Source organism: Canis aureus, chromosome 11 (genome assembly GCF_053574225.1).
Source record: "Canis aureus isolate CA01 chromosome 11, VMU_Caureus_v.1.0, whole genome shotgun sequence".
In the NCBI taxonomy this organism is placed as follows: Eukaryota; Metazoa; Chordata; class Mammalia; order Carnivora; family Canidae; genus Canis; species Canis aureus.
In genome coordinates, this window is record NC_135621.1 from 31552508 (window position 1) to 31622464 (window position 69957).

Here is a 69957-nt window from a genome sequence, read left to right on the forward strand (position 1 = left end):
GTCCACACTGTCACACCCACTCCCATGGGCTTCCCGTTGCCGGGCTGGAGGCGGTCTGAGGGAGCCAGCAGTATGGAGGTGCCCCCGGCACGGAGGGATGCCATGGAGATGGTAGTGGGGCCTCCTGGCAGGGCAAGTGACTGCACCTGCCCGCACCTGCTCAGAGGTGTTGCTGGATGCCCCATCCTGCTGTTCCACTTGTGCCATCTGCAGGTGCCTAGCTCCTGGGTGGCCCCCAGCCCGGCCCCAAACCGTCCTTGTCTGGTGAGGCCACTTCCCAGCTGGAGACTGAACGGCATTGCTAGCAGGATGCTTTTCTACCTTTAATTGGGTTACAAAAGACACCTCTCCCAGTACAAGGTCGGCCAACAGGTGGGTGGGCCCAGTGCCCGGGGGAGCCTCGCCTGGGAGGGACAGAGCGAGGATGCAGGGAAGGCAGTGGAGGTCATTGGGGTGCTGCGGGCAACCCCGGAAGCCTCCCCTCTGCAGCCTGGGGCTGGTGAGGCCTCCCCACACCGTGTGCAGTTTCGTACCTGGAGAGCGGGCAGCTTGGCAGAGGGCCACACACCCCGCCCTAAGCAGCTACCCAAACCTGGGGGCCCCACAAGCAGGTGCTGGGGAACAGACCCGGGGCTGTGACAAAGCTTGTGCCATATCCGGCCCCTAGCCAGGCCTCGACTAGCAGTGTGGGCTCCTCCGAGGTTGCATCCAGGAAGGGGATCACCCAGGGCAAGGAGTCACACCAGGGCGACCCGGCAGCCAGCCTGTCTGTCACAGGACCTCCCGGTTTTCAGCAAAGTAGTGGTCGGTTGGGGCAGAGGAGGAGGCAGAGGGGGGTCCAGCTCCCAACGGGGACCTGTCCTGTTACCCCAATTCATCCAGCTGCCCCTCCACAGCCCAAGTGGCGAGGCCCAGCATGGCTGGGTCAGCCCATCGTCGAGGAGGAGAGAAGGGGTAAGAAGCCATCCTCAACGCAGCCTTAACACCAAAGGAGGGAAAGCAGCCCCGGCCAAGGGGAATGAGAGCAGCAGGGGCTCGGGCTGCAGGCTCCAGGCCCCCCCCCCCCCCACCCCCGCTCATAAGGCAAACAGCGTGTCCTCTTTCTCCTGGCTCTTCTTTCGAGGGGCAGCGCCACGAGCAGGACCCGGGGGGCCCTCGGCTGAGGGGCTGGAGAGGTTGGGCAACCGATCGGCAGCTTTGGCCCGTTCTTCCAGGAATTTGTCAAATTCTACAGGAACAAGAAGGGGACTAGGGTGGGTTCTGCGGCCACAGGGGAGAGGGGCAGGCGGGCAGGCGGGCAGGGCATCCTACCTTCGCTGGTGACGCCCTTGGGCTCCTCCGCGTCATTCCCCTGAGAAGGCAGGAGGCAGAGGTTACCACAGTGGTCCCGGTGGGCGTGGGGTGGGGGTAAGGGTGGACTCAGCCTCTGGCTGGGCCCAGGACCCGAACCTCGGCCCCACCCCTTCCTGAGCTGCAGACTTGGGTGTCACCTGACTGCTCCATGCCTCAGTTTCCCGCTTGGTAAAACTGGTTGTCGAGAAGCTAAGACGGTCATCACACTGAGTGCCAAGCCCAGGGTGGGGTGTGTAGCCCCTGGATCCTAAGTAGCAGTCCCTTTCCTGCCCGGTGTAAGTGGGCAGACTTGCCCTTGTGGTGGGAAGGGACCCAGAGGTGGGGACCACACAGGCTACAGGTGGGGTGAGGATGCCTTTGTGTCCACCTGACATGGGCCCTTGCCTGACCTGGGGCAGAAACACAGCCTTGGCCGCTGGCAGAAGGCAGCCTCTGGGCCTGGGAGCACTCAGGCCCTTGGTTGTTGGTGCCCAATGTGGGGGCGGGAGATGCGGGGGAAGGAGCCCGGATGGGACAGCGGAGGCTGGCTGCCCCTTCTGCTCGGGGCGGGGTGGGGTGGGGAGGCGCAGGGCTCTGCAGACAGCCTAGGCCCCTGCCTCCTCCGGGGCTCAGCAGTCTCCTGGTCTGTAAGACGGGGCTGCTGCAGGTGCCTCGCGGACAGGCCTGGGGGCTCAGCGCTGCCATGCTTACCCTCAGCCCCCCTCCTCCCCTCGGGCTGACGTTCCCAGGGACCCATGGTGGCTCAGGCAGCTGTGAGGTGTGCAGTGCCCAGGCCGCCTCAGAAGGGAGTGCCCCGAGGGGGTGGGCGGGTGGTGGGAGGTGTCCTACATGGATGCTCCCGTCCGTCCTTGTCGCTGTTCACCCTGCCCCAGCCCCGTGACCAGTCACTTCCTCATGAGAGAAACAGGGGCCCGCTGTCAGGTGGATGAGGAATGCGCCCGAGGCTTTGCTTCTGGGCTGGGGGGGACCCGACTCACCACGTCAGTGGACAGCCACTGCTCGATGTCCTCCATGAGGCAGGCCTGGGTGACAGGGATCTGGAAGGAAGGGTGGGGTGGGGGGAACGGCAGTGAGGGGCAGTGCACTGGGTGGAAGGCCCCATAGGCTTGGGGCCCATAGGTTGGCCGGCCTATGGCATCACCCCCAACCCTCAAGCTTCCTCACTTATGAAGTGGGGCCACATGTGCCCCACACCCTTCTGGGGAGGTCAAGATCCTGGTAACCCCTCCAACGTGGCTCCTGCCACCGTGCTGGGCTGTGGTCAAGGGGGACGCAGGGCCAGCAGCTAGGCGGGGGGGGGGGGATGTGAGGAAGGGACGGACCCCCCTGCTGCCACATGCCAAGCGTGTGGAGGAGCATCTGATGGAAGAGTATTTGAAGTCCAGGGAGGAGCTGGCCTTCAGGGGTGGGGTAGGGAATGGCTTGGGCCAGGGGCGGCCGGCCTGTCTCCCGGCCCCTCTGGGGACTCTGAGCTCATGGTGGCGGGGCGGAGAAGCGCCGGAGTGCAGGGAGGTGCCCAAGTGCCCAGACAGGCCAGGCTGCTGACTCGGGGGCTGTGTGGCCGCTCACAGGGCCTTTGGCTCTGTGCCACAAACACGGGGGCTGGGGGCTTCCTTCTATGGTGTGAGGACCGGGGGGAGGCTTTGGGACAGAGTCAGAGACGGCAGTCTGTCTGGCCCTTCACACGTGTGGCTTGGGCAGGTTACTTCTCTGACCCGGCTTCCCCCATCTGCAGAGTTCACTCGTACCTACCTACTGTACCTACTGTCCAGGCTGCTGTGGGAATGAAAGGAGGGGACGGACAGAAGGACTCTGGCAGGGGGAGGTGCTGAGAAGCGCAAGGTACTATTCAGCTACTTTGGGAAGAGAGAGAGATGACAGTCCATCCCCAGCCAAGCCAGTTCTGTCCCCAAGTTCACTGTCCCCAGCACCAGCGGGCCCCAGTGGAAGCAGGGCCTGGAGCGGAGCAGGAGCCCACTTTCCGGCGGCAGCACATCCTCTAGCTGCCCACACCAGCTCCCTCCCCACTCAGCACTCTGCTGGCACTCAGCCCAGAAGGCCCAAACCAGACAGCCCGTCACCTCCCAGCTGCCAGGCGGGCCACCTGGCCTTGCTTCCAAGTCAGGAGCCAGTCAGGAGCCGGAAGCAGGCCCCAAGGAGCCCTGGAAGCGGGGGCAGAGGGGGTGGGACTGCGCTGAGTGCTGGGTGGGGGGTACCCACAGCACCCCTCATTCCTAACGGTCCCACCCCCTCTAACAGCACCCCCTAGGTGGAACCCCTGCTAGTGGCAGCCTTGGCTTTCGGGGTCAGCCAGCCTGGTCTCTCCTCACCATGCCTTGTCTCATCATCCAGGCACTGAGGCTCTTCTCACTGCTGCCTCCCATCTGGGTGAGAAAAGGTCACGCTGTGGTGGGAAGGGCAGGGACAGGGCCACTGGTATGCTGGCAGCCTTCTCCAACGTGGACGCTCCTTTTTAAGTAGGTAGGCCTATTACCACCTTAGGAGGCCTCGCATGTGTATGGGTGTGTGTGTGCATGCATGTGTGTATGCACACCTGTGCAGGTACTGGTGCTGCGGTGACAGGTAAGGGGACCAGGAAGCAGCAGAGGGTGTCTCTACAGAGGCCCTGGGACCCCAGAGTCCTGAATGTGCCGGGCAAAGCTTCTTCTCCCTTTCCAGAATGATCTTGGGGACAGACTTGAGCAATCCCAGCATGCAGGCAGCTGTTAGCCAGTCCCCTGGCTGTCCGGGGACTCTGATGGGTGTCCCGGGATTGGAACACTGGCTTACTCAGTCCCCTTGTGTTTATCGACCGGTAAACAGGATTCCTGAGGACCCGGATGATGGGTGGCAGAGGGGGACTGGAGTCCTGCCTCCCCAGCCCTGGACAGACCGGCTCAGAGTGGCACATGCTGTCCAGCACCCCCAGTCGCGGGACTCATGAAGCCTGGGGCAAACACTGGCTGCCTGTAGAGCTGGCTCTGGATTCCATGCTGTACTTTGCTGCTTGGAACCCAGCCTGACAGTTAGTGGGAGAAAGCCTTACAACCACCCAGCCAGATGTACACACCTTGGGAGCAGGTGGTTATGGACAGTTTTAAGAACATCATACCCTCATCTGATGGAAGCTGCTTAAATTTCTCGAGTGATCAGAGGAATAAACAGTAACTCAGCAGCTTCTGCTTTTTGGCAAGTAGAGGTGTGTGTTTTCTCCTTTTGGCTAACTTGCAATTGCAAGGTGGTGTAGGAGATCCAGGTTCTAGTTCTTTGGTGCCCCTGACGTGTGTGGCCCTTGCTGTGTATCCCTGGGTGAGTGACACCTGTCTCTGGGCAGCAGCTCCTGCAGCTGCAACTAGAAGGGGTTGGCTGTAGAGTTAACCTCTGCCCCCGAGAGACCAGGTGGCCCGAGAGGGAACAGCTTCCTGCAGGCTTCCAGAGTGTTCACATTCATCTGGATTCCAGGAGCCAGATTTTCTGGAGAGTTCGCCTGTGTTCCTTAGAACTCTGCAGCCATCTGGGGCTCTTACTACCAGCACTGGCTGTGGGGCCAGAAAGACCAGCAGCTGTCAAACAACCTCGCAAAACCAAGCCTTGGTTTTCCCGCCTGTAGGTGGGGAGAAGCATCCAGCAGCACTGGGAAGGTGAAAGGCCTTACTCTGTGCCAGGCGCTGCACTAAAAATGTTAAACCTGCTGCCTCACTTGGCCTGTCAGTGGATCTCATCTGCCCAGGAGGATAGTAAGATGCCCTGAGGGTCTGTGTGAGGCCTCAGAGAGGCACACACAGGGCACAGGTTGCACAGATGACCACTTACAAAGGAAAAGAATAAGAGGCTCTGAGACACGGGTGTGAGTGTGCTCTGCTTGGTGCCCGGGCACAGTACATGCACGTGTGGGAGGCGTGTGAAGCTCGAGCTGCTCCTGCCTCCATAGTGCCGGGTCTTGCTCTGCTCTGACTTGGGAATGATTCCTGAGATGCTGGGGACACCTCTGGGGAGTCGCTGGGATGCCCTACCCGCAGGCATCATGGGCAGCTTCATCTTTCTACGTTCCCCTCCACTCAAGACGGACCATGACCTTCACCTCACACGAGGCTCCTAGCTGTCCCTCAGGCTCTGTCTCCTGTCACTCAGTACCACCCCCTGGCCTCAGAGGCCCGTGCTGTCACCGGCCCTCTCCTCTGCCAACCCTTCGCTGCTCCTGCCTCTCCGACCCCCGGGCCCTGCCGTTTCTAACTGCCTCCCCAGGAGCTACACTTACCGGAACAAGAATTCTCGCCACCCCAAAGGCATCCAGGGATGAATTCAAAGGGATGAGAACTAGACTTGGAGTTCCTGCCAAGGTGGAGCAGTCGCCCAGAGAGGGTGCCCACTGGGCACCTGGCTAACAGTCCCCCATATGGCCAAGCACTTCGATGGAACTAAAATGGTTCCCAGATGGCCCCCTGCAGCTTTAGGGTCTGTCCTTTGGGCCTCTCTGTCCACACTCCTGCAGACAACAGGTCTCTGGAGGATGTTGACAGAGCTCTAACTCCGCCAAGCACCTTGAACGCCCCTCCAACGCATCCTACCCAAGGCCGTTACTCAAGTTGGCGTTGTGCCTCAGGACGCACAGCTGGGAAGCCGTGGCGCTGGGATGGGAGCCCAGGCTACGGAGTCCAGCTCTCTGGCTCACACTCGGGCTGTCCAAGTCCTTGCTCCAGCCCTTCCTCACTGTGAAGTGGGAATCACCACACTAGTTGCAAAGGGCCAACTGCAGAACCACGTGAGGAAGGGGCCAGGGCTCAGTGCACCAGGAGGCCGGTGGGCAGGTGTTCCCTGGCCTTCCTTCTGGACAAGGTGGTAGCGGACCCTCTGCTTACCGCTCCAGTGCTCTGCTGTCGGGCATCCAGGGCTCCCGCCAGACCATCTCTTGCTTGGGGGGCTTCATATTTCACCCTGAAACACAGAGACCCCCACAACCATGAATGCTGCCCTTGCTGTACCAGGTATGATGGGATGCAGGGGTGGGTGGGGACGAGCCAGACTCACATCCTGTGTGGACCTGCCTGGGTAACGGTTGACCTGGGCTCAGACATGTGACCATGACAGGTGGCGGCAAGGCTGAGGTGACAGAGGCTGGTGTCCGCCAATGGCTCTCACTCCAGGGATAAGAAATAGCCCCAGTGCCCCATGCCCATGGAGAATTTGTATCTCCAGAACCTTCTTTGAGGAGCTTCCACTTTGTGATGTAATAAATCGTGGTTCTGCGTAAGGCCACCTTTGGATGGGGAGTTCCCTTCTGCTACTCAAAACAGCCACGCAGACGGCTGGGTGGGATGCCATCCCGCATGGCTCCCCAGCATGAAGCTCTCCCCTGCCCTGCCCTGCTCTGGTAGCCTGGTGGAGGGGCCTCTAAATTCCTGGGTGATGCCAGCCAGCCAGGCAGGGCACAGAGCACCGGGAGGGTGTTTGCTGTGTTTGAGGTGAATCTCGGGAGGGTGGGGGGGGCGCCAGAGGCCTTGGGGACCCAGCCCTGACTCTGGGAAAGAGTACTTATTCTCCCTCTGAAGCATCAGCAGGAGGGGAGGGCTCAGCAATGTCCCAGCCCAGCCTTGAGGGGAAGTGCCTCACACAATCGCAGCCACAGAAGAAAAAGCCCTGCACTTAGGGGTGGGCCAGGTCAAGGCTTCAGAACTGGGGCCCCGTTGAATAAAACCCCTGCAATGCCAAATGGCCTTCCTGGGAATGGGGGAGACCTGGCACTTCAAATGGCCTCTTGAGTAAGACCCTGAATTCCCAGGCAGCTACTTTGACAGCCCTGCCACCCACTACCTCCTGCAGGATGCAGAGTTGGCCAGGAGAGTGCAAGCATTAGCTAGCTCATCCCCCAGTTACGTGGCTCCTTCCACTGGTGAGCTTCGGACTATCTGCAAGGCTGTGCAGGGGGTGGTGGTGGGGGTGGCAGGCGGGGTGCTCACGCCCTCCTGGACAGCAGCTTTGCAGGCCTGGCTGACTCTGGGCAGTGAGAGCCGCTGAGGAGGAAGTGATGGCTAAGACTGAGCCATACATTCTGACCCAGGGAAGACCTGCCCACTCAGGCTACGGAAGTAGCCATGTTGCTTTCCCTCTGAGACACGGCAGGTGTGTCATGGAAAAAAAGTAGAGTAAGGCACGTCCAGCCCTACGAACATACAGAAACTGATCCTTTTCTTCACTCAAAAGAACTACATGTTCTTTCCCAATTACATCCCCCACCTCTGCTTTTCTGTGTCTCTCCAACCCACAGAGCCCTGAGGACGAAGCCTGGCTGTCCCCTGGGCCAAGCCTGTGGCAGTGGAGGGCTGAAGACACTCCCACCAGAGGAAGCCCACAAGGCCCATTCCCAGCTGTAGATGCTGGGCCGGTGTCTGCTGCAAACATCCAGTGCAGGCAGGAGTGGGGACGGCTACCCCTCAGAGGGGTGTGGGGGGCTGGTGGACAGGGGCTGGAGCTAGTGCCACCTGGATGACAGTGGCACTGGGCGGGGGGGGGGGGGAGTGGAGCGTGTCCCCAGGATGATGATACAGAAGAAGGCGAGGAAGAGCAATCCACCCAGCAAAGCCTGGCTAAGGCACTCTGAGTCTGGCTCATTGAGATGTTCCCTATTGCTCTCATTGGCGTCCCAAGTGGAAAGGCCTGGTCAGCTAGAGGCCACGATGGTGGCAGCTGCCGTCGAGGCTGGAGCAGAAACAGGGACTCACAAGGAGCCAGCTTCCTGGTGAGGAGATGCAGAGCTGGTACAGATTAGAGGGAAGTGGGAGGGATCCCTGGGTGGCGCAGCGGTTTGGCGCCTGCCTTTGGCCCAGGGCGCGATCCTGGAGACCCGGGATCGAATCCCACATCGGGCTCCCGGTGCATGGAGCCTGCTTCTCCCTCTGCCTGTGTCTCTGCCTCTCTCTCTCTCTCTGTGACTATCATAAATAAATAAAAAAAAAATTAGAGGGAAGTGGGAGCCAGAGAGGCAGAGGGAGGTGTGGGTCAGACACCAGGTGGGCAGAAGAGGCCTCAGAGGATTCAAGCGCCCTGGGAAACAGATAGAGGAGGGGAGTCCAAAGGCCAGTCAGGGCTAGAAGATCCAGCTGAAGCTGGGGGGGGAGGGGTGGGTAATTACCAAGCAGAACAAAAAGGAACTCGATGTTAGGGCACTCTCATCCCTGTGGGGTGCTTTTTGCTGTGGGGGAAACTAGTCCCCAGGAGGGCCTGCGAGGACCCATGACCCAAGAATGTATATACAGGATGTGCCCTCCCCTGGCATCTCATGCTCCCCCTGCCTCTGAGCTTTGTACTCACTGTTCTTTAGCCTGAAATGGCCTTCTTGACTCTCATCCTGGAGGTCCAGCCCTGAGCCCCCTCTGTAGAGCTGCCTGCCACGACGTGTGTCCGCGGTGCCTGGCCTACCCCTCCAGGACAGCATGTAGTGTGGCATGGCAATGGTCTGTGCATCTTATTTCCCATGAGGTTGCAGGCTCTGGAGAGCAGGGACTAGGTAGGCTTTTCTCTGTCCCCAGGGCCTATTCCCCAAAGAAGCGATGGCACAAAAGCAGGCCTCAGCCAGGATGGCAAGCTGGACTACCCTCCAGGCTGCAAATCCCACTGGACTCATTAGCTTCCCTCCACACCATGATCTCACAGTGCCCCAAATTCCATGGCAACCGTGAGCTGCTGGGCCCTGAGCACCGCAGCCTGGGTGCAGACTCCCAAAGATGCAGCTCCTAGCCCGGGCTGCCTACGGTCAGCTGCCAGGGCTGAGTAGCCCCATGCAGCCAGGCTGGCTGCAGCCTAACGGATTTGACCTGGCTGTGGTGTGGTGAGGACATTCCAGGGCCCCCGGAGGCCCACTGACAGTTCCCAGATAGGGCAAGGTGGGGAGGTGAAGGCCATTCAAATGACCACAATGACCACTGGGGAGCAAGGGGCAACTGGTGAGGCAATCCCTTACTCTAGAGCTCTCCTTGGCTGTAAATCCTGGCTGCCCACAGCTTGGTCCTGGGTCCTGAACCAAGGGCTGAGAATAGCAAGCAAAGCTTCTCCTGACACACCTGTATGGGGCCAGTCCCGAGAAGCTGAGGCAAAGGGCCAGCCTTGGCTGCTGAAAGCACCTCCCTGAAAACACTTCCCAGGCAAGGACAGAACCCCAGCTCCAGTGCAGAGGGGTAGGCCCAGTGGAGCCATAGGGACTTTGGGGGGAAAGTTAAGGGTGGCTAGGGATTATCACAAATGACCAGACGAGTCCCCGAGGTCTTCTCAGGGATCTTCCCTGCCTGCCCTGGAGGGCCTGTTGTGTGGCCTCCATGTAGTGGTGGTGGCTCAGGCTAGAGATGCAGTTATGGAACTAGCAGCCCTGGGCTCTCAACCTAGTGCTGCCAAGGATCAACGGCCTGACTTGGGGCAAATGACCCAGCCCTCTGGGGCCTTGCCTTCCTCCTCTGATCAGATTATGTAAGATTCTGGCATATGGTGGTTCATCAAGGCACAGGGGACCCTTCCCTCGCCCAGGCCTGCCCAGGGGGCACCAAGTCTGCCTCTTGGCTGCAGGGTATCTAGGCCACAAGGGACTGATCTAGAAGATAGCAGCTCTGCCATCCCGAAGAGGGCAGGGGGCTGTGCGCCCTTCCATGTGGTGTGCCAAGCAGCTGGGTTCAGGGATCCTGAGCGGCTCTGCCCTGACAGGGAGCAGCCCAAACTGCAGGGAACAGGCTGGGCCCGGGGCCACTCACTCTTTCCGTTGGTCAGCCAGAGAGCTGCCCCGGGTCAGTGCAAACATGTCAAACTCGCCTTCCAGTTGGCCAGAGGCCTCCAGAGACTGCAGGCCAGCCCTTACGCTGCTGGAACCGAGGTCTGCGGGGACAGAAAGACACATGAAGGGCCCACCAACGGTCCCTGCATGCTAAGCAGCAGCTGAGCTGCCAGGCCCAGGGAGGACTCTGGAGAAGCACAGGGTGGGGGGTGGGGACAGTGCAGGTGTATGGCTGGGGCAGGCCACCTGCTGGCTGAGGGACCGCGGCCATGTGACTTCCTCTCCTTATGGTGGAGGCACAGGTCCCCGCCCAGGGCAGCTGTGAGAACAGGAAACCTGCCTCGCACATCTGGCACAGTACATGGCTGAGCATTGGGTGAGTGATCAGACGTGTGGCGGCGTTTTCAAACAGCCTAGTTGTAGCAGTTCAGAGCAGGCCCTTGATGACTTCCTAGGGCTTGGCACTGGCAGGCAGCCAGCAGCAGGGAGACTCATCACAGTGATGGTGATGGCAACTGCTGGCATGTCCCGGGTGCACACCTTGGGCCCCCTTCATGCGTGTGCTTACCCAGTCCTCACGGTGATCCTGGAGGAAGGACCCGTTCCTGCCCGTTACACAGGAGCTAAGGGGACACGGGACATTCAAGTGACTAGCCTAAGCTCACCCAGATGGCTCATATCACAGAGGATTCGGTGTTGAGGGGCGACCACAGAGCAGTGGGCTTCTGAGGTCCAAGGGGGCTTGGGAGTTGCAGGCTGTGGGGGAGAGCCCCCTGCGTTCAGTCCTGGGTACCCAACCTTGCAGTGGGGCTCAGCCTGGTAAGGTGAGGTTTGGGCTGATGTTGTGCTGCTGGCACTCCAGCTCCACCAGTCTAACAGGAGGGCACCTCCAAGCTGCAGGGGTGCCCACAGCAACATGATGTGCCCTCGGCCAGAAGGGGCACACTGCACTTACTCATTCCTGCCAGCTGGGATGAGAGGCTGCCAGTGGCCACCTGGTCAGGGCCCATGTCGATCAGGTCAGCCGCCGCCTCGGCCTCTCGTGGGGCCTGGGGAGAAGGGAGATGCCACCGTTGCTCAAGGAGTGCCCCAGTGCCACAAGTGCCCCAGTAACCAGGACAGGGAATCAGGGAGTCATCCCCACTCTGCCTCTAGCTCAGCTGCACCCCCTGGGAGGTGGGGAAGAACCTTGGGCATCACCTGGTGGCAAAACCTTAGTTACCTTAAAGGAACAGTGACATAAAACACGAGAAGGGGACTTCTCTCTGAGCCTGGATAAGGAGGCACATCCTATGCTGGATGTCCAGGGAGGGAGGTGAGCACAGCCCTCCTCCTCTTTCCCATCAACAAAGGCATGATCTGGGCCCAGAAAAGTGCCTTTACCTTGCCAGTCTGGCCTGTTCGGAACCGTTCAAACCTATGAAGACAGAAACGAGCAGTCAGAGAGGCAGAGAGGCCCCCTCAGCACAGGCCAGGCAGAGCTCTTCACACTGCCAGCCTCCAAATCCATGGTAGTGGGTCAGGATTAGGGTGACAGGTCCAGTTTACACCTGCTATCCCTGGGCAACTGTTAACAGTGCTCCTCATTTGCTTGTCAGAGTGTCTCAATCGAATGATCAATTCTCTGGCCACTTGTCATGACCGGCAGTAAACTAACAAACAGGAACAGGCTAGAACAAAGAGGAAAGTGGAGATGCACGGCACACGGCAAGGTAAGTGCTGTTTTATCAAATGTGTTCAGTGGTGAGTGAGCCTACTGATGTGAGTGCGTGTCAGTGGCTCTCCTGAGTGGTGTCAGCACATCTCTTATGCTGCATCATGGAGCCACTGGGATTAGCCTCTGACAGGCCAACAGGCTGCTGAGGTGGCTGGAGAGAGCTGTGGTCTGCTGAGGCCCGGCCCTGTCACCTACTGAGTAACTGTGGGTACGCCACCTCTGAACCTCAGCTTCCTTGTCTATTCCAAGGGGGTGATAGAGAAACCTGCCTCTCAGACACAAGGATCCAGTGAAGACACTATGAGTAGGATAGGGAACTAGGAGGCAGCAGGCGTAGGTCAGGCCTGATGCCTGTGGGTGTCAAGAGGCCCCAGTCATCCCCAGACTGGGCCCTTGGGCCACCTCAGCCCACACCCCAAAATGGCAGAAAGGGACTCTTCTATTCTACTGGGCCAGCAAGCAGGAAGTGCTGGGCAGCTGTGGCCCACAGGGGTCCCTCCCCTTTCTAGACTGACTCAGAATCACTCAGTGTCTTGCTGGATAAAGACAGGAAATGAACTGGTGAAGGCTGGATAACTGTCTTGGCCCAGACTCCACTGGCTGCTAAGTGCTTACAGGTGTCACTCTGTAGACTCTTAGTCACCCCACGGGGCAGGCACCACCATGAACCTCATTTTCAGATACAGAGAGAGCCTGGTGCCCCTTCTGTAATAGCACCTGAGTGCCCTCTGGGGTGCTGCTCGTCTCCCATTTCCTGTGATTCTGGTGCGACTGCCTTCAAGGGGCCCTCTTCCCTTCCCTAACTGGTGGGTATAATGGAGCTGAGCCAATCAGGCTCTCTTGGAGAGCTGACTCTTGAACAGAGTGACAGATAGTGGGTAAGTGTTTGAGGCTTATTTCCTGAAGGCAGCACCCTAGAGTCATGGTCCAGGAGTTTCTGCCCCGAGACCTCTGAGCTGTCCTGGGATCTTTCTTTCCCACACTGCGGGTGGGACTCGCTGTTGTACTCTTAGGATTCTGAAAGCTATCCATTTCATAAAGGCTCTTCTAATGAATCCATTTCTTGCTAAAGTGAGTGTCATGTAATATGCAAAGAGTCAAAGAGCCGTAGTTAAGTCAAGTAGCAGGTCCACGGCCCCAGAGCCAGGCAGCGGTGGAGTGAGCAAGGACAGTGAGCAAGGATAGAGCAGGCCTGTGTGCAGGGACACGGGGGCAGCACAGGGGCAGGCACGGGGGGCAGGGCACACTCTGGCAAAGTGAGGAGAAGTGGCTGGAAGGCGGGGTCAAGTTCATGCCCACTGGGGAAGGAGAGAGCTGAAGGCACGCGGTCTAGTGTCTGAGAGGGAGGCGAGAGGAGCTTAGATGGTGTAGAGAGGGAGCCAGGGGAGGGAATGGGCTAGGGCAGCTGGCCAGAGGCTGGTGGTGGTGGTGGGGGGGGGTGGCGGGCTACCGTTCGTGGCGCAGGAACACGTTGTTGAGGTTGTCGTTGACGATGAGCAACTCCTCGGTGAGCTGCTCATTGGCGATTCGGGGGATAAGCTCCAGAACCCGCTGCTGCATGGCACGGCACGTCCGGTTGAGCTCCTGCAGGTGGAGGAAGAGAGATGGTCACGGCTCCAGGGCCCAGAGCAAGGCCAGGGCTCGGGCTCCAGCCTCTGTGCCACCCTGGATGACGGAGGGGCTTCCAAACCGGACTCCAAGCTCCACAGGGAGAGCTTTCAGGGTTCCATAAACAAGCCTCTGGATCCCACCTCCAGTGATCTACGCCAACACCGAACACACAGCAGACAAGCCATACGCAAGACAGAGCAGCTGGTTTAACCTGGCTTTGTGCCGACTTCTCATTGCCACCTTTGCTTGTTTGAAAAACCAAGAATACAAAGCGTAACTTCTCTTTGGAACAGTGGAACAAAGCGTAACTTCTCTGGAGGACCAGGATCTTTTGGTAACCAAAACAAAAAATTAAACCAGACCACTCTAGCTGTTACCTGCAAACTCCGATTTTGAATTTTTCCCTCATTATTTTCCCTAAATTATTTGAGAGCAAGACAGCGAGCATGAGGTGTGGAGAAGAGCAGAGGGAGAGGGAGAAGCAGACTCCTCGATGAGCATGGAGCCCAACGTGGGGTTCGATCCCAGGACCCCTGAGATCATGACCTCAGCTGAAGGCAGATGCTTAACTGACTGAGCCACCCAGGTGCCCCTTCCCTAATTCCTTTTTAAATACTTTTTATGTTGGAATCATTTCAGATTTGCAGAAAAGCTGCCAAGATAATAAAGTTCCTGTGAACCCTTCATGCAGCTTCTCCTCAGTCTGGCATTTATCAAACTGAAGACATTAACGCTGAGCCAATGCTATGAACTAATTCCAGACTTTCTTCAGCCTTGCTGTTTTCCCACTAACGTCCTTCTGCTCCAGGATCCCATACTGTACTTAGTCACCATGTTGTTGATTGATTTTTAATCATTAAGTTATATATTTAAGCTCCTTTGGGCAAGAGAAAAAAATGAAAAGCCACAGCAGTGTAAGTTTTTCATTTGTAAGACAGACTCTTCAGGTTCGAGCCACTAGGTGGACAGATGCCTGGGTCACATGTCAAGGTGCAAAGTCGTTGGCACTTTTCTCCAGGAGGCACCACGAGGACCAGACGCTGCTCTGCTCTTGACATTGGTTTCTTTTGCACCCTGTTACCCACCTCCTCCTAGAAATTCCTCATCTGCCTTCATGTGGGGCAGGGCGGGCCTGAGTGACTTGCAACACCCTGTAGACCTCCCCTCTCTTCCTCCTGTGACCAAGCACACTTGTGGCTTTGTACTCACTTCCTTACACCACCCCCCACCTCCTGCCCTTTAAGAGCAAAAGAGCAGCAACTGGAGCCAGGCTCCTGGGTCCAAATTCCAGCTCTGCTGCTTATTAGCCATGTGACCCTGGGCATACTCCATGACCTCTCCTTGCCTCAGTATGCTGATCAAGAAAACAGGGATAATGACAGTACCTCCCTCTTGTGGGGTGTGGTGAGGATGAAATGAATGTATGTCTATCAGGTGTTTACATCAGAGCCCAGTGCATGAGAGGTGCTCATTACTTATGAGCTGTCACCAGGAAAACCCAATCACTCACACCTGGGGACTCCTGGGCCCTGGGGTCTCCCAGCTTTCTTGGCACCTCTGTGAACTAACCTCCATGGGTAGGGTGGGGCCTCAATGGTCCCCAGCTGTGGATGGGACTGTGGGAGTATTGCATGACACCTAGAGCAAAAACCTGTGGCTCCCACCAGCCCCGGGGCCCAAGACCAGCTGCCCTCTCCTCTCAAAGCTGGAGCTGCTCTCACCCCTGCCTCCTAAGCTCTGTGTTCTGAAAGGGGGAAATCAGAACCATCTTATAGATGAGGAGACTGAGGCAAGAGGAGCTATTTTGTTCAAACCAGGAAATGCTAGAGCTCCGAATTCCCATGTGAGGGAGTCCAAAGTCCCTGATTTCAACCTCTTCCACTGTGATTTCAACCTCCTCTTCTTGTTCAGAGTAAGTCACAAAAACTGTGGCATGGGTGGGGAAGGTGGGGCTCACCTGTAGCAGCTCCAGGTCTGCAGGCTCTGCCTGGGTTGGCACCAGCTCCGTCAGCATCTCCGACATCACCCTCACATTCCCACTCACCATTTCGAGCTCACTGCGCAGCTTCGCAATCTGAAACACACCATGGGCCATGGTGAGCTAAGCCAGGCGTCCAGAGCCAACCACCGCCGCCAAGGAGAGTCTGGCACCAGTAGCCAGGGCAGGGGTGAGGGCCCCCAGAGGAGCCGACCGCAAGTACCCTCTGGGCTCCTGAGCCACAGCCCTGCACTAGGAGGCCTCGCGTGGGCTGCCCCTCGCCCCCAGACCCCCTCAAAGAGGTGCTACCAACCGTCACCATCTCTAAACTGGGGAGCCTGGGTCAGGGAAGACCAAAAGGAGTGGAGCTGAGAGTTAAGTGCAGCACAGATATGGCTGGAGGGTGCTAGCAGCTCCTGGGGCCCAGGTGGCAGCTAACGAGGCCCCGGGGGGGCAGCTCCCAGCCACAGGGAGATGAGAGAGTCAGGAGGCCTGCTTCCCTCCCAGAGTGACAGGATCTTACTCCTCCTTCTCCTAGGACGGTAGGATTTTTACTCCCTTCTCCCGTCCTGTGAGGACAAGATGTTGTCTTGTTCCTGGTTTGCTACTCCTGGCCTATTCTGGTATCCCAGACTCTCCCAAGTGTGAGTTCCAGCGCCACTCCCCCACTGGAGTATGATACTCAGATTTAGTACACGTTAAAAAGATGTCAGCAGATTTTCAGTGATTGAAGGGTTCCGAGGTCTTGGCTTGGGCAATTGGTGGAAATCATGTTGCACAGTCTCCACACAGGTGAGGTGGTGAAGGGCCACTGGGCCAGTGTCTTATGCTGTGGGGCTCTGTGGGGTGGTGTCCTCAGGAGCACTGTGGACACTGTGAATGTCCAGGAAGTGATCGGTATGGAAGTTCTAAAATTAATCTGCACAGGGATGCCTGGGTGGCTCAGTGGTAGAGATTCTGCCTTCAGCTCAGGACGTGATCCTGGAGTCCCGGGATCGAGTCCCACATCGGGCTCCCTGCATGAAGCCTGCTTCTCCCTCTGCCTGTGTCTCTGACTCTCTCATGAATAAATAAAATCTTTAAAAAATTAAATTAATCTGGACAAAGAATCCCTTGCCATGGAATACCGCATGGGTCTAGTATTAAGTGGCCTACACTTGGAGAGATGCATGTGACCTAGCTGATTTCAGAACAGGAATGTTACTATATTAAATTCACGATGCCTGATAGCACCTACCATTTACTGACCACCTATGAAGTGCTGAGCATTTAAATTTTACTGCTAATTAAACTTTACCATAGTCTTAACAAAGCACATATCACTATCCCAGACTTTATAGGTGAAAAGAAATGGGGGCTCAGACAAGTAGTACATCCACCGAGATTCACAGATCCCTTCCAAACCCCACAAAAACATCTGGTGTTTGGCCTAACTGAACACTCTCGGTGTAAATTAGTGGAAAGACTACTGACCACAAGCCCAGCGTGTCCGGGTCAGATGGGACCTAATTACAATGGAGTCCGGGAGTGCTATCACTGCCTACCTCAAAGCCTTCCTACGCCCCAGGAGACAAAAGGGGAGCTGCAAATTAACAACCCCTACCTGGTTTTGTTTAGCAAGAGCCTCTGGCAGTGGATGTAACCAGTCTTAATCCACACAGAGGTTAGACTTCAGGCAAATTGATGAAAATCATAACCTGGTTACATAAAATTTGGATTGTGGGGTGATTTTACAATTTTTATGTACCTTTAATTTTTTGTCCAGTTGGGAAAACTTTTCTAGTAATACTTGTAACTCTGGGAGGTGAGTTTATAACTTGCTGTAAGATATCGAATACAGGGCAGCTCGGGTGGCTCAGCGGTTTGGCACCACCTTCAGGCCAGGGTGTGATCCTGGAGACCTGGGATCAAGTCCCATGTCGGGGTCCCCCTGCATAGAGCCTGCTTCCCGCTCTGCCTGTGTCTCTGCCTCTCTCTCTCTCTGTGTCTCTCATGAATAAATAAAATATTAAAAAAAATATCAAATACAAAAGTTTCTCTTCAGGTAGGTTGGGATGGGAAGGGACGCTGGCAGGTCTGTTCATAAATCCAAATGAGAGTGCAGGAGAACAGTGGATGCACTTTAGAAGGTCAGGTTTCACTTTGTTTCCATCACAGACCTGCGTCTCTCTCCCCTGTACCTTTATTTATTTATTTTTAATAAAGATTTTATTTATTTATTCATGAGAGACACAGAAAGAGAGGCAGAGACACAGAGGGAGGAGAAGCAGGCTCCACGCAGGGAGCCCGATGTGGGATTCAATCCTGGGAATTCAGGATCAGGCCCTGAGTCAAAGGCAGATGCTCAACCGCTGAGCCACCCAGGCATCCCTCCCCTGTACCTTTAGCAGCTAAGTTTTCACACTTAGCTGATATGATGGCTCTGGAGTTCTTACCACGTCTCAAAAGGGGGCACCCCAACAACACAAGGCCTTGACCCGCATCCCAACAGCCATGTCTAAAATGAGAGTGCACTGGGGCACCTGGCTGGCTCAGTCAGAACAGCATGCAGCTCTTCATCCCAGGGTTGTGAGTTTGAGCCCCACGCTGAGTGTAGAGATTATTTAAATCCATAAACAAATAAATAAATAAATAGAACAAGCGTGCACCCAACACACACTGGTCACAGTGGCAGACATCCCTTGTTGGGGTGGCCAGTCTCAGCAGGTGGTCTTGACCCACTGCTCTCAGAGGAAGAGAGAGAGGAGCAGAAGCTAAGTCAGCGTGCTATGGGTCTCTGGTGGGTGAGCTGAGCCTGCAAAGCTACACACACAGCCCTAGGAAAACCTGCCCCGGCCCCCGGCATCTAACACTACACCTCAAACCTTCTTGAGGCTTATGTGGGAAGCATCATAAGGAAGAGTTTAAAAAATTTTTTTGTGCAGATAAGTTTAAAACTGTTTTTTTTAGCCAGAACCTCTGTTCAAATGGAATCTTATTTGAGCACATAAATCCCACAAAGAAAATGCAGGTGCTGTGGTTGAAGAGGCTGCCTGTTGGGCACTCCCCACCCCACCCCCTCTTGGGTGCTGCCTCAAGGGCTCCTCGGGGTACACGGTACACAGTACACAGTTTGGAGAACCGCTGGCTGGGGTGCAAGACAGAGCCTGCTGGGAGTCAGGCACCCTTGAGCTTGAATCCCACCACCATCTCTGAGGACCTGTGTGTGGCTCCGGGCAAAGGAGTTTGTCTAAGCCTCATTTTTGAAACAGGATGAATGATACATACCCTATGGGGCTGCTACGATGACATACCGAGAGGGGCCCTCCCTGACCCACGCGTGGCTCTGACTCAGGTTTCTTTACCTGCTCAGCGGTGGGTGTGATGGGTGTGTCACTGGGGAGCGTGGCCGGGATGGGCAGGGAGGTGGTGTGCTGGGTGGAGTCTCCTCCATGGCTGGCGTCAGTGCCCACGGAATTCTGCCCTGATGGTACCTCAGAGCTGAACACGGTCTAGATGGTGGAAGGTGGGATCAGCGAGGCCAGTGGGGTGGGTGGTGATCCCCCACCTTCCCTCACACTGCTCCCCAGGTGGCGTCTCCTCACCCTCTGGGGCGTGTGGATGGGTGACAGCATGTCCAAGTCGGTCATCGGGAATTCCAGGCCCTTCCTCCGCAGGTCCTCGTACACGGCCACCACACCTGTCAAGTCAGGTGAGCTGCGGAACGCGTCAGCCCAGGACTGAGAGGGGAGAAGGGGACACGGCCGGTAACCACTGTTCACCGTCTCCCTGGTAAGCCGCCTGCCCATCCCCAGAGAGCAAAAAGTCCCTCCCTGATTGTTGGTGTCTGGGTTACGGCCCTGCCAAGCAAGGCCACCCCACACTCAGACCCTTCAGTGAATGCATAAACAAGACGGCCCCACACGGCCCGCAGGAGAAACAGACAGAAGCAAAGGGGAAAAGAGCAACAATGGCGGGGCAGCCTCCAACGCCCTCCCGGCCTGCCCGCCTGCACTCACCTGGATGAGGTTGAGCACCTTGTCGTGCACGATGGTGGGGGGGTTGTTCTTGGGCAGGATGGTCCTCACCAGCACGCCCTCCACAAAGTCCTGGCTGGCCACCAGCAAGTGGAAGCGATGCCCGCAGTTCTTGACGCAGGTTTCTAAGACCTGGAGGCCGGGAGGCACCCATGAGCACTCATGAGGGGAGGGGGAGCGCCTAGGACCCCATCCTCGCATTCGGTCTCCATCCCAGAGGGGCTGAGAGGGGGACCGTTTCCCTAGAGGGAGACTCTGGAACCCAGAGAAGCGGGGACCGTGCCGTGATTCGGGGGCTGGTGTGCTGGTTAGCGGCCCCCACTGAGGGGTGCCTATCCTGATGCTGCTTCTGAAGTGACTACTTCAGGGGGCGGGTAGCTCTCCAAGTGGAAACCAAAGTGAACTTTCATAATCAGTTGGTGACCCTGCAGCCCCAGAAAAAGGCACTGAACTTCCCTCCCTGCTTCTTGTTCCTACTGCTGGGCACGAGTGCCTTTTCAGCGTAGCCAGACTCCCTGGATGCGAGTGCTGCTGTAGGGGAGGCTGGGACACAGTGCTCTCATCTCCATCCCAGCCAAACTCCTGAGACAGCCAGGATGTCCCCTCTTGCCTGGCTTGTCCTCAGCCACTGGGATTTGCTTTATGTTCATTTTTCAGGGCATCCAAGGGCCAGTCAGCACCCAGTGTGGCCTGCCAGGCTTTCTGCCCTGCCAACGTCTGGGTTTACTGAGCTTCTATGTCACCTGGCAGGTTCTGTGGCACAAGCTCTCCGTGACCCGTTCTGGAGAGATGTGGGCCCCTCAGTCTGTTCCCCAGGCCAGCAGGTTGGAGAGAACTTTTCCAAGTGGCTTCTCATGCCACTCTGCATCTGCTAGCACACACAGGACAGCGCTTCGCCTGCAGACCTTTCCTTCCCAGCCCTTGCAAGAGGAGCCCCAGGGCGGCTGGAGTCCTGCTGGGCCTGGGGGGAGGTGTGGTTCTACCATGGACACACGGATGGACAGGGCACTCACCGTGAGAGCCAGCATCACCTCATGGAAATTCTTGTTTCCTACGATTCTCTTCTTCACTGCTCGGAAGGCATCTTTGGGACTGGGCAGGAGGACAAAGGGAAAGATGGGCTGAGGAATGGAACCTTCTTATCCAACACATGGGGCTGCCTGCCTAACTAAGGTGAGGAGGCATGGAACACAGGCCATGGCATTTATTTGTCCTGTGTCCTGTTGAACACGTAGGTTTGAATCACTACACAAACTGCCTGGCCCCCAGAAGTCCTCAGTAGGTCACAAAATACCTGGCAAGGATTCTCCGTGTATGGACCCTGGACCCCCTGCACCAGAATCCCCTGGCGGGGGAGGCATGATGGTTTGTCAAACACGTAAGCCCCAGGCTCCCAGCCTAGACCCTGAGCCAAGCCCTCGGGGAGGCTGTGTGCTCACCATGCCCCCGGGGGCTCCCTGTACACTGAGGTTTGAGAACCAGTCACCTGCAGGCATAGAGTCCCAGTGCCCCTTCCCTGGCCTCCCTGCCACATCCTTCTACTCGTCTAAGTAGCCACACGTGCTGGCACCATGCTGGGTGCTGGGGACACTCTGGGGAACACGCGGCTCTGCTTTCAAGGACCACGTGTCCCGGGGAGACCCACATCCATGTGGGGAGGGAGAGAGGCCTGCAGTCAGAGTGGCTGTTGGGGAGGGGGCTCAGGGGAGTCCTCTCAGAGGAGGTGGCATCCCAGCTGGGTGTGAGGAAGTGATGGAGACAGCTGTGGGCGGCAAGGGAAGTGGTTCAGGCAGGGGTGGGAGGGACTGAAGGGAGGCCGAGTGGGGAGGCAGAGGGAGAGGCTGGAGAGGCCCAGTGGTCATGGTAGGCAGGATGGAGACACCCAAGTACGGGAGGGAGCCCTGAAGGCCTTGGCGGCAGCCTGAACCCCCACCCTATCGCCCACCCCACCAGAACTGCCTCACCCCTGCGTCCTGTCCTTCCACACTGTTTGGGTGAAGTCCATGTGGCCCCAACTGCTCTGGCCTAAAAAGCTTTGGGGCCCCCAACTTCCATGCCTACCTGGTGAAGGCACAGCTAAAACCTGCCTCACCCAAGGCTGTCCCAGTCCCCCATTTCCCTGGTGCGCACTGCATTGTGGCTCCTACCCAGGTGCTGCCTGGCTAAAGAGGTGCCTCCCAGAGGGCAGGGATGGCATCTCCTTTGACACTTTGCCTTGACAGAGCCCAGCCCGCTCCAGGAGCATGAGCAACGATTCCTATGTCTCCTGTGGCCGGATGTCTGCCAGCCATCTGTTCAGTGCTGACCCTGTCAAGGTCAAGTCAGGAAAGGCAGAAACCCTGACACGGGCCCCCCAACATGGGTGAAGGCGGCAGGGAAGGAGGGAAGGATCCATGGAGGCCTAATCAAGGCTGTGACGGAGAGGACATGCTGTATGTTCATTTTTCTCTGGCGGGCTGGGCCCCTCTCCCAGGACAGGGCACTGGGGCCCCTCCTCACCCTCAGAACTCCTCGCCTGCAGCCTCAGCTCTCTAAAGGGACCTGTCTCCGCTTCTCATAGAGGGGCCCATAGAGACTGGGAATCAGAAGTCCTGGCTGAGGTGCAATGGCTGTGGGGCCTCTTGTGTCTAGTAACAGGTCAGGAGCACAGAGTGGATGACAAGGAGGCCACAACACTGTGCGGGGTAGACCAGAGACTTGAGTTTAGATGACAAGCTTGGTGAGGCCAAGGGTCCCATCTGCTTTGCTCACTGCTGGTCCCTAGTGCCTCATGCAGCGCCTGCAACACAGGTAGTGCTCACATCAACGGCAGCAACTGAACCCACACTCGCATGAGCCCCAGTTTCACCAATGTTTACGAGGAAGCGGGGGCTTGCTTCTCCAAGGACATCCATGAAGCCCCTAGGCCTTCCCAGAGGCTGTGAGCATCCCTGCCCTCCACCTTTTATCTCGGTAGTCCTCGTCTGGTCCTCGTATCTCAGTGCTGTTGTCGTCTGCTCACCGCTCTCCAGTTGATGCACAGGAGGCCAGGGTGGCGCAGGTGTCCTCTACCAGCTGCTTGGCAAGAGCCCCGAGCACCACTGGGGATGCAGAAGCTGCCTGCAGCCACTGTGTGCTGAGCTGGGTGCTCCTTGCTCACTGCCTGCTTCCAGCCGGCCCCTCTCCCCACAAAGCACTACCTGGCTAAGAGGGACCTCACAGGCCAACTGGATTATCCCAGTGAGAATGGAAGAGGTCCTGCTCCGGCTGTTCTGATTTTCCAGAACAAAGGCCTTGTCAGGCCGTCCTTCCTGATGGCTATAGTGGTCACACCATATCCCATCCTTTCTGGGTTCTCCTGAGAAGGACACTGACCCTGCTTGGCCTCTCTGCCCCATTCAGGACCTTGGGCTTATTGCTGGAAGAATCTAAAAGAGCTTTACCTCTGAGGATAAAGACCTAGGGAGGTACAGTGACTTGCCCAAGGTCACACGGCTGGTCAGTGACAGCTAGTCAGAGACCAAGAACCCACGGCCACGATGCCTCCACCACAGCATGCGCCCCGGTGTGACCTGCATACTGGAAATGTTGAGGCGAGGCTAACGCCGATGGGTTCTCATTTCTGCTTTACTGTCATTGTCTTCTCTGTGTCCCCTGACCCCAATCTTAAGGAAATGAAAGTCTATTGCTCATAGAGAAAGCTGGGAGTCCCCCCCTGCCCATTCCAGGCCACAGAATGCAGAACGGTGCTTGGGGCCATGTCCCAATGTCAGGGGCTGCCAGCTGGCCTTGTCCTGGAGGATGTGGCCCAGGGATGTTCTAAGGGGTCTAGTTGACCAGGCCACCACTGAGAAACACGCGTGGCCTGACAACTGCCAGGGGCGTGTCTCTCTCTGGTCCGTCTAATGACAGTGTTGGGTGGGATTTTGGTTCCCAAATGCCTAAAACACCACACTTCTGCCTAGGGTGGGACCTGGACGATGTCTGCAGCCCTCCTGGTACCAAGGGCCACCAGCAGGGTCTACCTGTGTGCCACAGCAGGGATGGGACAGGAGTCCTCCAGAGGGGAGGGCAGGTTGGGCTGCTGCCGGCCATCCCTGGGCCCACCCATCCCCACTCCAGTCTCTCCTGCAGGCCTCACCCTTCCTCCGTCTCGTTGATGATGTCACATATCTCCATGTTGAGGGCCCAGTCCTCGCTCTGCAGGGAGCCATCTGTTGCCTTCTCTGCAGAGGAGAGAGCACAAGTCACAGTGTGTGTGTGTTGGGGGGGGGCGGCGGGGTGCCAGATGGACAAAGTCAGATAGCTGCGTGCAGGTGTGTGGTGCGGGGCCAGGGTGGGAAGAGCCAGGGCAGGAAGAGCCAGGGAGGAGGAGGAGGAGGAGGAGAATGACAGATGCTTTCTGGGTACCCAAGGAGGGCCAGGCCGTGTGCGAATGGCTACCTGCGTTGTCCCGTTTTGTCATTTAATGCTTTTTTTTTTTTTTGGGGGGGGGGTGCTGTACTCTATCTCTGTATATTTACTCTTTTAATTATGTTAAAATACACATAACACTTGCAATCTTAACCATCTTTTAGTGTATAATTTAGGGGCATCAAATATACTCACAGTGTTGTGCAGCCATCCCCACCAGCCATCCTTGCCACCTTTTTCATCTTGTAAACCTACAACTCTAACTCCCCACTCTCCCCTCCCACAGCCCTGGCAACCACCAGTACACTTTTTTTTTTTTTTTTTTTTTTAAGATTTTATTTATTTGAGAGAGAGAGAGAGACCAGGAGCACGAGTCATGGGAAAGGGGCAGAGGACAGGGAGAAGCAGACTCCCCGCTGGGCAGGGAGCCCAATGTGAAACTTGATCCCAGGACTCCAGGATCATGACCTGAGCCAAAGGCAGATGCTCAACCACTGAACCCCCCAGGTGCCCCAATACAGTCTTTACAGCTCTGATGCCCTACGTACACCATTACATGGAATCGTACAGTACATGTCATTTAATTCTCAACTCTGTCTACCTATGCAATGAATGGGGCCAGGAATCCAGCAGCCCTGGCCTTATGGTGCTTGTTTTTGACATGACATGGTGGTGATAGTGTTTTATTTTTGTAAAGAAAATGTCCCTTGTTGACTCTGTTATCTTTTGGTAACCATTCACATGGTTCAAAATGTAAACGGTTCCAAAGTGGCACACAATGGAGAGTAAATCTGTCTCCTGTGTCCCAGACCTAGGGGCCCTTCTGGACCAGTTTCCTCTCAAACCTCCCAGAGACATTCTTTACCTACGAAGCAAAGGGCCTGGAGTAGCTGAAGTCTCGCCTCCGTTACCAGCAGCTGGCCTGGCCTCTTCCCCTTGGAGCCAGTGTCTGTCTGAAGACTGGGCGGACACCAGCCACCCCGCAGAACAGCCCCAAGGGAGCGGCAATAATACAAACAAGGCATCTGCATGGTTCTTGCCACAAAATAGATGCTCGGTAAGGGGCAGCGGTTCTTTTATTTTTACATTGAGGTGAAGCCTGCATCACATAAAATTAGCCATTTTAAAGTATACAATCTAGTGGCAGTTAGTGCACTCACAATGCTGGGCAACTGTGACCTCTACCTGGTTCAGGCCAAATCAGAGGGTAGGATTTCCAGCCTGGAGTCAGCTACAACATTCTCAAGGCTGGCAAGGCCAGGGTCATTCCCCTCTGCACTCTTCTAGACTCTATCCTCATGCAGCCCAGTTTTTCATTTTTGTTTAAGTAGGCTCCACATCCAGTGTGGAGCCCAATGTGCGGCCTGAACTCACAACCCTGAGATCGGACCTGAGCTGACATCAAGGGTTGGACACTTAACTGACTGAACCCCCCGGGCGCCCCATTAGATAAGCTCCACAGAGCACAGAAATAGTCCAGTCTCCTGCTTTTTTGGGGCCAACATTCTAGCTTACAAATTACTCCTGGCTGGCATGCAATGTACCTTAGTTAGGACTGTGGGACAAGATAGGACCGGTCAATGTTTTAAGGTTCAGAGAGTAATAAGACCCTTGGTGTTCTGATGCTGGGCACTATCCACATCCCCCTCCATCACAGCCCTATCCTCTAGCTCCCAGACCTGGCTCCTGCTGGCACAGGGCACCTGCCAGCACGGTGCTGTCAGTGGTCTGGTGTCGACCAACAGCTCCTGAGGGACCAGGCCCATGTGGCTTGTTATCTGATGTGACTGTACAGCTGTCCTGCACAGGGGACCCTCTGGCTCTGTTCACCCAGAGAGCTGAGGCTGTGGGGGGCTATGGGGCCCCTCACTTGCTGCACAGCTACTCATGTGTCAGGTCTGCTCCTGGCACTGGAGATGGAAGCAATGGTGGACCAGGCAGGCACATGTGGTCCCTGCCCTGTGGTGCCCAAAGGGGCTGAGGCAGACTGAGAGCCTAGGCCCTGTGACAGGGCAGGGCCCTTTACTAGCTGGGCAGACAGGCCCATTCTGCAGGACGATGCCTGGGCTGGGCTGGGCTGGACTGCACTGGGCTGTCAGTCAGCTCCCTAAAACTGGTTTCTATGATGTTGGTTTTGAAAAGGCCTGACCTTGGTTCCGCCTGAGGTCCTGTGGACAGACAGACGCTAGGGTACCTCAGGGTATGAGCCAGGCAGCTGGGACACCCAGGTAGGGACCCAGCAGCAGGGCAAGGTACTTTACTCCCTAGACTATGGCTGGGGGAGGCGATGAGGAAGGTTTCCTTTAAAAGGGCTGAAAGATGGGCTTGTTTGTCCCACAATGATGTCCTGAGTGTGGCTCCTTTGTGTCACATCGCCCACCCTTGGGGACTTGCACACTTACTGAGCCATGTGGGAAGAACTAAAGAGAGGTGGACGGGTACCTCTCTGTGCGGAGGGAGCCAGGCTCCTTTTTGGAGGATGTGGGGGGACAGTGGCTAATCAAACATGTGGAGCCTGCTGCTCCTTCAGAAACAAAACCTTGGTGACCCCCAGTCACATGGGCCAGAGGACTGTCACCCCCAGCTCCCGGCCACAACATTCTGCCAAGGCCAGCTGCCTTGACGACTCCTGCCTTGCTTCTTTCCCTCCATGTCTCCTGCTGCCCCAGAGTGAACTTTCTGAACCTAGAAGTGATCATGTCCCTCTTGTGTCCCAAATCCTCCAAAGGCTCCCCCCGGCTCTTGGCCTGACCCACCTGCCCTTCCTCAGAAACCCTTTAACTCCCCAGTTACAGATCAAGCACTGTGAGCTGTTTAAATAGGAACACAGCTGGATCCTCCTGGCCCCACGAGGTGTGCATCACTGACCCTACCTGAGGAGGGGACTGACACACAGAGTGGTCACACAGTGGTCCCCAGGGGCCGGGGAGCTCTGCCCTTCCAGAAGCATCCTCCTGTCCCCTCGTCCCGGAGCCCTGGCTCCACCAGCAGACCTCTCAGTGTTAGAACCCGCTCCTCCCACCCCCGCCAGTGACCCCTGAAAGTGAGGGGCACCTCTCTTCTCCTGGGGGAGGAGCATTTCAGTCTTAGAAGGGATTCAGGTCAGTTTGGAAAGGCAAGCACTAGGTAGGCTAAGGGGCAGCTGGGGGATTTATAAGCCAGAGGAACACCATGGCAGGGAATTGGGGGGTGCAAGAGGACAGGGAGCACAGGTCTGAGCCCTACCTCAGCAGAGCTCCAAGTTCTCCAGTCCTGAGGGGGCAGAGCCATGCAGAGGACAGAGTTCTTTTGGGGAATGGGGTGAGGGGGTCAAAAGGAGGTCTCAGTCAGCGTAACCAGGGAGAGGAAGAGGAAGAAGAGGCAGTGGAGACACAAGACCCACCCGGGCCATCTTGGCAGAAGAAAGGTGTGTCCAGAGCAGGAGAGGCACAGCCTGTGCCTCGCATGCCAGCTCCCTGCAGCTCTGGGGAGTTTCCAGACTTCCTTAATGAAGAATTCCACGGAGTGGGCATCCTCCACTGAGGGCAGAAATTTAAAGCCATAGGAATCTGGGGATATTTGTTTTGTTTTTGTTTTTAACCACAAAAGTAACTCAGCTTGCTATTTTAAAAAGGAAGAAAAACAAAGAATGATAACCGGCTTCCCACCCTTTGGGCTATGGGTGGTAACCTTCAAAGGTCCCGGGCAGCTGTTCTGCTCTTGTCCCCAACTCCTGAGGACGCCAGGCCCTGCCAAGCCCCGCCTGGGTTCAGGCCGCAGGGCAGCTGTGCAGGGGCTGGCTATCCTTGGCTGTGGATCATGAGGCCCTTGTCTGCCTGTCCTCTCCGTGTCAGGCCTTGTGCAGACATCACCTTTCCGGGAAGGCTCCAGAAAGTCTGCCTGGCACAGTGGCAGGTCCAGTCAGGCTGGACAGCAGCACAGGCTGCAGGAGTGGGATGAGTCTAGCCCCATGTCCTAAGTTGGGGATTACAGGCCCACTCAGTCTCTGTTCCCTCCTCTGTAAAACCAAGGTAAGACTGCTTGCCTCACGGGCACTGTGACATTTCAGCCAGATGTCAGGTAAAGAGCAGTAATGAGTAACTGCTAAGTACCATGACTGTGACCTGGGGCGAGAGCAGGCAAGAGTGGCCACCACAGACACAGCTCTTGGCCCCTGGTCCCAGCCTGCTGATTCTTGGGGGAGAGGTACTCCCCACAGTTGGAAGACAGTGGCCTTCTCGGCTCCTTCCACTGCTTTGGAGAAGTCCACGTCTGTGGGCGCTTGGCGGAACCAGTGGTCAGCACCACACACTTAAACCTCACTGAATATTTGCTCCTGCGTCAGTCTTGGTGGGAGCAGCATAGAGCTTTCTCCCCACCACCCTGCATATTCAAATAGTCACCCAGTCTGTGAATTCTAGCCACTCAGTGCATCTCAGTTTGTACCCAGTCTGTCATCACAGTGGCAGCTCTTGTTCAGGCTCTGTCACCCTTCCCAGGCCTGGAATGTCACCTTCACACTCTTCTCTTCAAACATTATTTCCAACTAGAACATCCTTTCATCTGCAAAACCAATCAGGTCCTGCCCTCGGCAAGTCTATGGTCCAGCAGGAGGCCACCACTGCCATCATAAAGTTGAAAGTGACACGACAGAAAAGACTGGGCACTGAGATAGGACAGGGTGTGAGATCTGGATGTGCTGACATAGAGAAGGAAATGAGCCAGCTAATCCCTGCTCATCTTTTAAGGCCCTACCCCCATGCCAGCTCCTCAATATATCTGCCACTGGGTGGACTATGTCACTGTGACCTGGACTGTCATCCTGCACTGTGTCAGTAACACCATGAATAATAGTGACAAAATGACTGGCATTCACTGAATGTCAGCTTGTGCAAGCTGCTCAGTATACCTCCTCTCAGGTCACCTCCCCCCAGCCTCTACCATGCATGGGGGCAGCTGGGGTCCAACACCTAGAAGTGGAGGAGTGGGGATGCACAGAGGGGCCTATGTGGCTCTAAACCCCAGCACCTCTCACTCTGCCCCGCCCTTCAAGGACAGCTCTACCCAACTAGGGTGGACCTGGAGCTCCTGGAGGCCTTACCTCTGGTGGCACAGAGAGCAGAGGCTTGTTGAGTGTTTGTGGAAGGCCAACGGCCCTCAGATTGCCCTGCTGCTCTGGGTTCAACACTGAGTAACTGCCCCGCCGTCCTGCTCTGATGCTATACAGTGTGTTTCTTGGATGGTAAGCTCCCGTCGCCCTTTCCATTTTGAACCCTTGTGATATTGGGGTGGCTCTTATAAATGATGACCTGGGCAGTTTTTTCTTTTCATTCTCCATGGCATTTTAGATTCAATGAAGTGCGGCTTGTGAGCAGTGAGGGATGATCTTCAAGGCCTGTGACAACCAGCTGACCTAGTCCCACCTAGGCTATGACAATGACATGGTGTGTCAGCTCCGAGTGGCTCCCACATACCTTCTTTTGAGACCCTACCGCAGCAAGGGCGGCACAGCCATGTTCCTTTTAGACCACATTTACAGATCACCATCTTTCCATTGGAAATCCCACCTGCTCATGTCACTCAAAGGAACCACAGTGATCCCTTTGGGGACTTCCTTTCAGTTTTTAATCTTTGGGGATTTTAAAAAACACATTTGTTTAACTTTTTTTTTGAGTGTATAATGGTACTATGGCTAAAGGTTATTTTTATTTTATTTTTCAATTATTTTTTTTCTTAAGATTTATTTTTATTTATCCATGATAGACAGAGAACGAGAGAGAGAGATAGAGGCAGAGACACAGGCAGAGGGAGAAGCAGGCTCCATGCCAGGAGCCCGACGCGGGACTCGATCCCAGGACTCCAGAATCGCGCCCTGGGCCAAAGGCAGGCGCGAAACCGCCGAGCCACCCAGGGATCCCCTAAAGATTATTTTTAAAGAAGATATTCCTTACCTTTTAGAGATATAGGTATGAAATATTTATGAGTGAAATAATATGATGTTTGGAATTTGCTGTAAGCAATACCTGCCCTCTGTTCGCTTCCTTGTTCCCTATCAGCCATCTGCCTCTGTCCTCGGCCTAGTGCCCCCATCCCACCCACCCACCCTTCTACTTGCTTTCTCTACACCTTCTGCCCGCCCATCTCCCTCACACCCACCTCTCTGCCCGCCCACGACATTCTCGCAGCAGTATTATTTGTCCAGCCCTGTGGCAGGTGCAAGGGAGGCAAAGATGAAGAATAATCCTTGCCCTGCAGGAGGTCCTAAAGGTGGTCAGGGATGACAGATGGACAAACACTTTCAGAGCAAAGTGACATGATCGAGGCCAGCTCGATCAGGTGCCAGGGAGCCAAGAGACAGCCAGCTCAGGGTGCCAGAGAGCCAAGAGACAAGGGTGAACACCTGCAGAGGGAACAGGGAAGGTCTGAGCTGAGTTGAGTACAAGGTGCCGGGCTGGGCAGGTGGACAAGGGAAGTTCTTGGGAGACGTACAGATTTGCTGAATGAAGGAATCAATGATAAGTCGGGAAGAAGAGGACAGAAGGGCTTGCAGGTCAGTCTCAGGCACTGGGAAGAAGTGACCTGAGGGAAGGAGATAATCCCAGGGGGAGCAGGCAGCCAGAGGAGAAAGGTGAGGCTGCTGAGGCAGAGGGAAATATGCCCGCGGCCTGGGGTGGCCCATCGTCAAAGTTGGCACGGATCTGCACCAGAACCCACAGGGGCGGACCCTGTGCAGTCTCCCCAGCAGCTACTCCTCCCTTCTCTGCCCAGAGCAGCAATCCCATTCCCTTGGGAGCTGCTCTGGAGTGGGCAAGCGACCCTGTTCTGGTCCCTGGGGAGAAGTGGGGGGGTGTCTGCTGGGCAGCGGTGGGCAGGTGTGTCCCTTCTGGAACACAGAGGCACAGCTCAGGACAAAACCTTGAGTGTTTCAAAGACACTGTTGAACAAACCAACCCTGCAACTTCAGACCAAACTCAGCTGTGGGCTGGGGCTGTACTGGGGCTTGCCCGACAGGACTTGGGGTCCAGGCCCGTGGCCCCCGGTACCGCTCCTTCAGGGCTGTGTGCTGTGAACTTGTCTCCCTTCCAGGAATGTGCTCCTGCCTACCTCCCCACCTTAAATCATGCTTGGAAGCCCAGCTCAAGGTTAGGTCACCATGTGGAGCCTGCCCTGACCCCCTCGAGGGCCTGCTCCTTCCCTCATGGGGCCAAAAGCATTTTGTACAGGCCACACCTTTAAGTTCTGCTTGGCGGGATGCTAAAATAACCCTACAGAATTGACTTGTTTCTCTCTCTCCCATTAGGCTGTGAGCTCAAGGGTGGAGATTATTATGGCTCAGGAATTTGGTACAGCAGACAGGACCTGGCCTCTGATAAACCTGCGGTACGTGTTTGCCGAATGACTAACTGAATGAAGGATGAGGTCATACACAGCAGGATAATAGACCTTTGTAACACTTTAAGTGAAACACTCCCACCCTTCAGCCTCTATGGATCTCTTAGTAGCTATTGTGTAGAATCCTAATCTTTCTCCCAACTTGCAGTACTTTCAGTGTTTTTAAAAAAGATTTACTTATTTACTTTAGAGAGGGAGAGAGGGAGGGGGAGCGAGAGCAAGTGAGCTCGTGGGGGCAGAAGGAGGGAGAGAGAATCTTCAGCAAACTCTGGGTGGAGCCGACAAGGGACTCAATATCCAGACCCTGATGAGATCATGACCTGAGCCAAAATCAAGAGTCCGTGGCTTAACCACCTGAGGCACCCAGACGCCCCGCCTTTGAATATTTTTAAAAAGTACCATGTCCCCTCTTTCTGTCCTCCGCACTAATGTTTTCAGTTCCTGTGACCACACCACCCTGGATGTGATCTCTAGAGCCTTTGCTATTCTGACTGATCCCCTCGGGGTGCAGGCCAGCTCAGCAGTCCTTCTGGAAAGGCAGCGTGGGAACTCCCGCACCTGCCTGCACTGGATCCTGTATTTGCATTAACACACTCTGGACTACATTAACTATTTGTTAATTTTACCTTGTGGAGCGGACTCCTACAGAATTTGTCATGAAAGCCACTCACTCTCCACTGGCCACAGCGCTTAGCTTTTCTAGCCTCCCCTGGAGCTAAAGTGGCCATGTGACACAGGTCTGGCCACTGAGAGCCGAGTGGACTCTCAGGCAGCTCCTAAGCAAGGCTCTGCTCCCCCATAAGAGAGGCAGCACAGTGTCTCCTGCCATGGGGGGTGGGAAGGGAGGAAGAGGACAGGCGACAAGCAATATGCTAATGGTGGCGGTGGGAGAGAACCACAGAAAGAGCCATTACAAACAAAACCATTCCAGATCGATCCAGGTATCTTCACTCAAAAGGAAACCCAGCAGCCTCCTTTCAATTCTAAGGGGAAGCAATGAGGTGCAAAAGTTAGAAGAGTGGGATCTGGACACAGACAAATTCTGCTTCAAGTCCTGACTCACTGGCTGTGGGACCTCGAGTGAATTCCCCTTTAAAGAAAAAATTATTTAAACTCTACATCTAATGTGGGACTTGAACTCATGACCCCAAGATCAAGCATCACATGCGCTACTGACTGAGCCAGCCAGGTGCCCCCATCCGGAATGAATTCCTTAAACTCTCCGCATCTCAGTTTCTCCCCTGCATCATGGGATTAAAAAAAAAAAATCATCCACTTCCCAGGGCTGTCTGAGGAGGAAATGAGGGAATGCATTTCAAGTGCTTTGTATCCTACCTAGCACACAGCAATCATGAAAACAAATGTTATCGACTACAAAAATATCAATCAAACAATTAACGTTTGAAAGTTTCAACACCCAGCTCCACACTCAGCATGGAGCACAACATGGGGCTTGAACTCACGACCCTGAGATCAAGAGCCGAACTGAGATCAAGAGTAAGATACTTAATGGACTGAGCTGCCCAGGCAGGCGGCCCCCACAATAAAAGGTTTTTATTTTTTTAATTTTTTTTTAATTTTTATTTTTTTATTATTATTATTTTTTTTAGGTTTTTAAATAACACACATACAGAAGCCATTTTTTTCTCGGCCAGCAAACTTGAGGCCTATGCTCCAAATGAACAAGTCTCTTCAGACCCAGTGGAAAGTTCTACCAGTTTCCTAAGTCGCTGAGCTGTCTTCCTTAAAACCCTGGCTGCCTCTCTCCTGCCATTCTGCAACCACAGGCCACAAGAGGAACTCTGAAATACCTTACAGAGGGTATTACTTCTGCAACCCACAATTTGAAAGTCAATGTAACTAACTATAGCCCTAACTGCAGAACATTTCAGTTAAGAGGAGTGGCTTTGGCGAAACTGTCTAGTAAGAGGGGGCAAGGCTGTGAGAGCAGAGGCTTGACGTGGCTGGCCAAGGTGCCCGTTACATTCTTTTCCCTCCTCCACTGTGAGTGTAAAAGACGTTACTGACGACACCCCCTCCCCCTGTCGGTTCCTCTTTCTCTCATTTCTCTCTACCTATTGAGATGAATCTATTTCTTTGGATTGGCTCACATGAATGTGGAGGCTTGGCAAGTTCAAAATCTGCATGGCAGGCAGGCCAGCAGGCTGGAGCCCTAGGGAACAGAGGAGCGTGAGTCCAAAGGCCGTCTGCTGGCGGAATTCCCTCATCTAGGGAAGCCAGCCTTTCTGCTATTACGACTGTCACTTAATTAGATGAGGCCCACCCACACCGTGGAGAACAATCTGCTTTACTCAAAGTCTACTGATCTCCTCTGAAAAATAACTTCACGGAAACATCTAGAATAATGCTTCGCAAATATCTGTGCATACCATGGCCCAGCCAAGTTGACACATCAAGTTAGACACACCAGGGTTTATACTGTATCAATGCAAACAAGTTCCCATCAAACAGGGGACACCTGTGCACTCTTAGATTCTGTGGGTCTCTGCCCCATGCAGTCTGGTGGGCTCTGTTCTCTCCTTACCTCCCCCTTGGCCCTGGCTCTTCCCTTCCCTCCTGGATCTTCTCCTCCCTCCTCATCAGGAACAAAGCCCAGTTCCACCCACAGATCTCACACAGCAGTTTGGTTCTCCACAGCACTTTTCAGTGTTCTTTCCAATGTTCATGGAGGCAGGGGTCTCAGAGGTTTTGTCACCTGCCTGGGAGACACAGGAAGTGCCAGGAAAGGGCAGAGTGGGCGCTTGACACCAGATCTTCTGATGCAGGGTCTAAGTTCTGACCCTATTCAGACTGCTGGCATCAGAGTGACTCAAAGGTGTTTCGCAGGATCACGTCAGGTGGGCTCACAGGCAAACTTGGCCATTTTTAGAGTCACATATTTACTTTAAAGTAGAAGAGAAAAACAAACATGAGTTATTTCATGATTTCATGGATATAATTACACAAGATGAGGTCATATTAAAAACGCTGAGCCAATAAAAAGAAAATACTCTGAAAATAAAATGAAAGGTGGCACAGGACAGATATAAATCCTAAAGGTGGCACACGAAGGACAGCAGTCTACAGAGTGCTAGCCTAGACTGAGACCTCCTTGGTAAGGAAGTAAAGAGTTAACTTGTCCTGAATCCCGTTTCTCACGGGGTGATGGCTCCAAGTTAATTAGAAGACACTGAAGGTTCTGTTCTGTTTTGTTTTGTTTTCTAAAACCAGAAGAGCGGAAATCCGGCACTTTACTCTTATTTCTTTGAGCTCAGTGAGGGAACAAAACCTATTCACCAGTTCTATCCGCAGGATCAGGCAAAGGCTTTAATTCCCAGGGAAGAATCGGATCCACCCCACAGCCTGAAACCTGACCTGTCTATGAATGCGGCTGCCACCAGCCGGAGACTGCGCATGGCCCAGTGACACCAGGCCAACACAGAGGCTGCACTGGAGCCGTGGCACTGGGTTGATGCTTTGGCTCTGGCACTAATGTAGACTATGCCCCAGCGACGATGATAACACCAGTAAGAAAGATCACAGCAGCTAATAGCCACTTACTGTCTGGCAGGCACTGGGCTGAGTGCTTCCCAACACCACAACCTCCCAACACGGCAGAACAGCAGCCCCAAGTGATACGTGCTATTATTGTCCTTATCCTACAGAGGTGAAACTGAGGAGCAGGGAGGTTATGTAACTGGCCCAGGTAATGAAGCTGGTGGAGGCTGAACCAGGGCTCAGACCATCTTGTGCAACTCAAGAACTCATCCGGGATGCCTTACCGCAGCACGTACTATGTAGCCAGTTGACACAAAGTCCTTTCTTGACATCGTTCCCTATTACCCTTCTGACAAAGACTTGTACTCTGAGCTGGCTCCAGCACTAATAGATCGGGGCACTGGAGCTTTAAGACATGAGGGTGCCCCAGGGCACACTTTGGGAAGTAGGAGGGAGTCTGAGTCTCAGGGCTGGAGCCTCCTGGGCATCTGTGACGTGGGGTTCTTTGGGATCCCACTCTGAAGAATGCTGCCTTCCATCGCTCTGCATGTGGCCAGCTGGTCTGATCCAGGTCAGCAAACAATGAACACATGTGCCAAGTGAGAGTGCTTTCGTATGGCCCACAGGCTAAGAACGGTTTTCATAGTTTTAAATGGTTGAAAACAAATTCAAAGAGTATTATTTCATGACATGTGAAAATGATATGAAATTCACATGTTAGTGCCCATAAACAGTCTGACTGGAATGCAGTCCTGCCCATTCACCTACACATGGTCCATGCTGCCTTTATGCCTAAGGGCAGAGCTGAGTGGTCATGACAGGGTCCACAGGTCCACAAAACCATAAATATTTACTGTCTAGCCCCTTCCAGAAAGTTTGCAAATCCTGGTCGAGTCCTTCCTGGCAGCCACTGTGGGAATCCTCCTTACAGCCTCCCTCCCCTCTGGCCTCTGCATTCACCCCTCCAGCAGTGGGGAGCATGCAACATATGTGCCAGATGCTAGGGTTGCCTGTGCTGATCCTGAGCTCCCCTCGGTGACATCGCTCTCTGCCCTCCAAGCCTGTGGAGCCGTTCTACCTCTCCTCTCAAGGCCCTTAGGCTCCCTTCTTCCCTCTAGTGTCCATCCTTCCCTGTCCTTTACCTGTCCCCTAGGCTGTTCCTCATCAGTGCTCTGAAAGTAGAAGGAGAGTGGTAGCCCATTACAGACAGGCTATGGGCAACAGAGAGGGGACATGCCATAGTCAGGAGCAGAACTGGAGCTGGGCCCAAGTCTCCTGTCTCCCAGCTTGCCATTCCCTAGACGACATCGCTTGAGCAGCCAATTTGATTTCCAGCTCATCACTCCCAAAATGGCACTCCAGAGGGCCCGGGGTGTTCTCCCTACTAACACGCACATGGCGTTTCCCCTCTACAACTCCTTCCTGCAGCTCCCCTGGCTTGGTCTTTGTGGATCCAAGGGCAGCTTTGCCTGACTTCTTCCCCTCTCCTGTCCATCCGAGAGCTTGGCCTTAGGCTCCAAGTTCTCCCATCATATCCAGTTACCACCATCTCCACCCCAAGCACTGGGGGCTGGTCCTCAGGGATTGCCCATATTTACAGCATCTGTTGTTTGCAGCTTGCTTTCTGAGTCAGCTGGATCTCTGACTCAAAGTGCCAGGGGTGAGCTGACGGTCAGAAATGGACAATGGGCTTCTTGGGTTGCCTTCTGACGTCTGTGTATGAAACAACCCATAGGATCTGTCCTCAGAGGATACTGGGAAGGGTTTTGAAATCCTTGCAAGAAGAGGGCTCTGTCAACACCATCTAGTGCTAATTATCTGGAACCCTTTCAGCCACAGGCTGCTGCTCTTGGGAAGCTCTCCTACTGAACGATAAGGCTGAGTGACCTGGCAATGTGCACAGACTCACGTGTATACCATAATCAGCAAAGCTAATCTGTGGCTCTTGGAAGGCGGGACTAACATAAATCCCAAGTATGCACTGATCAGCCAGATACAGGGTGGTGAGGGGTAGGAGAGGATGGGTGCTCTGGGCCAGAGAAACCTGGGTCCGGATTCTGACCCCGAGTAGCTGTGAGATGATATGTTCTCTCACACTTCTGGTAAAATGGAAAAAACAGCAAAACCTTATAGGGTCACCGTGGATATTAATAACCAGGGTACCAGCATGGTCCCTGGCACATGGTATTTGCTCACAGGAGGTCACTTTCTTTTTCCCCTTTCTTCCCTCCTACTATGGGCTAGCAACCATGCCAGGTGCCAAGGGTCCTGACCAGTAAGGTCCAGTCCCTGCTCTTAGGAAGTCTAGTTTAGCTGGGGAGACACATATGTGCAACTACTAACAGAATGGGACAGGGCTCCATTAGTGTGCGATGGTGGAAATAATAGAAACAATGATGAGGACAGCAAGAGCTAATTCACTCACAATGTGCCAGGCACTCCCGGGGCGGGGCGGGGTGGGGGGGTGGTCCTCGCTTCACTCTCACTACCACCCAACCCGGAGAGGCAGATGCTCTTGTAGCCACCATTCCACCCAGGAGGAAATAGAGGTTCAGAGCCCAAAGGCAGAGAATGAAGAAGCCTGAGGAATGGGGATGATGGAAGAGCATGAAAGCAACAGCTGGATCTGAAGGGGTCAGGAAGGGGGTCAGGGAAGGCCTCAGGGAGGAGGTGACAATGTCTGAGCTTTGAAGGATGCACACTGGAGCAGGCATTCCACGAAAGTGCTTGGGTATGAGGGTGGATGAGAGCTTTATGAGTTGAGTGACATCCCTGATAAGTACCACTGGAACTCGCTGTGCTCAGGGATGCCAATTCTACAGGGCCCTACTCACAATAGGGGGGTGGAGTTGGCAACCTTGAGATTATTTTACTACTATAGTTTACAGAACTACTAGGTCGTCAATAATCACAGGCAATCTCTTTCTCTAAAAGAGAAAACATGGAATACTGAAGGCATTTGCTCAAATGGCAGCTATTCTTCATTTAATTCTACTTTAAGAGCCTCTTCAGCTTTGGTTCAAATTTCATTGGTTCTGGGGAGTTCATCACACTTCACTACCAATTCACTGGGGGCCTGGGTGAGTCAGAGTCTCCACCTTTTCTCCAGCCTCTGTCTTCTCCTGTGTGAAATGAAGCGGATGGGCCAGAATGGAAGTTTTCAACATGTGGTTTCCAATCCAGTGGCATTAGCATCACCTGGGAATTTGTCAGTAATGCATATTCTTGGGCAAACTCCAGACCTACAGAGTCAGAAACTCTTGGGGTGGGGCCCAGTCAGCCATCTGTCTTTAACAAGTCTTCCAGGGAATTCCGATGAGAACCCTGAGTTAGAAGACCCCCAGGGTAAGGATCCTTCCAGGAGTAAAATTTGGTTTGGGCTCTGAAGTATTATGACTTAGTAGTATTCTCTTTGGACAGAGTATTTCTTGCCACAGACAGGCAACCCTCAGGATAGGAAGAGAAGCTGTTTTTTTTGACTAGCTAAAGCCCAGAGCCCAGGTGAGCTTTTCTACAAAGGTTCAGCAAACGTGGCTGACTTTGAAGGTCAGAATTTTTTGTTTTAAAGTAGGAAGTCTCAAACTTGGCATGTGATGAGAGCAGTGGTATCTGTTGTTGGAGAAATAAAGATGAGGGGAGAGCCACTTTCTCTTTTCAGCTCCAAAACAATGACTCATTGCAGGGTGTGTGTGTGGCAGGCAGTGGGGAGGGTGTTCCTCAGAGGGCAGCTTCACCTCCCTGGTCCAGGAGCGCTCTGGTTCGCAAATTAATCCTGGACTTCTACTCTCCTCTTGGAGAAGTCTGATTACAAAACCTCACAAGAGCCACTGACAGCCTTGGTGCCGATGACATCGCAGAGCTGGGTTGACAGTTAAGTGAAGTTTGGCTTCTAAGACCATAAGAAAGGAAAAGATGTCTAAAAGGTCCAATTTTCCCAGTCTAGACTGAACGCTAAGGGCCATCAAGAGGTCGAAGGGAGAATATCACAGTTTCCTAATGCGGGGAGGCACATCCAGGCTGTCCCAAAGGGGAAGTGTTAGCGGTGTGGCCCAGGGCCTGTGGTTCCTCCCCGTGCTGATGCACAGCAAGGAGCACCTAGGAGACTCTCCACACAGCTATTTCCAGGGATTCCTGACCCTCACTTCCTGGCATCTCCCTAACAATGACGATAAATATATATTATCACTTTGTTTTATATTAGCAGGGCCATGTGCCAGGCACGGTTCCCAGTACTTTACAATTATTAAGGAGCTGAAGCTTCACAACAACCCCACGGAAGCAGGGGCTATTAATATGCCCCTAATTATAGGTGAGGAGGAAACAGAGGCGGCGATGTCAACAGAGGGCAGGAAGAGTCGGGAGGCCGGGGCTCGCAGTGAGCCTGTGCCTCCGGCCAGAGTGCCTGGCCCACCCGCCTACGAGAAACGAAGGAGGCGGAATCAGGAGGTTCCTGAGGTCGCTTCCAGCTCGGGAGCCTGCGACCGTGCCGCCGGCTGCTGCTGGTCTGGCGGGATCGCCAGGGTCCGGCCGGGGGCCGCGCGCAGCAGGGCTGCCGGGCCTGGTCCCCGCAAGTCGCCGGCCCCGACGCCAAGCGCGTCTCCGGATCCTGGGCGAATGGGCTTCTAGCCCCTCTCCGGTACCTGTGTCCCGAGAGCCTGGCGAGCCAAGAGGGAGACGGCCAGGCCCCGGCGGCCGGACCCGGGCTGGGGAAGGGACGAGGGAGACGGGCCAGTGGCCCGAGGGCCGTAAACCACGCTGCCCCTTCAGCCCCCGAAACTTTCGCCCTGGATTCGGGACCCCAGCAGCCACGCATTGGCTGAGCCGCGGCCACCAGGACCCGCCCCCTTTCTTTTGCTATTGGCTAGCCTAGGCATCCACCACAAGGCGAGGCTTCCTAGTGGAGCGCGGCTTTCGTCAATCAAGGTGGGCGGGAGGCTGGGCGGGGCCAGGTCGGGGAGAGACACGCCAGCCTAGTTCTCCCAGCCTCGCTCCAGAGGGTGGCTTGGGACCTGGAGGCGCCCCGGGGCCCCCCGGGGACCGAGGCTGGGTGCGGGGCCCTGCGGCGGGGCGAGGCGGCGCTCCGGGGACTCACCGATGCGCTGGCCCACCGGAGAGCTGAACGGGTTTCCCAGGAGAAAGTCCATCGCTGCGGGCGCCTCAGCCGCCAACCGGGGGAATCAGCTGACGGCAACCGCCGCGCTGCCGACCCGTCACGTGACGCGCCGGACGGCCCGCGAGGAGGCGCCTGTGGAGGCGGGGCGTAGGGAGGCGAGCGTGGCCACAGGCCCCGCCCCTGACGTGAAGGCCACAGGCCTCGCCCCTCGAGCCGGAGGGCGATGACCTCACGGCAACTCGCTCGGCGTCTGCGGACGTCGCGCACGACGTGGGGCTGGGCGGGCCAGGGGCGTGGCCTCTCCAAGCCCCGCCCCAGGCCTTATTCAGGGGCGTGGCCCAGCACCGCGAGCTTCAGCGGAACAGGGTCTCGGAGCCGGGAAGTGCCTGGGGTAGGGTCACAGGGCAAGCTCAGACCCGGTTTCACGCCGGTGACGTCGCTAGGCCACGCCCCCACCGCCGGCGGCGACAGCATCTCTGGCTCGTCGTCTCCCAGCCCCGACAGAGCGCTTCCTCCCTGGACACAGAACCAGCCCAGTGACCCGCAGCGAGGAGCGGGCTGGAGCCCGGAGTAGCAGAGGCACCCGGAGGTGGTCACGGGTGGGCCTGGGACCCACCTCGGCTGTGATTCACACAGCGAGCTTCCATTTTTTCCGGATGCTGGAACTAGATCAAGGACTTTCTTCTTCTCTTTTTTTTTTTTTTAGGTCATAGGCTCCTTTGAGGACTTGAAGAAAACCATCAACCTTTCTGAAGAAAAAAGGGCAGAGAGACAATTTAACGTCAGGGACTTCCTAGGGTCCCAGAAGTCAGTGGACCCCAAGTTACGGACTTTAAGAATCTCAAAGGCCTTTCCTAGTTCTAGGATTCTGCTATCTTCCAACCTTCCTGTGTACCATGTTTTAGATATTTCACTCACACATTAGATCAGGTCGGACCTATTATGCTTTATTCTTTTGGTCATATGCAGTCTAGATACAATAATCACTGCTTTGGTAGTCTGGGCTACTGCTGGGAGCTTTAGTACTTAATCCACCACAGTATGTGATTTAAAAAAAATAAAAGATTTTATTTATTTATTTATCAGAGACATAGGCAGGAGAGGCAGGCTCACGGTGGGGAGACAGACCCCAGGACCCCAGGATCACACCCTGAGCTGAAGGCAGATGCTCAACCATTGAATCACCCAGGTGTCCCCAATTGGAAAGGCTAGGAATTGTACAAATATAGGATGATGGAGAACCTAAGCTAGAAGTTAATCACTTCCTTATGTTGACCTGTTTGAGCATACAGGGGCTGATACCTTTACTGTACAATATAAGAACTTTATGGAAGTCATGTACTCCTGTGCTTCAACAGTGCTCATGAGACCTATTCATAAATGCCCTTCTCCTCACCAGGCTAGCTACTCCGTGAGGGCTGGGATACTATGTCTACTTGACTCACCATCATTGTCTAGCACAGTGACTAATATATGAAAACGTATTTATTTTTAGAGATTTTATTTGAGAGAGAAAGTGAGCAGGGGGAGAGGCAGAGGGAGAACCACAAGCAGAGTCCTCTCCCCCACCCCAGCAGGGCTGGATCCCAGGATCCTGAGATCATGACCTGAGCTGATGTCAGAGGCTTAACTGAATGAGTCATCCAGTTTCCCCTGAAAATTTATTTTAAAATATTTTATTTATTTATTCATGAGAGACACAGAGATTGAGGCAGAGACACAGGCAGAAGGAGGAGAAGCAGGCTCCATGCAAGGAGCCCGATGTGGGACTCGATCCCGGGATCCAGGATCATGCCCTGGGCCAAAGGCAGATGCTCAACCGCTGAGTCACCCAGGCGTCCCTCCCCTGAAAATTTAAATCAACCTACCAAATAATGTATTTGGACTATAAAGGGGTGGGAGGATGTACATTTAAGATGACTTCCATGTCAGGTATCTTCCATGTTTTTCTTCATTTAAGCACATTGCAGTTGTATTTTAGCATAAACTTCTTTTGAATTCTTCCATTAGCAACCTTTAACATGCTCATGTTTCGTGGTTATTTCCCTGAATGAAGTTCTTACCTCCTTGCGCCACTCTGGTTTAAAGTGATTATGGGCAGAAGATCTTGGATATATTGACAAGAATTAAACAGCCACAAGTTGTATCCTTCATGGTGAAAGCAGAAACAACACCCATACTCTCAAACAGGGAGTGAAATCATATCAATTTCATGCAAACAGAATACTGTATAGTTCTTAAATAAGAAATGGAAATATGTGGATTTGCCAACACAAAAGACAGGAATGTAAATGGCAAACAGTAAATGTAGTATAAAACTGATCAAAACCATATTTTAAAAGTGATTGCTGGGCACCTGGCTGGCTCATTGGTTGAGCATCTGCCTTCGGCTCAGGTTGTGATCCCAGGGTCCTGGGATCAAGTCCCGCATCTGTCTCCCTGTGGGGAGTCTGCTTCTCCCTCTGCCTGTGTCACTGCCTCTGTCTCTCATGAATAAATAAAATCTTTATTTTTTAAAAGATTTTTTTATTTATTTATGAGAGATATATAGAGAGAGGCAGAGACACAGGCAGAAGGAGAAGCAGGCTCCCTGCAGGGAACCCAATGCGGGACTCGATCCTGGATTCCAGGATTAGGACCTGAGCCGAAGGCAGACACTCAACCGTGGAGCCATCCAAGCGTCCCATAAATAAAATCTTGAAAAGTGATTGCTAAGGGGCGCCTGGTTGGCTCAGTTGGTAAAGTGCATAACTCTTGTTCTCAAGTCCTGAGTTTAAGCCCCACACTCAGCATAGAGCCTTTATTTTTGTTTTGTTTTGAAGTGTTTGCTAACAAGGAACAAACTCATTTGGTAAACAATCTGCTTTAGTTTTTTTAAAAGTGTTTTAGTAATATTGCTATCAAATGCCTTCTTGAGGGTAAATATGTCCTAAGACTGACATATTGCATAAATGGAATGTAATCTATTATATCCTTCAAGTCCTTTTAGACAAAACTCAAGATCCTCTGCCTCCAAAGTTGAAAGACAATAGTATGACGGGAAATGTGAGGCCTGCCTAGCAGAAGCCAGCCAGGACAAATGGACATTGGAACAATGGAAAAGTCTCAGGAGTCTTCCTATGATCCCATTTGCTCAGGACTGTAGAGAACAGAGGATTCTGATGGATTCCATACATGATCTGACTGTGAAAGTGATTTGGGGCAGAAGGGAGCCTAGGCCTGGATCTGCTGTTATCATGTGCTGCTTCTGGCTTTGCCATTTTCTAGCTGCGCAAACCCAGGAAGAGCACTTTTCCTCACCTGTCTCATTTATAAAGGGGGTAAGGTACCTTTACCTTTACCTCTTGAGGCTCATGGGCGGATTCAGTGAGAGAAAACATGGAAATCACTTTTGTCACTTAGCACTCTTGGTCTCTTTCTTGTAGGCTCTCCGAAGAGGTCATATTCCACTATTTATGACTAGTAACACCTTGGGTTTATGTTGAAATTTTAACCTTAAGAGGTCAGATCTCCATATATTAAATGGTCACTGTGTTACTAGACATTTGTTTCAGGCTGGCTGGCAGTGGGCTTGGAGGTGGGAGTGACCTTAACGCTAATTTACTGGTGGGACTTCAGACACCTATAAAGGTGAAGTGACTTATCCAACATCACTCATTAGAGTCAGGACAGGACTAAAACAGCATGAAATGTATCATGTCTAAGCACGTGGTTCATATGTGATCCTTAATACACAACTGATATTTTCTTGTGTTAGGCCAACACTGTAGAGTATATACAACTTCATCTATCAGTGAATAGAGCCCCTCTTATCAGAGCCACTGGTTTTTAGTTTGCAAGAGAGTAAGAGACTCTACAATGTAAAAGTTAATAGAGACAGAGCAAGATGTACGTTAGGAAAATGGCTAAGGGGGTCCCTGGGTGGCTCAGTGGTTTGGCGCCTGCCTTTGGCCCAGGGTGTGATCCTGGAATCTGAGGATCCAGTCCCCACATCGGGCTCCCTGCATGGAGCCTGCTTCTCCCTCTGCCTGTGTGTCTCTGTCTCTCTCTCTGTGTGTGTCTCTCATGAATAAATACATAAAATCTTTTTTTTTTTTAAAAAGGAAAATGGCTAAGATCAGAAACTTGGCCTCATTCCAGACAGATTTTTCTTTTTAAGAAAATCGCAGTGGGATATCAGTAGAAAATGACAGGTTTTAGTATTTCACAGCAACTTGGTCAGCAACAGGGAAAAGATACCTGAGACTGGACTACAAATATTAAAAATGTGATTTTTAATAATATAAGTACAAAATTTTATTTCTTTATACAACTGTAATGGGATTTGGATCAAACCGCTAGAATTTATTTAAAAAACAAAATAAAACAATGATATAAAAACTCCAAGAAGGTCTGAATCCAAAGTTTTTCCTCTAATAGTACCAAATACCACAAGGTACAGATTATTATACAAATGTGTACAAATTTAAATACAAATACAGTAGGGTTGGGTTTGAAAGGAAAACAAACAAACAGAAAGCAGGTCCTCATCAGGATTTCATTAATGTGCACAAATGACAAGGGTAGGACTGACTTCTTCCATGCTAATCCATGTCTTCCAGGCCCCTCCCTGATAGACCCTGGGTCAAACAGGAAACTTCCATTGGTACAGATGAGGTGTGGCACAGGGTCTAACAAGCGAAATCAAATCCAGTTTTCTGCTCCTTCTTGATTTTGGTTCCCAAACATACCCGTTTCCTTCTGTTTCCCCAGTTAAGCTTCATGACTGCTCTGAGCTAAGGGCCAGTCAGCAGCCAGAGTACCTTCAGGAAACAAAGCCCCATGAGCACACTGGTGGGGAGAAGGGAAGGGGTTAAGTCAGGTGCAGGCTGGCTGCTCAGTACTCAAAGATCTACTTTGACATGGTAGTGCTCTGTCTAGGCCAGGGGAAGAAAGCAGTTACCCAGAGCTCGGTTTTGGCAGGGAATCTCACACCAAATTGAAAAACAACCCTGAAGTGCTCAACTGTCTTCTTTGGAACTGGGAAACACAAGTCTGGTTCTTTGGAAAAGTGGGGAGTTGGGAATGGTAACATTCCTTTTAATTTTGCTTTCTTGACATTATTGAATTAGAAAGAATTAGAATCCCGGCATAATGATTCCTTTTTGAGGCATGATACCTTAAAATGTAGATGATTTGGAGTTTTCAGAGGAGACCAGAGGAAAGGAGGAGGCAAGAAATGACAAATCTGTATCTTCCACATGCTGTTGCTGGTGGAGGCTTTTGTTATTAAATTATATATACAGAAATTTACAGGATAAATTAAAATCAAAGAGATTTTAAAGAGTTAAATACACATAATTAAAACACACATTCACACGCACACATAAATAAACCTACATGAGAATCGAGTACTTTTTTTGCAATTCACTTATGTGTGGAATGCAGAACACTGGGTATCTATCTGCCCACCAGGCGAGCCAACAGGATGAACCCAAGAATCATGCTGGGCAAAGTTCATCTTTCCCAACCATCAAGCAACTAAGCAGCAAAAACCTGTGAGGACTCCGTGCCTAAGCTAATGCTGCCGATGGAAGATACCAGCAGTTAGCTCTACAGATGAAATATTCTGGGTCAGCTCACAATATATGCAGTTCAATTTGTGCAGTAACAGCTTTACACTCTCCAAGGTGTTTTATGCTGCTGGGGCTCACATAACTCCTTGGCCCCTACTGAGGCTGCTAATGGTACCAATGATTACAAGAAATTTTGAGACATGGACACCGGTATAGCAGGAATTGGAATGAACCCCCTACGAAGTTCACCTAAGCCACTGCAGTAACTGTAAGATGGGAATGATTTCATCACTTCCTACCTAGGTCACTTCAAGTTGAAAGGCTTTGTACGTTCACTCAACTGGCATCTTCCCATAATCTTTCCTATTACATTTCCGACTGTAAGACAGGTAAGGCAAATGGTCAGTGATGGGTCTGGAGGTACAACTGAGTTTGGAAAAAAATCACATTTTAGCTGTCCATAAAGAGATGCCCTTGGCACCCAGAACAAGCCCCCAGCCCCTAAGTTACATTGATTTTTAAGGCAGATTTATCCACCACAGGAGAAAAAGGAATCCCAAGCCCATATTCATGCCAAGGTTTCTTCTTGGCTAAACCTTTGCCATTTCATAAAATTATTAAAAGCAAAGTAATTACAGTCCTATGTATATATTGTACACTTTATATATATATATATATATATATATATTTATATGTATATATATAAAAATTTAAAACCTACACCCAGAGGCCAGTGAAGGGATCTGGAACAGTCATATATACACAAACCAGCAATGGAGGAGGATAAGGTCTCTGTCCCGGGACTCTTTGTGGTCACAGTCCAGGCATGATGTAAGCAATGTTGTCTAGTGTGTTTGACTGCAAAACAAGGGAAAAGGTTTAGCTGAAGAGTACTTTACCCTTAGTTCCCTGAGGCCTAGTTCTCTGTTCAGAGGAGAGAGTTGAGAGTTGGAGAGAGCAGTGTGAGCTAAAAGCTGGCACACTGCTGTCTACTATGCTAGGAGCTTCTCTGCTGGCTCTTCCCATGAACCCTTGTGGAGATGCAGAAGACTTGTGTACTTTCTTTGGGTAGAGAAGATAGGCACCAGAGGAGCTGCAGCTCCCTAAGGGCTGGACTGTTTTGGGAAATGGCCTGTTTTCTAGTTGCACTGAGGGCACTGTACAGTACCACATTCGTGGGCCAATATACAGAGGGGGCGCCATCTGCCGGGAAGCCTTACAAGCCTGTGCCTGATAGAGCTCGTTAAGGTAGGGCCTCGACGGCTCCCAAGGGGTCTGGCTGAAAAAAATCCAAGGAAAACAAGGAAAACTCACCAAGACCTGTTTGGGACAGCCGTTCAGTTCAGGTAGTTGTGTGGTCAGACACGCCAAGGGTCCAAGCGCACAGATAATGGAATCCAGAAGCACTGACAAACTGCCAGACACAGCCACCATGCCCTGAAAGGAGAGCAGGAAGAGACAGCAGGTTGTAACTCGAGTCCCACTCCTGATCGAGTTGGTTTCTTCACATTGTTTTTTAAGTCTTGCCAGTTCTCTGCAATTTGCAGCAGAAATGGAAGTTATCTGCTTTGATAACTCTGTGAATCCTTTAAAAAGAAAACTTTTACAATACCTTCCCAGGTTCCTTTTCTATGTTCCTAACTCATCCTACCCTCTGTGCAACGAAGGGTTATGACTTAAATCAATCTACTCTGGAAAGCTCCTGGGAAGATTTGTGGAGGTCATGTGTGCAACTCCACGAATATAGCTCAAATGTGCTAACTATGAGAGTTCTACAGCCCTACATGCTAACATTTAACGTAAACATATGTGTACTTCTCCACGTATGTGGTTTCTGATAGCTGATGATACAACTTTTCTGGGTTGAGTTGTTCACTCTCAGAAAGAAGTGAATCAGGTTCACTTCAAATTTTAACATCTTGCACAACTCACAATGTTTCTCCCCCTGTGATTCAAACAGGTAAGAAATAAGACTACTTGCTGCCAGTGTGCCTATCCTGCTCTGGTATCATCTGCTTTCACCAGAAGCCCTGTGGGACTATGCCATCTAGGGAGGCAGCACAGCAGCGTCTGAGAGAGAAGAGCCCTGGGCTCAGGACTGTGGAGGGCCCTCACTCACTGCTTCAGTCCTGGGCCAAGATGCTTCTTATGCTGTGTCGGTTAATGAGCCTACGCACAGGGGATTAAGGGAAATAAAAGGTATAAGGTACTTGGGATTGTCCCGGTTATGTGGCAAGTGTTCAAAAAGTATTAGTAGTTCTTATCATTATTACCAACATCTTCGTCTCCCAAACTGCACTTCTGGCTGCCTGCTAGGTCTCTCACTGTGCTTCTAGATATAACCTGGTATAAAGAGAAATCAATCACCTCTTCTACTCTTAGCATTTCTTCTCTGCTAAACTCACCACTATTCACACGACTGTCCAGTCTCAATGCCTTGCCAAAGCTGACTCTTCCTTCCCCCTCTCCTCCTCTCAAGGAAGGCTATGCAGCAAGGGGTTAAGAGAATGGACCTCAAGGTTGCACCACAAAATTCAAGCCTGTTTTAGCACTTGGGGCTGAATTCCAGAGCAAGTTACTTAGCCTCTCTGAGTCTTTCTATTTCTTCTGTAAAAGAGGGGGAACACAAATTCTGGCCCACAAAGCAGCAGTGTGAATTTCATGAAAGAATCCACATGAAGCACTCTGAACCAAAGACGGCTGAGAAAGCAGTCCAGACGTGACAAAGATTTGAATTAATTCAACAACTATTTAGTGAGGACTTACTATATGCAGAACACCAGTAGTTATGGAGAGGGTATAAAAAGGAATAGGATATGATTTCTGCCCTCAAGTTGCTTATAATTCATTAGGAGAATCAGACATAAAATATCAGCTATAGTTAACTGTAGGGTAACAGTAATGGAATAACATTATTAATTGCTAACTGGTCTGGACTGCCTTACTGTTGTTAGGGAACTTTCCCCCAGTTTGGGTCTCTCTTCATTCCCAATCTAAAATAGAAGATATTTTCAGAGAAAGCCAAATGAGAGCTCTGATCAAATCCCTCCCTACTCAAAAAAAATTCCTGCAGTTCCTCAATAGTAGAGTATAAACATTTGAGAGCATCTAAGACCTTCTATAATTTGGGCTACGGCCTTAATTTCCAGCCTTCCTTTTTGCCTTACATGTTAGATATTCTAAATTGTCATCATTTTATTTATTATTTATTTATTTTTAAGGATTTTATTTATTTATTCATAGAGGCACACAGAGAGAGGGAGGCAGGGGCACAGGCAGAGGGAGAAGCAGGCTCCATGCAGGGAGCCCGACGTGGGACTCGATCCAGGGTCCCCAGGATCACATCCCAGGCTGCAGGCGGCACTGAACCGCTGTGCCACCGGGGCTGCCCAATTGTGATCATTTTAGCAGTAAAACCTTTTTTCAAATAAAACCAGATGTTAGGAAGAAACAAAGCAAATGAACAATGGGGGAAAAAAAAGAGAGAGAGATGGGATGCCTGGGTGGATCAGTTGTCTGAGCGTATAACCCTTGGTTTTGGCTCAGGTTGAGATCTCAGGGTCCTGAGATGGAGCCCATGTTAGGCTTCATGCTCAGCATGGAGTCCGCTTAAGATTCTCTCTTCCTCTCCCTGTGCCCCTCACACTCATGCTCTCTCCCTCAAATAAGTAAATAAAATCTTAAAAAGAGAGAGAGAGAGAGAGAGAGAGAGGCAAACCAAGAAACAGATTCTTTTTTTTTTTTTTTTTTTTTCAAGAAACAGATTCTTAACTATAGAGAACAAACTGATGGCTACCAGAAGGGAGGTGAGCAGGGGAATGGGTGAAACAGGTGATGGGATTTCAGGAGCATACTTGTCAGGATGAGCACCAGGTGATGTATGAAGTATTGAATCACTATACTGTATATCTGAAACTAATATTACACTCTATGTTAACTAATTGGAATTTAAATAAAAACTTAAACATAAGAAACCTGATGTGGAATTCCAATATGTAAAACAGCTAGAAGGTTTGGTTAAAGTGGGAGTGGGGGGCCTATAGCCCCACTGGGGCTCCTCTCATCCATTTCTGCAGAAGATCCTGAGGTCGAGAAACACAGATGTGTATGGTTTTCTGGTTTTGAACCAGAAGACCTCTCCTGACTCCCCCTAACTCTCTTCGTTCTCTAGCTACTCTCTCTGCATCAGCTAGCACAGAGCAGCAGAGGGAGCCAGGGTTAGGAGCAACACAGGTTGGGCTCTGTCACAGTGTATCAACTTGTAATAGTCACTTAATTTTATTAGGCTCCTGCTATCCAATCTATAAATGAGTGACATCCATGTTCCTTAGAGTATAGTATGTAATTTCTAGTGGCATATAGGTGAACATTAATTATCTTGATATATACCTACCGTGATATACAGTATTAAAAAAATTAGAATATCAGTTTTGTGATGTCAAGGATATCACTGTGAAAGCAGATAGATTTATTTAAATAAAAATATAAGATAAATAACAGTGTGAGTAATACAGGGAAATCGCAAAATTGTGAGGATATATGCAAGTGACTGAAGCCTGCAAAAAGGTGGACTGGAGCGGGTGGGGAATTACTGCTAATGGGTGTGGAGTTTCCTTTGGGAATAAAGAAAATGTTCTGTAATTAGTTAGTGATGGGGCCACGATTCTGTGAATATACTGAAAACCACTAAATTCTACAGTTCCAAAAAGGTGAACTTTATGGTGTGTGATCTATATCTCAACAAGACTGTTACATAAAATAGAGTGGGCTGGGGAACCTGTGCAAGTTTTTCCCTTTTCTGGTCATGTGTATGTGTTACTCTCTCAAAGCAGCTGCTCTCAGAAGCTGGCTTATTTTATTTATTTTTTAAAAAGATTTTTATATGTTTTAATTTATTTATTCACGAGAGACACACAGAGAGAGAGAGAGGCAGAAACACAGGCAGAGAGAGAAGCAGGCTCCATGCAGAAGCCGGATGTGGGACTCGATCCCGGGACTTCAGGATCACACCCTGGGCTGAAGGCAGGCACCAAACTGCTGGAGCCACCCAGGGATCCCCTCTGGCTTGTTTCAACTGCCGATTATGTATATGTTCTACCTTCCTAGTGAGACTGTAAGTTTTCTAATGATACCATCAGGAAGCAAGTCAGATTTTCTACTCCCCCACATTTTTGGAATAATGTCTACATACTTAATAAGTATTTGCCAAACTAAATGGAAATATCGGGGGAAGTGTGGAGTATGGAAGGTGCATAAAACAAATCATTTTTACTTCTAACTTTTTAGGAAACTAAGAATGACTAAGTATGAAAAATAAATAAGGATCCCAGAATATTTTACTCTGGAAATATCTAGATCTATTCAAATATCTGAGTCTATATGAAAATACTTAGTTGTTTTGAAATTTGCTAAGTTATTGAAATTAGCCAAAAAACTTAGATAATTTTCATTTTTTGTCGCCTCTGGCATTTTATTTGTTGCATAATAATTCGACTTCCACAGAGAAGCAAGTGAATGGTTTTATACTCCTATACTGACTTCTCAGCTTAGAAATAAATGGCTTTAGTAGCTGAGACTGATTTCTTTGCTGGAATGTCCTATTAGGACCCAGTGGAAACCTGAGATACACTACTGAGTTAGCCAAGGGGGCGATATCATTAGAAACTGAATATGGTAATAGAAATGGAACATGACAGTTTTGCAGGTTAAGTGATTTTGAAATTGAAGCTTAAAAGGACAAAGATCTCCCTAGGGCACACAGCACTGTATAATTCAACGCTGAGTAATGAAGAGCTTGAGAACCTCAATTTCCCCACTTGCTACTTCTTTTCTTTTCGTTTCTTTCTCTTTCTCTTTCTTTCTCTTTCTCTCTCTCTTCTTTCTTTTCTTTTCTTTCTTGGATTTATTTATTTATTTATTTTAGAGAACATAAGAGAGAGCACATGGGCGGGGGTGGGGGACAGAGGCAGAGGCACTGAGCAGACTCTGTACTCAGCCCTGTGACACAGGGCTCAGTCTCACGACCAAGATCTTGGCCTGAGCCAAAAACCCAGTCAGACCCTTAACGGACTGTGCCACCCAGGGTGCCCCTTGCTACCCATTTTCAGAGAAGTAGAGGTACTCTTAATCCCCCATACAGCTTACTCTGTTTATTCGAGACTTTATTGGAAATGTGCAAAAATTCAAACTTAGTGATTAAAACTTCCATGGGATTTGTATTCATTTTTTCCCCACTGCATTTTTAAAAAAATCAAAATGAGTTACAGGATTATATGTCAATTGTATCTCAATAAAAATGGGGAAAAAAGTTATAGGAGATCCTTTTTTAAAAAAAATTTTTTTTATTTATTCATGAGAGACAGAGAGAGAGGCAGAGACATAGGCAGAGGGAGAAGGAAGCTCTCTATGGGGAGCATACATGGGACTCGATCCCAGTACACCGGAATCATGACCTGAGCCAAAGGCAGATCTTCGGCCACTGAGCACGCAGGCATCCCAAGTTACAGGAAATTCTAACTCCTTTTTGTACCATTGTTCAATAGGATGGTGTAAGTGTAAACTTTGAAGGCCAGTAGGAAGATTCCAAATCTCTAGATGTTTTTACTAGCATGTATCTTCTTTGTCATTGTCTCCTGAGCACCTGGCATAATCTAGCACACAGTAGTAGTTGCTCAATGGATGTATGTGGAAGAAGTAAATGGATTCACATCCTATCAGAAATAGGCTATGCTGACAGTCACACTGACCTCAGTTTCCTGCAGGCGGTGTCCAATGAGGCTTAAGGACTCTCCCAGTAGCTGTAGATGAGCAGCAACATCAATGGGTTCTGTCTCAGGGGCTTTGGCTGGAGAGGCTGGCAACAGCATGGTGGTGGGTGGGGATTTCTTTTGGGGTGACAGTACTCCTGCAGAGGAAGCTGAGAACAGAGATGAAACAGAGAGATAAAGCTCACCTGTGGCCTGGCACACCATACAAATGTTCTTACAGTTTTCCTCCTTTATGAGTTATACCTGGAATTAGCAAAGCTTTGGACTGTGGGCCAGATATGGCCCATCACTTGTTTTGTACAGCCTGTAAGCTAAACATGGCTTTAAATTTTTATATGGTTGTAGAAAAAATAAAGAAGAATATGTGACAGAGAATATGGACATAAAGACACAAGACCTAAAGTATTTACTCTCTGGCCTCTTAAAAAAAGTTTGCTAACTTCTGATTTACATTTTCTACAATTTTTTGCAACCTGTAATATTCAGTAATAACATCTGGGTATCAAGATCTGCTTCTGATATAGCTGCTCTCCCGATTTCTAGTAAGGCAGCAAGATTCACAACACTCTAGGGATGAGAGGGCTACAGTCACTACCTTTCACTTTTTTTTTTTTTTTTCTTTTAAAGAATTTATTTATTCATTCATGAGAGACACAGAGAGAGAGAGAGAGAGAGAGAGAGAGAGAGGCAGAGACACAGGCAGAGGGAGAAGCAGGCTCCACGCAAGGGAGCCCAACGTGGGCCTCAATCCCGGGTCTCCAGGATCACACCCTGGGCTGAAGGCGGCGCTAAACCACTGAGCCACCTGGGCTGCCCTACCTTTCACTTTCACAGGAACTTCTGAGCAGGATGCTTTTCTTTTCACAGTTGTAGCTTCTGCTTTGTTCTGTTTGTGTTGAAGATACTGAGCTTTTTGCTTCCAAATCTGTAGTCAGATCAGGGCCAAATAAATTATGATAAATGAAACAAGACAAGACGTAAAAGGAAAAGCAGTCATGGAAAGTGAAGGAAAGAAAGGGAAGCCTGGAGGTGGGTAGGCAGGGGTTGAAAAGCAATTTTGAAGCTGAAGGGTTACCAGATAGCCCTCAGATGCTAACTACAGTGTAACTTAATGGAGAACTATAAATGTGCCTCTATGCTAATGGGTAGGTCTCGGCATCGATTTTGCAATCACTCGTGGATCAAAATGTAAAATCACAGGGTAAACATGTGGGTCAGTATGATGCCCATGGGGTTCAAATAGTTATCTTAACCTGCTGGTTGGTAACGCCAATCACAGGATGACAATGACATGGAAAATGGGAATGGAAAATAACCTACGTGGGTGACAAATATTTTTGTTTTACCCAGATGAATTCCCAGACCACCTTTACAACAGCTGGTTGGGGAGTGACTGGAAATGATTCTGATAGGACTATTACCTTGTCTTCCTGTCTTCTTGAAAATGGGGTACATTATTTGGTAATGGCCAATGAGGATGATGACCTGCAACTGGCTCACCTAGGAAGCACAGCCCCTATTTTTATTATTGGCAGTAACCAGGAGGCAGATGACCTTCCTCCATTCTCAGACATAGCCTCACCAGTGGCTGTTTGCAGGAAAGGGCTGATTTTAGATTCTCTTTTGACCCTTAATCGCTGCCCAAGTTAGGTCATCTTTTGGCTCAAATGTAAGGTTGTTGGAAAACAACTAGGTGAGGCTAGAAAAGATGGCTTCCCTGAGGCTGAATCTTCACTAGAGCACACTGGCACAGCCAGTGTTAACACCCTCTGACAAACCATTTTCTATTGATTTGTGATTTTTTTAAAATGTTTTCACTGTTGGCTGGATGGGCTATAGGAGAATTACACATTTTGGAAGGCATAAAGCAATGAAAACTGTGTGTAAAAAAGTGTACTTACCAGTTTGTCCTTTTCTGGCAACTGCTTCCACACCTCAGCCAGTTTTTTACTAAGTTCCCCAAAATCTGACATAGAGAGTAAAAAGAATGTAACACAGTAAAGGTCTGACTATAAACCAAACAGAAGATTGGTAAGAGCAAAAACTAGAAAAAGGATTTTCTAGCTCGGATTTAAATAGCACAAGGTTCTTTCAGAAAACCAAACTAAAAGCCCATCACTTCTCTTGATTCTTTTCTCTAGGGAGGGAGAGGGCTATTTTGGTGGTTATGAGATAGGCTCAAATTCTCCCATATCTATTCTCCAGGGATTTATCCCTTGAGCATCTTTCTGGTGTCTTTTAATTTGATCTCATTTTATTTTTTATTTTTTAAAGATTTTATTTATTTATTCATGAGAGATGCAGGGAGAGAGAGAGGCAGAGATACAGGCAGAGGGAGAAGCAGGCTCTATGCAGGGAGCCCGACGTGGGACTCGATCCCGGGTCCCCAGGATCACGAAAGCAGGTGCCAAACCACTGAGCCACCCAGGCTACCCTAATGCGATCTCATTTTAAGAGCTTATCAACTTAGGTTAAAGAAAACATGTTCTATATAATTTGATAAAAATGGTTCAATTTTTACCAAGTTTTGAGAGCGGAGACCCAAAGGATTTCCCTCGAGCAGCCCAGAAGCAGTTCTCTAGATGTGCAAAGTTGCCCTTCCATTTGTGCGGCAAGGTCATGCTTTATAAAGCACTCAGATCTTTCATGGTACTTTCCCTGTGCCTCACAACAACCTTGACAAGCAGGTTGTGAAGCTATTGTACACATTAGGCAAATGAGAACTGTAGAGGTGAAGCCACTTGTCAAGGTCTGTGGCGGAGTCTTTTTCTCACCTCACTAACTTCTGACACAGAGACAAATATGAGCAATGTAAGGCCTCTCGCTGTAACTCACACCCAAGAGCCAGATAAAGGGAAAGGTCAGCTGTAGGATCTTGGAGATAAACAACTACGGATTTATGTACTGTGCTTCAGAACATTTATTTTTACTCAGTTTCCCATTTTATCAGTTTAAGAGCTATCAACAGAAAACTTATCTCTTTTATGGATGCAGTGAACTTGGATGAAATCTAAAGCGACTTCAGAACCGAGGAGAAAAATGAGATTTGTGTTATTTTAATAAGATAGGAACAAGGTGCCTGCTGACTGGCACTGCTGGAGAGATATAAATGGAAAGTAAAAAAACTGAAGATTGGAAATGTTCTTACCTATACCTGGATGGTCAGCCACGATGGTTACCCGATACTCTTTACAGAAGACCTGGTAGGCTGACATGTTCTTCTTTTTTGGCTAGTATCACATAAAAATAGAACAGGATAAGACTTCATTAGAATACAAGTCAAGTAACCTTGAATCCATGGTTACAAAACAGAAAGAGACCTCTACTTTTTCATTAAGGGAAGAGTTCTAAACCCCTAATCAACTTCTCAAGCAGGATAACTTTTAATTATATTTCATTTGTAATTATATTTAGTATTTATTTAATAAAATCACATGCTAAATTATTTTTAGATTTCTCAGGTTGTTGCAGCTACTTGATAATTACTTGTAAGGCCACTCATTCTTCCTACACAAAATCCCATGTTACACATTTCTTTGAAAACTACGTGCTGAGAAAACCTTTACCTCTCCTGAGCTATTTTGCTCGCCTTTGAAAATAAGAACCATGTAATTTCCCTTTACCCTGGGACCAGAAAGCCAAGAGCCAAATCTTATGTTCATTTTGTTCCTCTGGTTTTGATTTCTTATCTTATAGTTTCCTGATCTTGCTTTTCCTGTTGCTTGTAGTTTATCATTATGTTATTACTCACATTCTTGTGGTCCAGGGCAAGAAGTAAATAAATAGCTGAAGACAATTCTTTGGTAGTCAGTGTAAGATGAACCCCTCTCACTTTAACAAACTGCTTTGTGCTACTTGAAGCATGTTCATTCTTCACTGTATTATGACACCTCCACAAGCAGGGAGAGAGGAGTTACAGGGTTTAGCAAGGTGGTACAGCAAAATGGAAAGATTGTGGGTTTTGAATGCCACCAGATCTAGGTTAGAATCCTGACCATACTACTTATTAGCAACACAAACTGTTTCATTTCCCTGAGCTTTAGTTTAAACGTGGGTAATACCATTTAACCTAGGGGTGGAAATTAATCAAACAGTATCTGGCACTTCCATAGGTACTTGATAACATTATTACAGCATTATTTTTCTGGTAGGCAGAATTCTAAGATGGCTCCCACGATTTCGGCCCCTGGTGTACACTGCCCTGTATAATGCCCTCCCCGTGAGTGTGGGCAGGACTGGTGAATGTGGTGGGAAATCACTCTCGTGATTGTTGTTATATGGCAAAGGGAACTTTGCAGACGTAGTTAAGGTCCCTAGTGAGTTAACCTTTTTTATATGTAAAAAATTATTTGAGAGAGAGAGTATGGACACGTGTGTACACGCATAGAGTGAGCAGGGCGGGGCTGGGGGGTACAGAGAGAGAATCTTAATCTTAAGCAGACTCTGAACTAAGTGCAGAGCCGGAAGCAGGGCTCAATCTCACAACTCTGAGATCATGACCTGAGCCAAAATCAAGCGTTGGATGATTAACTGACTGAGCCACCCAGGTGCCCCATGGCCCTAGTGAGTTGATTTTGAGTTAATCAAAAGGGAGAGCATCCTGAGTAAGTTTGACTTATCCTGAGTAAGTCAGATGAGCCCTTGAAAGAGATGAGACACAACAGCAGACACCCTCTTGCTAGCCTTGAACTTGAGGAAAACAGTTGCCATGAGTTCTATAACTGCAAGGAACTGAATGCTGCCGACAGCCTGAAGAGGACCTCTTGTGTCAGAGGAGAACCCTGCTCGGGGAACACCCTGATTCAGTCTTGTGAGAGACCAGCAGAGAACCCAGTTGAGCCCTGTCTGGACTTCTGATCTATAGATCTATGAGATAATAGATGTTGTTTTAAATTGCCAAATTTGTGGTAATTTGTTAGGCTACAATGGAAAACCAATTATTGGCTCTTTTCTATTCCCTCTGTATTTTTCAAAATAGAAATTACAGCAACCAAAAAGCCAATACAAGGTTTTTTTTTTTTTTTTTTTTAACATAAGGAATGTTGGTAAAGAATAATAGGGTAAAATCATTTGACCTCAACAGATAAAGGAAACAGTAGCAAGGTCTTTACTTTAACCATTTCATCTACATAGAGAAGGTCCTATTTATGGAGATTTGGTGAAGCCAGTCCTGTTTTAAGATGCTATGGAAGTGAGTTCTGGGTGCATCTTTAATATTAATTTAGAAGCAAGCTGCATATCCCCAAATGTTCTAAGGGTTCTAACTAAGGCTCAATTCTTTCAAATCCCCTTTTATGGGCCACAGATACAATGGGGTAGAGTTCATATAAGTTCTATATTTGGCCATTTGTGAGAGAGAGGGATGGACTGATTAGTCTAGATGATTCCATGAACTTATTTTCTTGGAGCTAGTGTGACAAAGAGCATAATCCTGCTTTCCTTAGAAAGTTCCTGTATATCTTAGTGTGTGCAACTCGCTAATCAAGTGTGATTCTGTTATTTGTAGCTAACATAATTTTAAAAATAATTATGGCTCCTGAACCAATGCCAATGACTTCACCTGGTGCTGAGAAGAAACCAGCTGCACTGGGCTGACACTCTGTCGGACCTGGAGTCTGTCAGCCTTCGTTGTGAAGCTGGCCTTCCTAAGGGATTTTCAGGGAAACTTGGACCCCTTACAATTTTTACCTTATGTGCTGACCTGAGATCCTAACCTTTGTGCTAAATGCAACCCTCTGCTCTGTGTACTGAAAGTCTGGAATTCAAACTGAAGTGTTAAACTTTCTCCAGGGCACAGAGATTTTTCTGAATGTAGCTTAGTAGTTAGAAATATACAAATAATGATGATCTCTATGCATACAAGACATTTCCACATGGTTCTAAATACAAGGCCTTACTGGCTTTCTTACTTACTTACAAGGCCTTACTCTAGACTTTCTAATGCAAGAAAACATTCAGCATTGCAAAAGCATCACAGTGTTTATATCTGGAGTAACAAGGACTCCCCTTAATACAATGTTAATATTTTAAAAACTTGGATACTTTATTATTAGTAGCAAGTGACTCCCAACAAATCCACTTGCTAAGTATGACTCATGATGTTGTAACTGTGCAGCCAGAACCTCCTTTTAAGTGTTTGATGACATATAGCACAATACTAAGACCTTTCAAAGAGTAACTTCTTAATGCTCTTTATAAAGCAGTCATATTTAAAGTTTTATAACTTTGATGATCTGAGGAAAATCTCTTCAAACCCACCCAAAACTCTAGTTTGAGAACATTTTTAAAGGATAAAACATCTGAGGGTTAAGGCAAAACATAACTTGTAAATCTTAAAAATAAAACTTGGAATAAAAAAACAAAACAAAACAAACTTGGCTTGGGGCACCTGGGTGGCTCAGTTGGTTAAGACTCTTGGTTTCAGCTTAGGTTATGATCTCAGGGTCATGAGATCAAGCCCTGTGTTGGGCTCCATGCTCAATGTAGACTCTACTCAAGATTCTCTCCCTCCCCCTCAGCCCCCCTTCTGCTTGCGCCCATGCACGTGAGCTTTCTCTTGCTCTAAAATAAATAAACAAAATCTTAAAACAAAACAAGGGGTGCCTGGATGGTTCAGTCAGTTAAGCATCCGACTCTTGATTTCAGCTCAGGTCATAATCTCAGGGTCATGAGACTCATAGGGCTCTGCACTGGGAATGGAATCTGTTTAAGATTCTCTCTCCCTCTGCACACTCTTCCCCTCACGCCCCAATAAAACAAAATGAAACGAAATGAAACAAAACAAAACCCACAAAAAAACCCTTGGTTTTCTTCTGCTGATGACAAAAATCCAATTGCTTCAGTGATATTAACACTATGTAGGAGATGATGTATAAAAGCTTTATCTGTAGAAACTCATAAACCTTACAGCAACCCTATGAGGTAAATTATTATTGCCATTTTATTTTTAATTTTTTAAATTTTTTAATCTTTCCACCCAACTTGGGGCTTACACTCACAACCCCAAGATCAAGAGTTGTTGAGCTCTACTGAGTCAGGTGCCCCATTCCTGCCATTTTAAAGACAAGGAAACTGAGATCCACAGTCATACATGTAGGAGTCAGCTAGCACCTGAATGAATGCAGGCAGTCTGGCTTCAGAGCCCGTACTTGTAACCATGATACCATCTGATGTTCTTCTGAACTAATTTGACCGAGATCCCTAAATCTGATCTGGCTAAAGGAAAGGGTGCCAAAGTAGTAAGGTTTTCACACCAAAGCTTTTATTCAAACCATTCTGAATGGAAATATTTCTAAAACATACTCTATACTTCTCCCTCATAATACGCCACTGAATACTAAACAACATTTCTATGTGGTGGAAACAGCATGGATCCTGCAATCACAAAGACCTGGGTGCAGATTCCTGCTCTGCCTCTGAACAGAAGGGTGCCCTGGGCGGGTTATTTCACTTCTTGGAGCTTATTTTTGAGAAATGGAGATTATACTGCCTTTACCTCACTGGGTTCCTGTAAAAATTCACTGATACACCACAGATAAAACACTCAGTGCAGCCTTTAGATCATCTTAAAAACCAAAGACAGAGCTGTTCTGTTGGTAATTTACTAATTGTGACTCTGCTCCACCATTGCCTTCTAGAAGGCAGGTCCACCCTTAGGAGCTTTATCTAATCTGCTGGCTCCATTTCAGTCACAAGGACTTCCTGCAATTCTCTGAACCTCCTCAGCCTTCTGGTATCTCAATACCTTCATTCACAATACCTTTCATTCCTCAAATGAGATGCCTTACTCCTCATCTCTACCTGTTACTTCCTATTTGGTCCTAAGATTCAGTTCAGATGATAATAGCCTGCCCGAGGAGACCTTTTCTGACATCCCAGGCTTCCCTTGTACTCACCCCTGCCCCTGGCACCCCGCACAAGCCTGTGCTGGGGCTCGACTCACTGAAATACTTTCTGACCTCTTCCTACACCCAGAGTGCTCTTTGATGGGAAGCTGGCTGGCACAGCATCTTATTCATCTTTAATCCACTGCACCTGGCCACTGCCCGGCACAACTAAAGAGCGGAAGAAACATGCACTAGATGGATAACAAAGTCTCAGAATTGTGTGTGAAAGGGGCAGAGTTTGAATCCACTTCATTACCTCCTCTGATTTTCATAGGCCCCTAAAGGTGCAGCGGGCTGGGTACTAGTTTGCCCTTCTAACAAAGAACAGGAAAGGGTCAGAGAGGTCACGTGATTCATCTCTGGCCAGCCTGCCTTCCCCCTGCACCCAGGAAACGCTCCAATGAGCTGCGGGAAACTTGCTTTTGCTTCTTGGAGACCCTGTTTTCTTTCTAGATCTTCACGGTTGTCTGAACAGGTGAGATAACTGCAGAGTCTGCTTCCTACGTGGTGGGTGTTATACAATAAAGAAGAGCAAAACAAACACAAAACCATAAAAGCATAGTCCCCTTGCTTGGTCTAATACGAGAAATGACCAGATGAGGAAAAAAAGCTTTAAAAAGATGTTTTCAAGCATACGTTATGCGTTTGAAGAACTTGGGATAAAAAACAGTAATTATAACCATGGGTATTTATAGGGCCAGGCCCTGGACTGTGTTATGTGTATCTGCTATTAATCGAAACAGCTGCATTTTGCAAACAAGCAGTGAGGAAGCATCACCAAAGAATAGCTGGTAAGCAGCAGACTAGAACAAGGACCCCAGGCTGTCTGCACTTCATCATACTCTGCCTCTTTGACTTAGAAACATCTCTATGTCTCACTTAGACTGATCTCAGACACTAGCACATGGTGTTGGTATCCTTTGACCTAGAACCTACTCTCAGCTTTGACAAAGACACACAGCACTGGACAACCATCTCTGGAAGTTTTAGAAAGGTATGTGGTATAGCTGAAAGAGTTCAGGCGTGGGACTAATGAAACCTCTTAAAATTTCAGCTCTGTAATGGGTATTATATAAGGGTGATGCATCACTGACCTCTACTTCTGAAACTAAGAATACATTATATGTTAATTAATTGAATTAAAAAAATCCCAACTTCACGTCTTTTCTTCTCAGCTTCTTCCTCTGTCAGATGGGGCTACTAATACCATCAGTCAAGACCGTTAGAGATGCCAAATGCCCAGGAGAGCCTGGCACACAGCAGGCACGCACTAGACGGTGGCTACTGACTTTTACCATTTATCACTGTTGTCACTCAACTTCAGTTTTACCAGAGGGATAATGTGTGTAATGTCATCCCAAGTCTAGCTATAGCTGAGACTTTAGTGTATCACTCCATCAACAACAGTGTCTCAGTGTGCTGGATACGAAGCTATCTGGCTGGCCTCAGCTTGCTTAGAGGAAACATGAACATTCTGGAAACATACAGATAACTGAAGGAATGCTTCTGAAGTGGCGACATCACACATATTATTTTGAGTGGTAGTGAGTGGGCTTTTATTGATTTAGTAAAACCCAAAGTAAGGTACTTTGAAAAGTTACTGGATCCTGTTCCTCTAATACAAACAAAAACTTCCACTCCACTGGGATGACCTTAAAGGGGACATCATCAAGGTATCACCAGATGATTGCTCTACAACTTCTCAGAAAGCAGGATTCAACAACAAACCAACACACAAGCAAACAAATAAAAACCGCACAAAGTCCCTCCCCAAACAAAATTCAGCACTGAGAGCATTACCTTTCACCAGAGGCAGAGCCCAGTCCCTTCACCTGTATCAAGATTGTCCAATTAGAGTTCTGCCCCTGCTGCCTTAGCTTCTCACTTCTGTGTGGACTGTGCCAGGCTGGCTCCCATTCTCCCTGCTGCAGTGGAACTCCTCATCCTCTCTACTGGGAGTCCAGTCTATTCTCGAACAGTCTGCTCCCTGACTTCTGTGACACTGGCCCCTCTCTGGTTTCTCCTCCAACACCACTGGCTCCCTCTTCCTTCTCTGGTGTCCCAAGGTGCATGCTTTATAGGATTCTGCTCTAGGCTCTACTTCCTCTTATCAGCTCATGGATTTCATTTATTGTATAGGAACACTCCAGTTCTCACCCTAGTTTCAACTGCTCTACCGAGTTCTAGGTCTTGCATTTCCAATGCTCTCTAGAATGTCTCCCGAGTTTAAGACTGTAACAAGTAACTTTTATCAAATGCTCACTAATATGCAAAGCCAGAGTTCCTGAACTTACCTAGGTGCCCATGTGGGTTTTCATGCGGTACTTGTTTTTTACCATAGCTACCATGGAAGACTAGCTTTGAAAAGACATGGTACTGAAAGGAATATAACATGATAAGATGTTATAACCATGAATTACCTCAAACTAGTAGTTCCTAAGGTTTCTGACTGATGTCACATACTGCTATTTCTCTTGAAAATTTAATATATTTAAAATATCCAGTGGTGCCCCTGTGAGTTGGCTGTGGCCCCAGGGGGCCTTGGCACACTGTGGTCCTAAATAAATCCTTTTACATTTATTATTGTTTAACCCTTAACAACCCTATTGGGTAGGTTTGTTGTCATTGACACCTTCTATATGGAGAAATTATGCAACTTGCCCAACAGCATATGGTTTCTAAGTAGCACAGCCAGGATTTGAACTCAAGTGGTTTGGCTCCTTAGCCCACACTCTTAACCTTCGATATGCTGAATCTCCTGACACTTCTATCTTAAGAGTCTAAACCTGACTTATCTTCTTTTCCCAAAATAGCCATTCTTCTTGATTCTCTCTGTTTTTGTTCCAGTCCTGGTCACAGGACCTAAAGTAGAAAGGGCACACAGAGGCTTTTGGCACTCATTATCAGTTGGCTTTCCCATCTCTGTTTGTTGTAGTTGAGGGAACACTATTCCTGAGACCTTCCTTTCTATCTCTAGGTGGACTTTTAGATAGTTCTTTTTTACTGAAACAAAACCAAGGGAAGGATTTTTTTTTTTTTTTTTTAAACTCTACAGAATGGGGCACCTGAGTGGCTCAGTCAGTTAAACGTCCGACTCTTGATTTTGGCCCAGGTCATGATCTCAGAGTCGTGAAACTGAGTCCCATGTTGGGCTCCACACTGGGAGTGGAGCTGGCTTGAGATTCTCTATCTTTATCTGTACCACCCCCTACCCTCACTGTGCATAAGCATGAGCACTCTCTCTAAAAAGCAAAAAACACACTCCACAGCAAGTTTTCCTGCATAGGTCAAGTTTTAAAAAACATGGTACATGTTCCATAAATACTTGTTGGATAAATGACTACATTCAGAGTATGACTACCTCAGGTTTGGACAGTCATGATCAAATACTGGTTCCTAATAAATTTTTTGCTATAAACAAAAGTACCTTTTTTTTTTTTTTTTAAACTAGCAAGTGCTAGCCACATGGAGGAATTATAAGTAAGTCCTACACCGGAGATTATAATTTCAAAATCTTCGGGGCCATTTTTATACTCGTTTATGCTTCTGCTTTCCCAGATCTGAGTCCTATTGTCAGATCTTGTCAGTTTTTCCTTCAGAGATTCTCCTGAATCTGTCTCTTCAGCTGTTTCTATCGGGCTTTTATAGTACCTGATACCTTGGCCTATAATAACCTCCTGGGTGGTCTGTTACAATCTCTCCTCAGTCTCACCCACCTGCTGCAGTGCTATCACTTTATTCTTAAATGATCACTGAGAGTCTATCTAAGTCCTGCTCATAAGCCCAAAGTGCCTGCTGCCAAATCCTTAACTAACTCAAAATTCTTTACAATTTGCACCTGACCTACCTTTTCAATACTGATGTTTGCATCCATATAGTCTATCACAAAATGCCTAGCAAGGACATTAAGGAGTTGAAGGTAGGGTGACTAAGACAGTCCCCAGGGAGCTTACAGTCTTTAATAAAGTAAACGGAATATGCACAAAGAAAGCTCCAACACAAGGGACAAAACGTGCAGTGACTTCCCACAGCCAAGGTGTTATGGGAAGTCAGAAGTTAATTCTGCCTGGAGGGTCAGGATGTCTTGGAAGAGGCAGCATTTGATTAGGTCTTGAAGGGAAGGCAGAGCTTTAATAGATGGAGAATAAAGACTGCCATAAAAACAAGCAAAGGAACAGAGGTAGAATGTAAGGGCCAAGTCTGGTTTCCACACGGTACATGTGAGGCAGACTAAGAGGTACAGCTGAGAAGGAAGATTTAGGGCTAAATCCCAGATAATTATGAATGCTTGACCAAGAGTTTGGACTCTGACATTTATTCATTCCTTCAGCAAGTACTTATGGACTAACTACAACAGGCCAGACTGTGGGTTCAGCACTAGGTATGGAGTGGAGAGCATGAGAGACACGATCCTGGGCCTCTCAAAACTTATGCTCTTACGTGAAGGCAGTAAGGATCCACTGAAGATGGTGAACCAGATGTCAACATCAAAGTGGTACTTAAGAACATTCTGGCATCAGTGTATACTAATTACATTGGGGAATAAACAGAAAGGAGGCCATGTATCACATTAAGTACAGGGAGGGATGAGGCCCAAGTTGGGATAGTGGTAATGGAGGACATAAAGTCATGGAAGTTATTAAGGAGGAATAATATTAGGCTCAACACTTGAGTGGATATAGGCAGAGGAGAGGGAAAACAGGTAAGAGTCAGATGTAAAAATGAAATATAAAACTGGGAAAAAAATCAGAATAGTGGTTGGCTCCAGGGGTAAGGAGTGACTGGGAAGGGGTATGAGAAAGCTGTTTCAGATGATAGTAATGTCTGTATCTTGACAGAGGTTTGGTCACGTTTGTGCGCATTTGTCGAAACTCACCAAATGGTATATAAACATGTGTACGTTTGTGCATAAGTAAATTCTAGTGGAAAAAAAAAAAGCCTTGAATTCAGATATTAAACCTAAGTTAATGATATGCAGGCTGAAGTCTTTAGGGGTGTGTATGGTATCTATAATTCACATTATAGATGTATAATTTACATTATATTTATAATACATTATAAAAGTTGGATTGATAGATGGACAGGTGTGTGATGAAGCAAAGAGCAAAACAGTAATTACAGAATCTCATTGGGTGGCATATGGTGTTCACTGTACAATTTCAAAGCTTTTTGTTTGAAAAGTTTCATGATGAAGTGTTGAGAAAAATGATTATAAGCATATAGTTTCGGGGCAGCCCGGGTGGCTCAGCAGTTTAGCGCTGCCTTCAGCCCAGGACCTGATTCTGGAGACCCGGGATCGAGTCCCATGTCAGGCTCCCTGCATGGAGCCTGCTTCTCCCTCTGCCTGTGTCTCTGCCTCTCTCTCTCTTTGTGTCTCTCATGAATAAACAGATAAAATCTTAAAAAAAAGCATATAGTTTTGAGTTTGGGTTGACTGGAAGGACACAGGGAACACGGAAGCAGGTGGAGGAGGAGCTGCAGGTTTGGGAATCTGGATGATGAGCATAATTAGTGACACACGGGTATGAAGAACCCAAGGCATCTAGGTGGAAATATTTATCAGGCAGTTAGAAACGCAGGATTAGAGTTCACTTGTTTTGCTAGGCTACTTCGTAAATGTCTTTCTGCTTTCTTGTGTTCCCTTCCACTGAAATCCTTTCTCTTCTATAGGCTTTCTCTGACCACCCTGCCCTCCTCTATTCAGTGCTGTAAGATTAGTTATGGCTCTATCATATATTACTAGAATGAAAATTCTCAGGAGAAATAACAATCTTACACAGAATATGTATGATTTAACGAAGCAATTTTCAAATAAACAAATGAATATAAACCTGACCTAATAATTGACTATCCAGTTCTTTATGCTCAAACTCATTCTTGGCTTGGAAGGTATAGTTTTGCTTTTAATTTCTGAGATATACATACTTAAAAGGCACTCTTTGGAGTACCTGGGTGGTAGAGTCAATTAGGCATCTGCCTCTTGGTTTCAGCTCACATCATGATCTCAGGGTGTTGAGATCGAGCTCTGCACTGGGCTAAGCACAGAGCCTGCTTAGTTTCTCTCTTCTTCTCCCTCTACTCCTGCTGTGCGCACGTGCTCTCTCTAAAATAAAGAAATCTTAGGAAAAAAAAAGATAACTCTTTGTAGTGGGAAACATAATTTACACCTCAATTACAGACTGAAGTGAAACTGCCATTTCCAAATTCTTAATATACTTGACTTTTTCCTTCTTAATATCTCCTCTTTAATCTGACATTTCAGTTTGCATTACTCTAAACAAAGGAAGAAAATGGTTGTCCTTAGGTGGAAAAACTAAGTTTTTTGACCTTCTTCTTTCCACAAGTCTGAATTTCTAAATTTCTATAAAATTAATACATTACTTTGATAACAGGGGAAACAGCTTATTTTTTTTTTAACAGAAAACCTTTAGTAACATAGTCTCAGCCCTGAAAGTACAACTGCTAGATTTCTTGAGCTGCAGGAAAGTTCAACCAAGGTCGCTGATTTCTCCTTCCTATCTCCTCAGCAATCAGTGTGCTCCTGAAGGTCTGGAGCTATGTCCTGCCCAGCTTGGCACCTCTCTACACCACCTAGAGCACTGGGCTGGGTAAACAGCAAGCACTTGCCTGTTGAAAGAACATACATTTGACACTAAAAATAATACCAGAAAGTGGCCCACACCAGTTAGCGGAAGGCCATTAATTCATTCCATTAACCTGGGTCGTTATTTTCCTAATTTTGAAAATGTGTTTCTCAAAATGAACTAGAAAATACCTTTTCATCTCTCTCAACTGCCCCAGGCAGACAGTGCTGCCCAGTGAAAGGAACTGGGTTCGGCTTCTTCCGTGAATTCCAATTTCAACGGTATCCCTAAACCTATGCTTGGCACGATGGGAGACCACCATTATCAAAAAACCCATGAAAAATTAAGATTGCTCCTGTTTTTGAACTGGAGAGACTTGGTCCCTGGCAATATCTTACACCTCATGTCATCCCATGAGATTGGCCTCACCACACTCCCTGCGGTTCACCTCAGCTGCCTAATTCCAAGTCCACTTACTATTATCATCACTCACTCCCCAACACTTAAAAAAATGGTTTACCTTCTCTCCTCTCTCTCTCTCTCTGTCTTTCTCCTCTTTTTTCTTTTTTTTCTCACCGTGCCCATCCGTGTGGAGGCTGGGCAGGGGAGGGGGAGGGGCAGCAGCTCCAGTGTGTGGGACGCTGGGAGGAGGAGGGCCAGGTGTGACCTCTCCTGCTGGGGCAGCTGCAAGGCCTGAACTTCTCTTGGACTTGGAGTGCCGCTTCTCTTTATGCTTCTCCTTGTCCTTCTTCTTTTTGCTCTTCTTGGACTTCTTTTTCTTCTTGATTTCCCGGTAAGAGTCATCAATGACTAACTCCCCGGCCTCTAGCTCCCCACCAGAGGAGGAGTCCGATTCTACCAGAATAGGTTCAAGTCCTGAAAGATCAAGGTTAGCACTGTGGGGCTCTGGGAACTGGGAGGCATCTGACCCACAGCCTTCGGGGCCAGGAGAGGAATGTGGGTCTGAGGAGGACTTGTGCTTCTTCCGGGCTGTTTTCAGAAAGCTCTGTAACTCGTGTCCTAGGAGTAAAGCACCTTGCTCATCCCGAGCTGATTTCTTAGAGGATTTTTTCACAGTAGCTTGTTGAGAGGGGTACTGAAAAGGCTCCTCATCAACTGAGCTGCTTCCCTTCTCCTTTGGTGAGAGAATTAGTTTCATCTTTAAGCCATCAGGCTCACGAAGGGTCAGTGTCTCTGTGTTGACATACAGCGGTTTCATTTTTTTTGATTTGTGGGAACCACCGTCCTCCAGGGACAGGTCCCCACTGCTTCCACTTACTTTCTTCCTGTGGTGTTCTTTTTTACTCTCTGAATGACTTGAAGAACTAGAGGACTTTTCCCCTGTCTTTTTGGAGGGTTTGGAGCCTGCTGCCAGTGGTGAAGTGATGGCTTTCAACAGGTCCATGGCTGTATCGGCAGATTGCGGGCTGGACTTTTTCTTTTTCTTCTGTGACGATTCCAAAGACGAAATGTCTGGAAATAATCAAGAGAAGTAATGTCCACATGACAAACCAACTTCCAACAAGTTTCCTCTCTCACCAAAAACACTCAACTAATGTGAGGAAGAGGCTAAGAGAAATGATTTGAGGGGAGTCCCTTCAACTGATTCCTGATGATGCCCGTGTGCTTCTTGGCTTGGTAGATGTTGCCTGACCCTGGACACAGTTCTTGCCACTGGAGTTGTTTCTCTGCACTGAGTCTTCACAGCAACCAGAGAGGACAGACCCGGAAGAACGGACTAAGCTGTGGGATTACGAGCAGTTACAATTTTGGTTACACTGCAGACAGAGTGTCATTTGTTTCAGTGTTCAGGATAAGCCCATTCTAGTAAAGGGTTAGTCTCATCAGCTTTGCGTATAAGAGAGCTAAGAAAAACTGGTTTTGTGAGTGGATATGCACTGGACTAAGAAGTAACCCACAGGTGCAGGCCAGAGGGCCCAGGACTACATATGGCAAAGGGGTGCTAGGTAATAATGGGCAGAAGATAAGTGGATGATTGAGGGGAGAAGGAACCTGGTACCTGGTATATCACAAATGAAGACTGTTCTTCTATGCTGAATCCTCCAAAATACCAGCCCTCCACCTCTCTCCTCCTTCACACTGGTTTATCGGCACTCAGAACAAGAACCACTGTCCTGTTAAATAGGCCACTGAGTCAGCAACATCTGGATCCCTTTCCCCTACCCCGACTCCAAGAACCAGTGATGTGTTCATCCCACCTGCTGCCCTTTCCCCTCCTTACCTCCATAGTAGTAATCATCAGAGGAGTGCTTCCTCTTCTTCTTATGCGTGTCCGTCCCCAAGAAATAAAGTTCACTATCCTGGAATTGAAGAGGAAGAAGAATTGACCAATGAGTAAGACGATGAAGCAAAGGCAGTTTGGCACCAATTTTGTTCTCTGAGTTCTGACTTAGGAAGACAGAGCAAAACACAGGAAATATTAAAAATAGCGAACGATGTTTATTTTTTTTAAGGTTTTAAAAATATACTTCTTTCCTCAAGTACTAGGACATAGGATGGGAGAGAGTTAAAAACTTGCCTAATTCAAATGTTTCGAATTTACCTTTAACTTCTTCTTGGAAGAATTTCTGACCTGAGCAGCGATTTCTTCCTCTTCCCTTAAAAAATCTTTGTAAGAACGTTTCTTTTCTCGTTGGCTTCGTCCAGCAGCTAGTCCTGTGTCCTCAGAGTTGTGATCACCATCAAAGCAATCTGAAAGCCAGGTTCGTTTGGGAAAGGAAATGAGAAAGGTCAAGTAAGTGACAAACAAATCACCATGTATGTAATCCAACCGTCCCTCCATTTCCAAGTTAAAATAAGGTTTCAACAAGTCCACTGGAATATAGGACTAAGATCCAAGGGGACAAGAGTATTTTTTGATGACCTGGCTGCAAATGACAAGAACCAAACCTGAAGAAACAATGCTTCCACGCTATGCAAAGGCCCAATGTGCATCCTCAGACATGGTTTCTTAGTTGTGATTTGGCAGGTGGACACAGACTTGCAGAGGTAAGGCTGAAAAGAATAAGGATTCATGTGCTGTGCTGCTCTGTGGGAGTCCAAAATGTGATTCCTATCCCCAGACTCCTGCACACTGGAGCTGGCAAGGACCACGAGTGCTGCAGGCGATCACCCCAATAGACTACAGAGACTTATATTTCAGCTCTCATGTTGGAACCCTGTCCTTGTTTTCGCTTCCATGGGCCCAGTCTGGGGATGATGTGGAGGCTGAGTGCCTTAATATTGCTCTGGACCATCACTGAGAGTCCAGGCTGTGATGGCCAGTCCTGGTCTCTATGTCCATGGGCTGCAAGAATCGAAGAGGAAACCCCCTTTGGAATGCTTCTCAGATTAAGGGGTC

General features: G+C 49.7%; 2 protein-coding genes and 1 long non-coding RNA gene across 11 annotated transcripts in view; 1 reads left to right on the forward strand and 2 right to left on the reverse strand.

Moving 5' to 3' along the window:
• Positions 1-310: 310 nt before the first annotated feature.
• Positions 311-39942, reverse strand: TOM1 (target of myb1 membrane trafficking protein). 3 transcript variants are annotated; one of them, XM_077914713.1, is made up of 16 exons: positions 39784-39942; positions 23551-23635; positions 20444-20522; positions 19413-19562; positions 18999-19133; positions 18759-18905; positions 15394-15510; positions 13276-13409; positions 11492-11525; positions 11064-11157; positions 10089-10209; positions 6213-6288; positions 3684-3737; positions 2331-2390; positions 1312-1351; positions 311-1228 (listed from the first exon to the last, which is right to left on the reverse strand). In XM_077914713.1, the coding sequence occupies exons 1-16, from the start codon at positions 39833-39835 to the stop codon at positions 1077-1079; spliced, it is 1530 nt and encodes a 509-aa protein (XP_077770839.1). In that variant the 5' UTR covers positions 39836-39942; the 3' UTR covers positions 311-1076. The 3 variants fall into 3 exon arrangements, with proteins under 3 accessions (XP_077770839.1, XP_077770842.1, XP_077770840.1); XM_077914716.1 differs by lacking the exon at positions 39784-39942 and adding an exon at positions 21930-22209 and having other exon boundaries at positions 23551-23621; XM_077914714.1 differs by lacking the exon at positions 3684-3737.
• On the forward strand, positions 6593-14120 carry LOC144323810 (uncharacterized). Of its 3 annotated transcripts, XR_013389145.1 has the most exons (6): positions 6593-6815; positions 7619-7761; positions 7999-8089; positions 10411-10484; positions 11707-11820; positions 14076-14120. It is a non-coding gene; the product is annotated as an uncharacterized LOC144323810 (long non-coding RNA). The 3 variants fall into 3 exon arrangements; XR_013389144.1 differs by lacking the exon at positions 7999-8089 and having other exon boundaries at positions 6596-6815; XR_013389143.1 differs by lacking the exons at positions 7999-8089; positions 10411-10484 and having other exon boundaries at positions 6603-6815.
• Positions 39943-44055: 4113 nt separating the features above from the next.
• Positions 44056-69957, reverse strand: part of HMGXB4 (HMG-box containing 4) — a 30665-nt gene continuing 4763 nt past the window's right edge. For 4 of the 5 annotated variants that reach the window (XM_077914708.1, XM_077914709.1, XM_077914710.1 and 1 more), the window contains 9 exons: positions 69160-69308; positions 68839-68917; positions 67117-68069; positions 55275-55356; positions 54028-54092; positions 52946-53051; positions 52106-52275; positions 46674-46796; positions 44056-46217 (listed from right to left, as the gene is read on the reverse strand). In XM_077914708.1, coding sequence (XP_077770834.1) covers positions 46173-46217; positions 46674-46796; positions 52106-52275; positions 52946-53051; positions 54028-54092; positions 55275-55356; positions 67117-68001 — 1476 coding nt within the window. In that variant the 5' untranslated portion in view covers positions 68002-68069; positions 68839-68917; positions 69160-69308 and the 3' untranslated portion in view covers positions 44056-46172. Of the gene's footprint in view, positions 46218-46673; positions 46797-52105; positions 52276-52945; positions 53052-54027; positions 54093-55274; positions 55357-67116; positions 68070-68616; positions 68732-68838; positions 68918-69159; positions 69309-69506; positions 69612-69957 lie in introns of all 5 variants that reach the window. The other variant, XM_077914712.1, reaches the window with a different exon arrangement.

Coding starts and splice junctions, on each gene's coding strand:
- TOM1 (XM_077914713.1), bottom strand. CDS start 39,835: ATGGACTTTCTCCTGGGAAACCCGTTCAGCTCTCCGGTGGGCCAGCGC. Junction 19,563..20,443: donor AGGTGATGCTGGCTCTCACG/GTGAGTGCCCTG, acceptor CCCGGCCTCCAG/GTCTTAGAAACCTGCGTCAA. Junction 1,352..2,330: donor AGTGGCTGTCCACTGACGTG/GTGAGTCGGGTC, acceptor CTGCCTTCTCAG/GGGAATGACGCGGAGGAGCC.